Raw genomic sequence first — 68,769 nt, forward strand, 5'->3', positions numbered from 1 at the left:
AATTGCTGCATTTAAGAAGTTACACTTATAATTGGATGATGTGATAAAATACAGGCCATTTACAAACAACTTTTCCAGTGCATTATGGGAAAAAGAAAACATTCTTTCTTACATAATAATGTTTATTAGTTTTAGAAAAGGATGGATGAAGGTCTTTTAGGGAGGTTTAATTTGAAATCTGGGTTCTTGTTGTTTTAAACACATCCTCAAACATCCTACAGTTAACTGCTGAGAAAACCTATTCAACACTTTGAAGAATGGCATGGGAATTTCTACAAGGTAATAGTCAGGAACAATTAAGTATAAAGCATTAAGACTTCTCAGTGAAAATAATCTATTTTCTTTGGTTCTTGGATTGCAGGTTGCAAAAGAGGATGCAAATTTACAGAGAATTATAATATCCTGAATAAAATTTCTTGCACTATCTCAGTGATATCTATCTGTGACAAACCACTATCATTTTGGTATGTTAGAACAGTGGCATCACTGGAGATTTTCAAGAAGAGACCATTTGTTTGGAATGATATAAAGTCACCTTCTGAAGCAGAGGGTTGGACTAGAAGACTCCAAAAGTCATTTCCCAATCTTGTTATTCTATGTTCTAAATGGTCTGAGAAATTGACACTATATCATGATACTTTAATAGATGTAATGCAGCTTTCATTTTTTCCATAGTAAATATTTTAAAATAATCCTTTTTTAAACCATGGCATAATTAGAACAAAGTATTGTTGTTAACATTCTACCAATCAGGGGCCTTGAAAATGTGGATTCAACCATCAAACTATTTATTTATTTATTTCATTTTTTTAGTATAATAGTTCCATCTTCCATTAAACAGTGTGTCATCTATGTACATGTATCTTTGTGCAGTAATAATCAAAATTTACAACAGTATTCATTACATTAATATTACTTCTCTAATTTTACAATACTAATATTGAACATTATAAACATATTCACTTCTCCCTCTTGACATATCTTCTCATAAGAATATAATAATAATATTAAACATAATAATCCTAATAGTCATAATAATAATATCATAGTGTTTACGTCTCTCTCTTAAAATATTTTCTATATTTCGCTGATCTTCTTCTTTTGTTTCCCTATTTTTAACTTCCATTTTTATTCTCTAACCATCGATAAAATAGTTCCCATGTCATATAATATTCAGTTTGTTCTTTCTTCTTAATTGCAAGTGTTAATCTATTCATTTCTGCCCATTCTAATATTTTCCTGATCACATTCTCATCAGGAGGGATCTCTTCACTTTTCCAGTTTTGTGCAAATACAATTCTAGCTGCAGTTAATACATGAATAATTAGATACGCATTCCCCTTACTATAGGACAGGTCCTTTTAAAAAATGGTTTGTAATTGTTACTGTATTTCTGCTCTTTCCTATATTCCCTTTTCCCCAATAGGCTCATGATTTGGCTTCATTGCTTTGTTAATTATTTTCCCTCAGATGGTGAGAGAATACCGCGCACCTACATCATGTCTTGACAAATTACAGTGTTTATATTTTACAGAAAGTATCAACACAACGCAAATTCCAAAGAGTATTCTGATGCATGACATAAGAAGCATCAAATATATATGCAATGTAGGGATTTCAAATCCTAACTTGCAAACTGGTGATAGTGATAACTATCATCATTGATAGTTTTGTGGAATTCATCATAATGAATTTTGTGAGATTTACAAGGTATTTCTATAGGAATGTGGCAGTATTACCCAATTTTGTTTCCTTTTCAACATGCTGTGAAATTTCCTTTACCATGTTTGAATCATTCCAATTTATTACTATTATTTAAATAATAGTTATTCTTTTATAACTTCTCATAGTTAATAATTGACCCAATTCAGATTATTAAATGCATAGCCTCCATGAACATACACTTTTCATATGAACCATAATTAAACCAGGAAATTCTAAACTGAAAATGATCTGCATTTTTTTTTCAACTTGCAAATATGTGGTTATCCGATTTTGTACATCATAATATTAAATCAACAAAAAGACTAGGTTCACATATCATACACCATATTAAGCTACAAAGAAGCAAACTACATTAGAGTTTAGAATGAGGTGTAAACCAAGCATGATATCCTGAGTTGATTTGGTCGTTTCTGGAGTGAGACGAGACATAACATTTATTATTATTTATTAAATTTGTTTTCCACCCATGTTGCCATAAGGCAACTCAGATGATGGTCATCTGGAGGTCTTGTGTAATAAGTGTAGTAAGGCCACACTTGGAATATTGCATTCAGTTTTGATCCCCACGATGTACAAAAGATGTTGAGACTCTAGAAAGAGTGCAAAGAAGAGCAACAAAGATGATTAGGGGACTGGAGGCTAAAACATATGAAGAACGGTTGCAGGAACTGTCTAGTTTGATGAAGAGAAGGACTAGGGGAGACATGATAGCAGTGTTCCAGTATCTCAGGGGTTGCCACAAAGAAGAAGGAGTCAAACTATTCTTCAAGGCACCTGAGGGTAGAACAAGAAGCAATGGGTGGAAACTAATCAAGTAGAGAAGCAATTTGTTTGTTAGGCTATTGCTTAACGCATTGTAAGCCGCCCTGAGTCTCCGGAGAAGGGCGGCATATAAATCAAATTAAAAAAAAAATAAAAAATAAAAAATTTAGAACTAAGGAGAAATTTCCTGACAGTTAGAACAATTAATAAATGGAACAACTTGCCTGCAGAAGTTGTGAATGCCCCAACACTGGAAATTTTTAAGAAGATGTTGGATAACCATTTGTCTGAAGTGGTGTAAGGTTTCCTGCCTGGGCAGGGGGTTGGACTAGAAGTCCTCCAAGGTTCCTTCCAACTCTGTTTATTCTATTCTATTCTATTCTATTCTATTCTATTCTATTCTATTCTATTCTATTCTATTCTATTCTATTCTATTCTATTCTATCCTATCCTATCCTATCCTATCCTATCCTATCCTATCCTATTCTTAATTTCACTGCTGGATGCTTCAAAAGGAAAAGCAAAGAAGTTGCAGGCATGGCTAAAAGCCTTGCCTTATTTAAATTATTTTTTAAATAATTTTTTAAAATGTTCCTTGACAATCTCATCCATTCATATCCCACTATGCCATGTTCAGTGGGAAATTTATCCGCTTATAACATCTACATAATCTGGTTGGGACTTTGGTGGATCTCGAATAATGAAAACAATGTTTCTTCTTAACTGAAAAAATGTAACTTTATTTTTGAGATTTAGGAGAAATGGATGGACGAAGAGAGCTATGACCTATTCCTATATGGAATGTATAGAAATGGTAAGCGGTAGGCCTCTTTTAGACAGTTGTTACTGCTGAAGCAGAAGGTTGCTATCAATGGTGGTATTCAGCTGGTTCAGACCAGTTCAGGCGAATCAGTAGCGGCGACCGTGGGTGGGTCTGCCCACCCGCCCCTGTGTAATACTGTCCTATTTAGCCACGTTTTCAAAGCCGGGTGCATGTGCAGAAGGCGTGTGTGTGAGCAAAGCAAATGCGTGGAAGGCCAGGCGCATGCACGAAAGGTGCATCCGCACGCGGGGCAAACTGGTGGCAAGAATATGGGAAACCCACCTCTGGTTGCTACTGTCTATAAACCTCCAATCTGAAAATAAACAGAGATGAAGACACTCTCAGAAGAACTGGTAAATATAAGGCAGTGGTGGGTTGCTCCCAGTTCGCACTGGTTTGCAAGAACCGGTAGTAAAAAAATTTAGTAGTTTGGAGAACTGGTAATAACATTGGCTGGCCACGCCCCTGAACCGGTCCCCCGCCCGGTCGCTTACCCCGCCCACCTCATCAGAGGCTTTTTTTTTTTTTTACTTTTAAAAGCATTTTTTCTACAACCTCTTCGGCTGAAAAAAAATGCCTTTAAAAGCCTCTGGCAATCCCAGCTGAGTTGCCTGATGGTCAGAGTCTTTTAAAAGCATTTTTTCTACAACCTCTTCAGCTGAAGAGGTTGTAGGGGAAAAAATGCCTTTAAAAGCCTCTGGCAATCCCAGCTGAGTTGCCTGATCGTCAGAGGCTTTTAAAAGCATTTTTTTCGGCAACCTCTTAAGGTTGTAGAAAAAATGCTTTTAAAAGTAAAAAAAAAAAATTGGCCACGCCCACCCAGTCACATTACCCCCTCCACCAAACCATGCCCACAAAACCGGTAGTAAAAAATTTTAAAACTCACTCCTGATATAGGGTAACATTTTAGTCTCAGTTCTAAAAACATTTCTAGAGGGAATAGTGAGGTGACTGAATGGTACGTGGGTTTTTTTTTGTCTGTCCTGAATTATTTTGCACTTTGATTTTAATCCCCTTGCTTGGATTCTAGCCCTACCTTGTAATGGTGCGGTATCTGTTAGTTAGATTATAGCGTTGCCACCCAATTTTACTTGGCAGGGCTTCTATGCTTTTAACCATGGTATAGGTATTGCTTCTGTCTAAGAATAATAGCAGAGAAATAACAATGGGTTTTTATAGCACACAGGTAGCAAGCTGGGTTGCTTTAGAAGCACAATTGGCTATTTCTAATATATTCAACAGCTGCAGAGAGTGTATTTTCATTTATAATAGAATGCTCTGCTAGAATGACTCAAATCCAGTGGCTTGTCAAAGACATTCCGATGAAATGGCTGTTATCCATTCTGTTTTTCCCATAATTCGACGGTGTTCATTGCAAAATCAGATTCTTCTACCTGCAGGTTTTTCTGAAACAACATACAAGACCTTTTTAAACCATCGCATTGTGTTGCTATTCTTTTCCAAGCATTGTTAAAGTTACTTATATCAGATAGAATAACAGATCTCATAAGTATACTCTAGGCCAGGGGTGTCAAACTCACATTGTCACGGCGGCATCACGTGATGTATTGGGACTTTTTCCCCCTTCACTAAACCGGGCGTGGGCGTGGCCAGCACCTGACACATCTGGCCCACAGGCCGGGAGTTTGACAGCCCTGCTCTAGGCCATATATGTTCATCATATTCTTTCTTTTATTTAATGTGAGATGCAGTGGTTCAGTGGCTTAATGACACTGGAGAAGGTCTGTATTTTGGTGGTTCAAGTTTAAGCACCGTGTGACGGAATGAGTTCCCATTATTTGCCCAACTCCTGCCAGTTCAAAAGCATGTTACATGCAAGTAGATAAACAGGCACCACTTAGGTGGGGGGAAAAAACATGCTTTGAGCGGCAGTATGAATTCAACCAGTGCCAGACTTGCTCAAATGTGATGCTCAAATGTAAGGTAACATTGGAGGTGGGAAAAAAAGCCCTGGGTGATGCTTCAGAGACTTGAGACTTGAACGTGGTCAAGTCATATGGATGTAGAGCTAGTCTGCCCCAATGGTGCACTCTGGATAGTATGTGAGCATGAACAGAATGAACTGTCAATCTGTACAAGCATCTACTTTGTACTAGCCCTGTAGTGTCCTGGCTAATGCAACATCACCATATAGTAAATAATAATTTTATAATAATTATAACATTTATTGTAGTAAATGTAATATTGTAATATTACAAGGGTCAAGAGCCTGAGCAATGAGCCACATCTTCAGAGCCCTTCAAAATACCAGTAGGGTGGGGGCTGTTTATTCCTTTTATAGTGCTGTTTTTCCACTTTTCATAATGCCATAGATGTATTAATACCTGATAAGTATAATTAATATTAACCAGCTTTCTTTCTTTTTCAGGATTTGAAGTGTAACCCAACCTCTTGCTTGATGAGAATCATAATTAAAACAATCGCTTACAATCCGACTTGCTTTTGGCAGGAGAAATTACAGAATGAACCAACAATATTGTATATATTAAACTAGTCTCTTTTCATAAATCTTAACCCTTTTACCTTTGGAATAAACCTATCGCTTGCTCACAAAGATAAATTAATAGGAAAGATTGTTCTGATACATTTGGATATTTGGAGTTGCAATTGCGGGTAATCTTTGATTTACAACCATTCATTTAGCTGCTGTTAGAAATTACAACGGCACTGAAAAATAGCTCCTGGCTGAGTTTTCTCTCTTACTGTACAATCATTGCAGAATACTCGTGGTCACATGATCAAAATCCAGGCGCTTGGCAATGGCGAATACTTATGACAGTTCACTGTCTCAGGGTCATGTGATCACCATTTGTAACTTTCCCAGCCAACTTCCAACAAACAAAGTCAATGGGGGACACCACATTCACTTAACAACTGTATGATTCACTTAATAACTGCAGTGATTTGTTTAACAACTGTGGCAAAAAGATTGTAAAATGGGACACAACTCAACAACTGCCTTGCAAGTTAGCAATGTTAGCAATGGAAATTTTGGGCTCAATTGTGATCATAAGTCAAGGACTATAGATCATTTCAAATATAAAATCTTATTTTCTCCCCTAAGCTTATTTTCTGATCCAGGCAGTGGTGGGTTTCAACCACTGTTAACAACTGGTTTGCTTCGCACATGTGCTTTGTGCGCGCTTTGCACTCTGTGCAAGCCCATTTTGTTTAAAAACAGCTGAGGTGCAGCAATCCGCTCTGCCGCGCCTATCAGCTGGGCTGAAAACAAACGAATATATGTAAGTATAGGGCAGGGGCGGGCAGGAGGGCCCAGCTGATCGTCAGAGCAAACCGGTTCGCTCTCAGCTCACCATCGGAGCAACCGGTATGCCCAGACCAGACCGAATAGGCTGAATCCCAACCTGGATCCAGGGCATAAACTTAATGAAAATGAATGTTCTAATAGGACTGGTTGGCCGTCCATATTTAAAGCTTGCTGCGCTCATGTTAAAAAGGAAGTCAAATCTGTATATAATTAACTTTTCTTATTTTCTTTTTCGGCATATTTACCAGTAAGGGAGAAGGAGTATTGGATTTATCTCCGTGACAGGATTTACGGTTCACTTTTCTTGATTCACTGTCCATTTTTGACACGAGTTCTAATCATTCAGCAACTGTAAAATCATGTGAGTTGCCCCCTTTTCAAAGAGCCATTATAGATCAACTAGGCAGAAATTTGATCAAAGAGTAAGTGTGGGCTGAGACATTTTCTTTGGTCCTTGAGCCAAAAGATGATATTCATCGTTCACATCCCAAACAAATGGATTTCCAATCTTTTCTTGAAAGCCTCCAGAAATGAAACACACACAACTCAAGGAGGCAAGCTGTCCTACTGATTAATCATTCTCTCTGTCAGGTAATTTCTCCTTCAATAACATTGAAAAACTGGAACTACCGTGTTTCCCTGAAAATAAGACTGGGTCTTATATTAATTTTTGCTCCACAAGACGCATTAGGGCTTATATTCTGGTTAGGTCTTATTTTGGGGGGAATACGGCATTAAATGCATCCATCTGGCTGGCAATCTTAACTGAGGCTTATTTTGGGGGTAGGGCTTATATTCAAGCATCCTGAAAAATCATGTCAGGACTCTGGTTGGGTCCTATTTTCGGGGAAACAGGGTACTTGTTGCAAGCTGATTCCAAATACATTTCCAAAGTTTGCTAGTTCTAAACTTTAAAGCCCTAAATAGTTTAGAATTTTACTTTTAGAACTTCACATTATAGATACTTCTCTACGAAGCTGTCACGTGCTAGGTTCTGCAAAAGAGGCTCCTTTAAAAACATTCCTGTTCTCAGAGACTTGTTTCCCCGTTCAAAGTTAAGGGTGTCCTCTTGCATCAAGTCAAATCTTTATTATGATCATCGACCAGTACTCCTCTGGCTTCTCAAGTCCTGGAACCCACACCCTGTTCTGTATCCTTGGGACGTTTCTTATTATCAAGACCTTTCAAGATTCAGTAATAATATTTTTTCTTGTTTGCATTTGATTTTTAACTGCCTTGAATCTCCTACCATGGAAAAAAAGAAGTCTTACATTGTAATAAACTTGGCTTGTGTTTTTATCTCACTCCAGCTCAGGCAGAAATAGCAACACCTATTTATTTTCAATTCTTATCACTTCCCACTGACACTATCTGTTCATGTGCTCCATTTGGAACAATGCACGATTATAAAGTTCTCTGTGCTTCTAAATTGGACTCTTATGAAACTGGCTTTCGGTATATAACTAGTATGCTTCTTTACCACATTGAATGGCTGTAATGTTCTGTAGTAGGGAATCTTCCAAGCACAAGGAAAATCTCTTGTGTAAATCTCAGCAGATGGGATATATAATTGACTTCTTTCGTATTTCAGTGGGGTGTTAAAACATTTCCAACTCTTTTCAAAAGATTTTAAAACTGCCTTGTGCTTATACTGCAGGATAGGTTAGATTGAATATTCATATAGATTGAATATAAACAAACTATGATTTACCAATCCAATAAATTATGAGTTATAAACCATTATGTTTAGAATCACACAGCACACACAAGCCAAAACAAAGCAAAGCTACTAGAATTCCTTTGCCACCATGGCCATTCCTGAGCATTGGCATTCATGTTTATGTTTATGTTTTATGTTTTATTAAATTTGTATACGCCCTACTCCCGAAGGACTCAGGGTGGTGAACAGGCACAGGATAAAATACAGAAATACAAAAGTTAAAAACAATTTAAAACCAAATTAAATAATTTAGCTCACGACAATTAAAATCCCAATAAATTTAAAACAAATTAAAATTTCAATTTAAAATTTAAAGGAAAGGGGAGAAAAATTAGGCCAGGCCGGCTTGCTGGAATAAGAGGGTCTTAAGAGCATGGCGGAAGGTGCGTAGATCTGGGATCCTCCGTATCTCCGGGGGGAGCTCGTTCCAGATAGTGGGTGCCCCCACAGAGAAGGCCCTCCCCCTGGGGGCCGCCAGTCGACACTGCTTGGCTGACGGCACCTGGAGGAGCCCCTCTCTATGAGAGCGTACCAGCTGGTGGGAGGCTATTTGTGGTAGTAGGCGGTCCCGTAAATAACCATATCCTAAGCCATGGAGCGCTTTAAAGGTGGTAACCAAAACCTTGAAGCGCACACAGAAGACCACCGGGAGCCAGTGCAGCTCGCGCAGGAGAGGTGTTACATGGGAGCGCCATGTTGCTCCCATAACCACCCGCGCGGCCGCACTCTGCGCCAGTTGGAGCCTCCGTGTGCTCCTCAAGGGGAGTCCCATATAGAGAGCATTACAATAGTCCAGGCAGGACTATTATGCAGATATTCATATATCTGGATGATATTTAACTAAAACTTTTAAACTAGTATATTGAGAGCTAATACTTCCAGTATTAAAAAAATTAATATCCTGTTGATCTATAGCAGGGATGTCAAACTCGATTTCATTGAGGGCCACATCAGGGTTATAATTTACATTCTGTTGTCCTTGGCCATCTACTATGTTGAGTAAGGTGGTTATAGAAATAGAATAACAGAGTTGGAAGGGACCTTGGAGGTCTTACCAACCCAGTGCCAAGGCAGGAAACCCTACACCACTTCAGACAAATGGTTATCCAACATCTTCTTAAAAACTTCCAGTGTTGGAGTATTCACAACTTCTGGAGGCAAGTGGTTCCACTGATTAATTGTTCTAACTGTCAGGAAATTTCTCCTTAGTTCTAAGTCGCTTCTCTCCTTGATTAGTTTCCACCCATTGCTTTTTGTCCTGCCCTCAGGTGCTTTGGAGAATAGCTTGACTCCCTCTTTTTTGTGGCAGCCCCTGAGATATTGGAACTGCTATCATGTCTTCCCTAGTCCTTCTTTTCATTAAACTAGAAATACCCAGTTCCTGCAGCTGTTCTTCATATGTTGTGTTTGACCTCTAGGAACCAGAGTGGGTGTGGCCAGGGTGGGCATGGCCAGCTCGCCATCACTCATGTCAGAGGTGCCTGTGGTGGCCTGAGCCCTCTGCCAGAGAAAACAGGCTCCTGAGCTCCATTTTTGGCTGTGATAGCCTCCTCTCCCCCTGCTAGTGAAAACGGAGCTTGGGAGGGCCACATGCGGCTCTCCCAAGATGTGTTGTCACTGGCAGAGGCACCGAGGGCCAGTCTTTCACTGTTTCCAGGGTGGCCCGTGGCCAGATCTAAGCACCCTGCCGGCCAGATCTGGCCTCCGGGCCTTGAGTTTGACACCCCTGATCTATAGATCCTTAAACTAAATGGCCTAATTTTTTAAAAAATATAATAGATATAATATAAAAGAAATGAGCATGAGCAGCTATTACTTTAAATTTAGAATGCAGAAAACATGGAACATTTGAGCCAGTTCCCATTCATTGCTTGCAGAGCAAATATTTAGAAGAGATTCCCCTGAAACATATCTATATACTATTAAAATTCTTGTCTATTTGATTGTATATTGTACAGTTTGGCAAAACAGTGCATCATAAACAAACATTTTTGAATCCACATACTTCAAATGAGCTTATAGAATGCAATGAAATAAATCTGACTTATTTATTTATTTATTTATTTATTTATTTATTTATTTATTTATTAGATTTATATTGCCGCTTATTCGCACATGGCGACTCAAGGCATCTTACAAAAATATAAAAACATAATAAAAAAAACAATAAAACTAATAAAAGAATCATATATAATAAAATTGCTTAATGCATTGTAAGCCCCCCTGAGTCTCCAGAGAAGGGCAGCATATAAATCAAATTAAAAATAAATAAATAAATAAACTCCCTGCCCCCATCCCAGCAACAACACATCATATGAGCCGTTTAATGGGCTCCATCCTGCGCCGCGTTCCCTAGGCCCACTGGCAGAACCAGGACTTCAGCGCCTTCCAGAAGAATGTTAGAGTAGGGGCCATTCTAATCTCTGGGGGAATGATGTTCCAGAGAGAGGGAGCCACCATTGAGAAGGCCCTTCTTCTGGGTCCCACTAGGAGATGGGACCTACAACATTCCTTGTGTCCCCACTGTAGTGGGTTGAGTATATGTGACCGGCAAGAGACAGTCCCTCAGATAACCTGGTCCCAAACTACAAGCTGAACCTAACACAAACAATGAAGGGCTTTAAAGGTGACAACCAGCACCTTGAATTGTACCTGGAAGCAAATTGGCAACCAATGCAGGCCCCGCAGGAGAGGTGATACATGTGCACACCGAGGTCTGCACAAAACCATGCACTTATATCTTCCATGGGATTAAAATTTGGCAAAACTGTGCCTGCTTAGTGGTACCATCATTTATATTCACATGCTCATCTTTTCCAATGCTCCTTGCCAGCTTATTACAGCAAAAGTCAAGGGGTAAGTTGGCAGGAAGTGGGAAGTTGCTCCTGCCCCTACTACTTTTTTGCCCATTTGTAGTCATTCTGTTTCTCTGTTTAGATAAGGAAATATCTCTGAAACACTGTCCAAGAATATCACAGGTTGTCTAGTTGTCTTTTAAATTCTGTCTGCAGAGATGTGCTCATTCAGACATGCAAATCAATATGAGTGTTGTGTTCAGCAACCAGTGACCATATATATGGACTGGCTCCCAGTTGTAATGCAGAGGAGATAACACAAGTGATTGCTTGGTGTTAACTTGCAATGGTAACCAAGGTTTCCATATATACATCACAGTTTAAAAGTGACATCATAATGCCACATTATAATGCATCCTGCTGAGTGTGTTTATCTTTTGCTCATATTAAAAGCAGCACCAGGAAGAGGCTGTATGGTGAGGTGGGAACAGGGAAACAAATGAGGCAGATATAGGAAGAGAGGAATGGTGGAACTGTCATAGCCTGAGGTGTAACAACCGATGGAGAACTGCCAGGTATGACATATTATTTCATGAGCATTACAAAGGGAGTGGTGAATTAAAGAGAATGCTTCTTCATGATCAAACATACTTGGAGGCACATGAGTTTTCTTTCCAATCCAGAGTTGAACTATACACCCTATTTATAAGACAACATAATTTCCTATAACTATATACAGCAACCTGTGGAAAATACGGGTGCCCCCTTCACATTTTAGCAATCTCTCTGAAATACTGACATTGGGGAACTGATTCATAATGGCTGGTTACATTCATTTATTGCGAAACAGATTTACCTTCTTTTATAGGCATTCAGAGCTAACTACAATAATGCCCAAATAATGAAACTTGAATTGTGAACATCTTCTATGGTTTTGTCTGCTGTCAGAATCTAGGTTACATGTCTTTATCATTTCTAGAAAAGGTAATAAACTAACTAGGGCAATCAAAAGTAGCTTCTAATCTAATCCACAAACCATGTTAAAGTGGATTAAGGTAATCCATTTATCTACATTGTAAGAAACATTGTAAAATATTTATTGAAGGCTGATCTATGAATGAATATAATGAATATAACATATGCTTACACCAGCATGAATACATCAAATAGCATATATATTAATCTTACATAAATTGGTCTTTATCTTTAATTAATCCACTTTGTAGCTTTTTATATGATATAAATTACTTTTCATATATATGCGTATTATGTTTTTTCATTATGGTTTTAACCATTCTCCATTTCTCCAGAATGAGTGATGTTGTTGTACAGAGACGTCTATTTGATATCTGAAGTTATGAGTAGCTATAACTAAAATTAGTATGTTTAGAGATAAAATCTTCTGAGATGAGTAACCCATTGTTACTAGAACATTTTTTTTTAAGGTTGAGAAGATCTACAGAGGTCATTCACTATTCAGAGTACAAAGTGGGACATTTTTCTCTTGTCGGGAAAAGGGGGCTCATGTTGACACATTAATTTCTCTCTTCCCATGTTTGATCTTTTCTTTCTGATCCTGGGCCTGATTTAATAGTGATTTTATAAAACAAAAAGTCAAAATAATAATTTAGTAATGTTCTATGAAAACCCTTCATAGGCAATACTGATCGGCTAAATCAAGTAAATTGTCAAGTGATTCATATGTGATACAAATATTTCAGACATCCAGGAGACAGAGACTAAGTTAGTCTGTTCCCTTTAAAAAAAAAAATCCTTCCAAAAGCATAATACTTTTATTATGTGACAGAAGGAGAAATAAATACTTAATAAATACTTTTATTATGTGACAGAAGGAGAAATAAATATGTTCTAACTGTGATGGATCTCAAAATGCAAGTACTTTACTTGAGAAATAGGATGCTGTGCTCTTCTCTTCACTACAACAATAAATACAGATAGGAAATTGATGTATAGTTAGCACAAGTACCTCTCCTATGTGTTGGTTTTTGTTTTTGTTGTGGTAAGGGAGAAAATGTAACTTATCTGCAACTTGTGATCATTTGTGAAAAAGTTACAACCACCGTAGTAGTAAGATGACAACTAAGGTCAAGCTATATGTTCCCAGACTTTTAGGTACTAGGGGCACTGCCAGTTGACCAGTGCTTATGTCACTTCTGACTTCACTTAAGTCACTTCTGACTTCACAATGAAAAGCAGGGCTTTATAGCTTTGCTTCAGTCCATTATTGTTCATTTTCTGTAAGCAAGGGCAGCCTTGTCTCAACATCTCAAAACCCCTCTATAAAAAGAGGCAGGAATAGCCTTTGCACAGACGTGGAAAGAGAAAGATACCCCAACTGAAGAGGAAATACTACTAACAATTTTCAACTGCACAGAAATGGATAGATTCAAGGATAAAGTTATCCTTGGAACTCAAGGATAAAAGCGAAACATTGTACTATAAAATCTGGGTAAAATTTTATGAATTTTACGGTTTACGGTTAGATAAAAGGAGGATAGCCGAGACAAAAGTGTAGTGTTAGACTAGAATTATATACGTTATTATAGATAAATATGTATGTGAATTGTATAGATAGGTATATGTAGGTATAGATATGTACTGTATAATTATATAGGAATAAGGTATAAATTACTATTATTATACTATGTTTAAATAATGTATAAGGTGTAAGGAATATATTATTATGTATTAGTTTAAAGTTTTGGAAGATGCTTGGGACCAGTGATGTCATATCTATGTCCAATGTTTTTAATTTTGAACTACTAATAAAAAACTTTTTTTAAAAAAAAAGGCAGGAAAAAGAAGTATTTCGTATGTTTGATGTTTGTGATAGTAGTAAGCCACCAAGGTTTTCATGCTGGTGTAGTCTGGACCTTTTATCCAGCTGTGATAATCAGCTGCCATGTCAGGAGATCAAGAACTAGGAGATAGGGAAGCCATCATATTGCAGCAAAAAGAAGACAGCCACTAGCATGATGTTAAGCTGAGGTAATCATATAATTGCTGAAGGGGGTCAATTAATCAGTAATTGGAAGTATGCTATCATCTGAAAATGATCTAGGATATCTGTTTGTTCCTTTTTGAGGAAGAATAGTCCCAGGATGTTATTTCCAGGGAAGGAGTAAAAACAGAAGGAAATAATTGCTATTTTTCCTTTTCTTTTTTTTCTTTGCAATTCCTTCAATTACTTTCTTTCCAGCTGTTGTAGCATTTGAGATTCATGTTTTATTGTGAAAGTAAAGTCGAGGATAACTTGTTTTAGCATTTTTTTTCTAGATTTCCAATCCTAACTAGAAAGTAGTTAAGGAAAATGTGGATCCATTTTTATCATCAGAATAAGATTTAAATTTATTTATTCATATTTAGTTTACCTTCCTGTTTTTTATCTACTAGAGATATAAAAAAGGCAAATAACATAATAACATAATCAGTGTTATCTATAAGCTCATAATTTAACATTAATTGTAATAATTACTACAACATACTAATATTGTTAGTATTTATTGGCCTGGCTAAAGAGATCTGTTTTAAGAAATTTAAAGAATATAAAGAGATTCTGTTTCCAGAAATTTACATTCATTTGTTTGATAAATGGGTGCAGTACACACTTCAAAAAGCATATTTTACTCCTTCATAGTCCATCTGATTAATAGATATTAACAGATACTATGGCAGCAGCCATTTCCCCTTTGAAATGTTTTAAGATTTTCACCCCGATTCTTTTTCGACCAACTGTGTTAGAATGGAAAACCTATTGAAATGAGAAAGTGAGTGCAGCTGTACAGTATTTGAAAACACCCAAAGTATTGACTCATGGGAATATTTCAGGGTGAAAACAAATAAAGTCAATAATGTCCTCTTGTGTACCTCTCAAATAGGACTAGCCATGCATGTTGAAGGGGACATGCTCCTAAGAGCACAATTTTGTCTAAATAAAATACATTATTTAGTCTTGGGGCTGCTATATTTGCTTTCTGGTTGATACTCTTTTCTAGTAGTCAGTCATACATAAGAAATCTTTGTGCTGCAATGTGACTTAATCACAAATGACAAACCATATATGCAGCATTACCTTACATTCAATGTTTACTGATCTTTGATAAGGTTAACCTGTCCCAACCTCTTGAAGTTCTACAGCACCTGTTCACGCCTTACCTATAAAGGAAGAATGGAATCTTGCAAAAATACCAAGTACTATTTCAAATTCCTGTAATATTTTATTTTTCCCTCTGAGCAGAGGTGGGTTTCAGCAGGCTCTGACCAGTTTTGGAGAACTGGTAGTGGAAATTTTGAGTAGTTCGGAGAGCCGGTAGTAAAAATTCTGACTGGCCCCACCCCATCTATTCTTTGCCTCCCAAGTCCCAGCTGATAAGGGAGGAAATGGGGATTTTGTAGTAACCTTTCCCTGGATTGGGGAGGGAATGGAGATTTTACAGTATCCTTCCCCTGGAGTGGGGAGGGAATGGAGATTTTACAGTATCCTTCCCTGGAGTGGGGTGGAATGCAGATTTTACAGTATCCTTCCCCTGCCACACCCACCAAGCCACATCCACAGAACCGGTAGTAAACATTTTTTGAAACCCACCACTGCCTCTGAGGTACAGATTAGATTCCCCCCCCCCACTCTGTGAAATATTCATTCCACTTTCCTGTCACCCAATACAAAGTCTGCAGACCTGTAGGTTGGCATGGAACAGTATGAATAATCTTCTCTAGTTGGGTAGAGCTCTCTACTATGAGTTTAAATCCAGCACTTTCTGAAAACAAAATGTTAGACTAATGGAGGATTGTTGCCAACACGGTTCTTTTTTCTTTAAGTGTCTTTAAATTGATAGTGTGCTATTTTCTTGGCTTTCTTGAGGAAGGATTTTTTGTTTATATATAATAAACCTAATATAAATCAATATAATATTAAAAGTTTATGATCCTGTGGCCCGAATATTGGACATGCCTGTTCTAAATGATTTTGAAATGTACCATACAAGAATCTAATTTAATGTCTATAACCTTAAACTACAGGAAGCAAAATATTCTGGTTTCTGTTAACTTTTGACAACATCCTCACTGTTGCTATGTTTACTTCTTATAATTCTGTAGCCATTTCAGTGCTCTGTTTAATCACAGAACTGTGTTATATATTATTAATAAGCTTGCCTTAATAATAGGGTAAGAGTAGAAAATAAAGATGATTTTGATGGAAATAAGCAGGAATTATTACCTAGGTAAAACTTGCTAAAAATGCTTTTTTTAAAGTCCAGAATAACAAGATAACATTCGGAAATGGCTCAAGCAGATGTCCCTCTAATTCACGGGGGTATGAATTAAGGAAGGGAAGGACTGTCAGCGCAATCTCACTTGTTATTATAGCCCATCTCCATCAAAGAAAGTTTAGTCTTCCTGTGAAGCTAATTTCCTGATCTGGTCTTCCTAGCTGAGCTGACAGCAAAAAAGAAATTAAGAAATTCATATCATAAACACAGAATTTAACCTAAAACAAACAATGAAACAGCTGATTAATAATCAAATTTAGGGAAATTTACTCCAGCAAAATATCTGAGGAAGGATTAGTGCATTTTATTTCATTCTCTCTGAAGGAAAGCTAGGGTTTTTCTTTTCTTTTCTGCAAACACTAAAGATATGAGTAAAATGGTACTGAAGCTTAAAATTTGCGAAATACCACATTACATTCTTGTAATGAATTTACCTTGTCCCTTACACAGAAAAGCCTACTCTGACTTGAGCTCAGCTCCTGAGGATTTCAGAACACATCTACGTGGTTTTCTTGGCACAAATGGGATGTGTTTGTAATTTGTTGATCTAATCTGGTATATAGGCCCGGTAGATACTGGAGGTCTATTATAATGCTAGATAGATCTAGCACAACCTAGCTTTCTGAGAGCAGCCAAAAACTGGCTAGGTAAAATAAGTAGGCCGCCAATTAATTCAGAGGGATTAGGAAGGAAAGGAAAAAAAGATCATATTGCCTATTTTTGTCTGTTTTAAATGGAGATACCACTGAGCTATAGTCCTTCCTTTTTAATGACCGCTATTAACATAAGAAGCTTGAAGGTGTTGGATTGGGTATCTGGATGTTTAATTAGTTTTTTGTGTAAAAATGCTAATCGAAAAGCATGTTGATTGTTTGGAACAGAGGAATATGAATCTGTAATTCTGTTCCATTTAGATCAGGGGTGTTAAACTCAAGGCTCGCGGGCCAGATCCAGCCCGTGAGGTGGTTAGATCTGGTCTGAGGGGGGGCTCTGGAAACAGTGAAGGACCAGCCCGTGGTGCCTCTGCCAGCGAAAATGGGAGCTTGGGAAGGCAGCCCCCCCCCCAAGATCTGTTTTCGCTGGTAGAGGTTTGCAGGAGGCCTTCGCGGCCAAAAATGTTACTTGGGAGCCCGTTTTCTCTGGCAGAGCGCTTAGGCCATGGGCGCCCCCAATACGAGTGACATCAAGCTGGCCACACCCACCCTGGCCATGCCAACCCAGCCCCCTGAGGTCAAATACAAGACTGATGCGGCCCTCAATGAAATCAAGTTTGACATCCTTGATTTAGATGATCTCAGCTGGCTTCAGAAGCATTACCATTCATGAAATATTTCAGAGGAACATACTATGCCCATAACAATTATAGATAAGCTACAGGTTGCCCACCTTCTTTCTGCTGCTTCTGAAAAAATGTGCCAGATGGGATAGATGCATACATACATAGCATACACATTACTAGAATGAGACAGAGACAATTTCTCTGGTTGACTCTTACCTAAACCAAAAAGACCAAATAATGGGGAAAATGGTAACTTATGGTAGTTAAAACCACTATCTACCGTGCCTTGAGTGAATACATGCTTGTTTCTAGGCCTGTTTTTTTTTTCTAAAACAAACCCTTTGTGCAATGGAATTTAAGTTTGCAGCATATAGCAGCATTTGAATTATAATTCACTTTCTACATTGCTGAATTGTAAAATTATTTCTTGCATTTGTTTCTTAAAGTTCTCCACTCTTTTACAATACAAACACAAACTGATGGTGCGGTGTATGATAAAAGTCTGCTCATCATCATTGGAATATATTTCCAATTCTTTTCAAAATGCATTCCAATCGAGAACAAAGAATCCTATTTCTCTAAAAAGGTCATACTTTAAGGCCATGCTGAAGTGTCAGTTATCTTGATAAGTGCCTTCACCCATTGCAATTCAGATCTTTAGCCATGTCATCTTTACAACTACAGCCAGAGATGGGTTTCACCAGGTTCTAACCAGTTCTGGAGAACCGGTAGCGGAAATTTTGAGTAGCTCAGAGAACCATTAGTAAAAATTCTGACTGGCCCCGCCCCCATCTATTCTCTGCCTTCCAAGTCCCAGCTGATTGGGAGAAAATGGAGATTTTTACAGTATCCTTCCCCTGTCATGCCTAAGCCACACCCACCAAGCCATACCATGTCCACTAAGCCACACCCACAGAACCGGTAGTCAGTGGTGGGTTGCCCCCGGTTTGGACCAGTTTGCAAGAACCAGTAGTAAAACCAGTGGGAGGCCCTGTCCACCACCCTGGATGTCATCATTAGCAATCTGCGCATGTGAGCGCGTGCAAGCCCGTTGCAAACTGGTGATAAAGATAAGTAGAACCCACGCCTGCCGGTAGTAAAAATTTTTGAAACCCAGCACTGACTACAGCATCTGGAAACTGATCCCCTATGTGGAGAGATTTCATGATTCCCAACTCCGTTATAAAAGCATAAACGTATACATTCACTTCCATGTCCTCAATTTTCACAGAAATATGATGGAAAAAGTCAAGAACCCAAAGAATGTCCGATATGTAGTCGGAGAGCTAAAGAGCCTACCAAACAGCTTTGAACTCTGAAAATCCACAGTGATGAATTCCAGAGATGAGGGCCCTCCACCAAACATGTCAATTTAGTTTATCTAAGAAATGTTTGCAAAATAGAGAACATGAACTAGGCAATGTTCTTTTCACTTAGCATAATAGTCATACAAAAGTATCTACTAAAGGACTTGGGACAGGGATCCTGTTCAAATAATCCACAGAATAAACTTGTAAAATTCAGTACTGTCTTGGATCTTGCCTTTGCAAGTTACATCAGAAAGCCAGCATAACCACACTGTTTATGCATAGAATAAAGTGCAAACAGCTAGATGACAGCAAAGAGATTCACAAAAGTCTAACTTTATACTGTATTTTAGTGGATCTTTGTATTTGAGACAGAGTAGTTCTAATAATAGAACAGAATAATTGTTAGAAGGGATCTTGATGGTCTTCTATTCCATGCCCACCCCCCCCATCCCCGTTGAATCAGGAAACCCTGTACCATTTCAGACAAATGGTTGTCCAATTCCTTCTTAAACCCTCCAATGTTGGAGCACCCATAAGTTTTGGAGGCAAGTTGTTCCACTGATTAATTGTTCTGTCCAGAAATTTCTCCCTAGTTCTAGGTTGATTCTCTCCTTGATTAGATTCCATCCATTACTTCTTGTCCTCCCTTCAGCTGCTTTGGGGACTAGAATTAACCCGTCTTCTTTGTGGTAGCCCCTGAGATATTGGAACACTGCTATCATGTCACCCCTAGTCCTTCTTTTCATTAAACTAAACATACCAAATTCCTACAACTGTTCATCATATGTTTTAGCCTCCAGTCTCTTAATCATCTTTGTTGCTCTTCTCTGCACTCTTTCTAAAGTCTCAACATACAGTCAGGTCCAGAAATATTGGGACATCGACACAATTCTATACTCTGGTGTATACTTTATACACCACCACAATGGAGTTGGAATGAAACAAACACAATGTGTTTTAACTGCAGACTGTCAGCTTTAATTTAAGGGTATGTACATCCAACTGAGGTGAACGGTGTAGGACTTACAGCAGTTTGCATATGTGCCTCCCACTTGTTAAGGGACCAAAAGTAATGGGACAGAATAATAATCATAAATCAAACTTTCCCTTCTTAATACTTGGTTGCAAATCCTTTGCAGTCAATCACAGCCTGAAGTCTGGAACGCATAGACATCACCAGACGCTGGGTTTCATCCCTGGTGATGCTCTGCCAAGCCTCTACTGCAACTATCTTCAGTTCCTGCTTGTTCTTGGGGCATTTTCCCTTCAGTTTTGTCTTCAGCAAGTGAAATGCATGCTCAATAGGATTCAGGTCAGGTGATTGACTTGGCCATTGCATAACATTCCACTTCTGTCCGTTCAAAAACTCTTTGGTTGCTTTTGCAGTATGCTTTGGGTCATTGTCCATCTGTACTGTGAAGCGCCGTCCAATGAGTTCTGCAGCATTTGGCTGAATGTGAGCAGATAATATTGCCCGAAATACTTCAGAATTCATCCTGCTGCTTTTGTCAGCAGTCACATCATCAATAAATACAAGAGAACCAGTTCCATTGACAGCCATATATGCCCACGCCATGACACTACCACCACCATGCTTCACTGATGAGGTGGTATGCTTAGGATCATGAGCAGTTCCTTTCCTTCTCCATACTCTTCTCTTCCCATCACTCTGGTACAAGTTGATCTTGGTGTCATCTGTCCATAGGATCTTGTTCCAGAACTGTGAAGGCTTTGTTAGATGTTGTTTGGCAAACTCTAATCTGGCCTTCCTGTTTTTGAAGCTCACCAATGGTTTACATCTTGTGGTGAACCCTCTGTATTCACTCTGGTGAAGTCTTCTCTTGATTGTTGACTTTGACACACATACACCTACCTCCTGGAGAGTGTTCTTGATCTGGCCAACTGTTGTGAAGGGTGTTTTCTTCACCAGGGAAAGAATTCTTCGGTCATCCACCACACTTGTTTTCTGTGGTCTCCCGGGTCTTTTGGTGTTGCTGAGCTCACCGGTGCATTCCTTCTTTTTGAGAATGTTTCAAACAGTTGTTTTGGCCACGCCTAATGTTCTTGCTATCTCTCTGATGGGTTTGTTTTGTTTTTTCAGCCTAATGATGGCTTGCTTCACTGATAGTGACAGCTCTTTGGATCTCATCTTGAGAGTTGACAGCAACAGATTCCAAATGCAAATAGCACACTTGAAATGAACTCTGGGCCTTTTATCTGCACATTGTAATTGGGGTAATGAGGGAATATCACACACCTGGCCATGGAACAGCTGAGAAGCCAATTGTCCCATTATTTTTGGTCCCTTAACAAGTGGGAGGCACATATACAAATTGCTGTAAGTCCTACACCGTTCACCTGAGTTGGATGTACATACCCTCAAATTAAAGCTGACAGTCTGCAGTTAAAACACATTGTGTTTGTTTCATTCCAACTCCATTGTGGTGGTGTATAGAGCCAAAGATGTTAGAATTGTGTCGATGTCCCAATATTTCTGGACCTGACTGTATATTAAATTACGACAACCAAAACTGGATGCAATATTCCAAGTGTGGTCTTACCAAGGCATTATAATGTGGCATTAACACTTTATGTGATCTTGATTCTATTCTTCTGTTAATGCAGCCTAGGACTGTGTAGGCATTTCTGGCAGCTGCAGCACACTCATGGCTCATATTTAAGTGATTGTCCACTAGGACTCCAAGATGCCATACTTGTGCATTTGGTTTTTCTTGTCTAAATGTAGAACCTTACTTTCCTCTACATTGAATTTCATTTTGTTAGATAGGGCCAGTGTTCAAATCTGTCAAAATCCTTCTGTATCTTGAACGTTCTGGAGTATTGACTATTCCTGCCAGTTTGGTGTTGTCTGCAAATTTGATGAGTTCTCGACTTCTATCCCCTCATCTAAATCATTCATGAAGATATTGAAGAGTACTGGGCCTAAGGCCTTGGGGTACTCCACCACATACTTCCCTCCATATAGATCAGTGGTGGGTTTCAAAAATTTTTACTACTGGTTCTGTGGGTGTGGCTTGGTGGGTGTGGCATGGCTTGATGGGTGTGGTTTTGTGGGCATGGCAGGGGAAGTATACTGTAAAATCTACATTCCCACCCCACTCCAGGGGAAGGATATTGCAAAATCCTCATTTCTTCCTGATCAGCTGGGTCTTGGGAGGCAGAGAATAGATAGGGGCGGGGCCAGTCAGGATTTTTACTACTGGTTCTCCGAACTACTCAAAATTTCCGCTACCGGTTCTCCAGAACTGGTCAGAACCTGCTGAATCCCACCTCTGGCATAGATGCAGTTCCATTAAGGATTACATGTTGAGTGTACTCGCCATGTAGTCCTTAATATAGCTTTTTTTCATATTGCGTCTTGCCTAGAAAAATCAAGCTGCAATAAACTAATCCTTAAACTACTAGAGGATCATGCACCTAAAAAGAAAGTAAAAGCAATAAGTATCTTCCTATATCTGGAGTGCAAGACTATGGTTTTAAAATTTAGAGTAAGTAGCAGCAACTTGCAGAATGTGGTTGATCTTGAAAAGCTAAACATGATTGGAGCTGGTTAGCACTTGCATGGGTAATTATCAGGAAGCCCCAAGGCTGCAGATAGACTAGAAAGTTGAAAGGACATTCAAAGAAGACAATGCCAATCTACTTCTACCTTATTGCCAGGAAAATACCATGGATTTACCAAGAGCTGAACCAAAACTGAAGGAGCTTTGACTCTCCTTTCTGTTGGGTCATGTTTAGTACTAGTGACCAGATTCTTTTTTCTCTTATATTTATATATCAAATTTGGAAACCTCTCATCTCACTCACAGAATGACTCTGGGCAGTGTATAATTAAAACATAAACCCACATATAAATATTACATTCCCGTAGGAGGCAATTAAAACAGGAATAAAATAATTAAAATTTGAAACTTAAAAAGGCGGGGGAGGTCCTGTAAGGCACCGATCAACCCCTCAGCTCTGTGCTCCTCTGTGGGCTCCAAGCAAGTTATCAGAGTCAAGTCAAAAGTTGGGAGAGGGGTGGGTCCCACCTCACCTCTGTGGTGACAATACTCCAAAGGTTGGGAGCAACAGCAGAGAAAGGTCTTTTCTAGATCCTACCTGTCGAAATTCTTTGAATGACAGTGTCTGTAACATACCTCCCTGACTAGGTGGGACAGCTGATGTAATATTTTCAGTATCTAATTAAGGTAATCCTTGACTTATAATAGTTCATTTATTGACCGTTCAAAATTACAATGGCACTGAAAAAAGTGACTTGGTATGACCGTTTTTCACACTTATGACAGTTGCAGCTTCCCCATGGTCACATGATCATATGCTTGGCCTATTAATGACGGTTGCAGTGTCCCGGGGTCATGGGATTGCCTTTTGCGACCTTCTGACAAGTACTGTGTTACTAACTTAACCATTGCAATGATTCACTTAACAGTGGCAAGAAAAGTTGTAAAATGAGGCAAAACTCACTTAGCAAATGTTTCACGTAATAGCATAAATTTTGGACTCAATTGTGGGGTTCTAAAGCTGAGAACCACCTGTACTCTTTTATCCTTCCCTTTAATCGAATACAGAGGAAAATATCATAGCAAATGTATATTTTTGTTCCAGAATAGAATAGAATAGAATAGAATAGAATAGAATAGAATAGAATAGAATAGAATAGAATTTTTATTGGCCAAGTGTGATTGGACACACAAGGAATTTGTCTTGGTGCATATGCTCTCAATTTAAAGAGATTGTCTCTTTTCCCAATTTACAATGTATGCTACAGGTTCAGTATCAATAAACCTAGAAATATTATTTCTACCAAAATCTTCTTGAGTGCTTCTGCAACAGAAATCGACTGTAGCTGATGTTATTCTTCATTTCCCCTTATTGTATGATATTTGCTTATTCCTTCTGCTTATCAGTGCTCTTCTGATCATCACTGCAGGGGCCCAAATCATTTTGAATTCTGAAAATATGTTGGCATTCTGATGACGAGTTTTTGCGAAAGGGATGCCCATTTAAGAAAGACTACTATGGGGGACATGGCCTGGCAAATTGCATCCATTTATTATTAATCCATAGAAAGTGGATTTTGACTTGGTGAAAACAACCAGCATCTGTTTGGTTTCTTAACCAAATGCCAGCGTGAATCTGCTTAGCCAACTGAAAGGTTGCATCACCAACAGTAATGCAAATATTGAGATGCAGATGGTTTTAGATTGATGCAAGTACAAACAGCCCACAACAGGATACCTGTGAAAAACCACTCTGCTTAGGAAAAAGTAATTTTATTGGGTAAGGAATAAGTTACAAACCTACCAACAAAATGAAACACAACTAGTAGTACCACTTCTTAGGCCAGCTGGGCAAAAGCCTAAAAATATTGCATTCCAGAACAAGGAGGGGGGGAAAAAGATTTTGCTCTTAGAAAAAGTCCAGACAAATTTTACATTTTTTGGTGGTCTGCCTCTGAAATGATCTTGACATACCAGGAATTATCTCTAGGACTTCTGTATATGCTCTGTTTCATTTGTGCAATCATCTGGCTCATGTCCATTCCCTTACCTTTGGATATACAGAGTGGCCAAATTCTTTTATTGGATGTCTCTTAATTTTCATGCACATGTATCACACTGGAGCAGAAAGAAGTACAATGGGTTTCCTATGAAGATTGCGCAAAACTTTTCCTGGAGACAGACATGGACCCAAACATACATACGGGAAAAAATTGCTTTCAATACATGCTTCTGTTTCAATCTCTCTTACCTCTCTTCCATAGTTATTATGCTACAAGTGAGAAGCAACAACCAAAACAATTGTATGTTCAAAATGTTTGAACTCTGTTTTAAAAAATAGCAAAAGAAAACTAATCCTTCTCAAAGCAGCTTCTGGTTGCTGTTATTTAATTATTAACACTTGTGCACTGCAGGTTGGATTATAGAAATGGTTTTTTAAAACCACCCATCAGACTTTGCCCCGTAATCCTTCAGCAGACTAAAGTAAACACATGCTCTTTTTTTACTGTTTAGATGTGTCACCGGCATTTGTTTGATATCTCTGCCTGCTGTATCTTAAAAGTGGTGGTGATAATTTACTTTAACTTGCTTTTCTTGTATTCAACGTGCCAAGGTAGTAAACCCATGTTATTACATTCTATTCATATATGGACAGCAATGAAAAAAGGCAAAATGTTCAGAGTATCCCATCCACATATTTAATGAAACTTGGGGGTGAACCTCATTAAACTGATGATGATACACTTCCAAGTAATCATGGATAAGCTCAACATTTTCATTTAGGCTTCAGTGATTTTGCAATAGGATGGCTAACTAGGTGTTAAAGTCCATTGACAAACTTAAAAAAAAGTTTAAAATGTTATCTATTAATTCTCATTTGGTCTGGAAATATATATGTTGTCCTTGAGGTGTCCAGACCAGTATAAATGAAATAATAAAAATAGTATACTGGATAATAATGTGATATGAAAAAAAAAATGAAAGCATTATTAATGGCATAATCCAGCCTTCCTCAAGGGATGTGGTGGCTCAGTGGCTAAGATGCTGAGCTTGTTGATTGAAAGGTCGGCAATTCAGTGGTTCAAATCCCTAGTGCCGTGTAATGGGGTGAGCTCTGGTTACTTGTCCCAGCTTCTGCCAACCTAGCAGTTCGAAAGCACGTAAAAAATGAAAGTAGAAAAATAGGGACCACCTTTGGTGGGAAGGTAACAGCGTTCCTTGCGTCTTTGACATTTAGTCCTGCCGGCCACATGACCACGGAGACGTCTTCGGACAGCGCTGGCTCTTCGGCTTTGAAACTGAGATGAGCACCGCCCCCTAGAGTCGGGAACGACTAGCATATGTGTGTGAGGAGAACTTTTACCTTTACCAGCTTTCCTCAAACTGGGTCCCTGTAGGCGTTTGGAGAGTACAGCCTGCAGAAATCCATGTTAGCAACTTCATGGAAATTCTAGGAATTGGGAAACAACCAGGATGGGCAAATTTTGCCTAATCATGGGGATGCTGTCCTGAATGCTCAAGTTTGGTATATTTGTGGAAGCATGATAGATTCTCTAATCCAGAGGTCTTCAAACTTGGCAGCTTTAAAATTTGTGGAGTTCAACTCCCAGAATTCTCCAACTAGCTATGCTGGCTGGAGAATTCTGGGAGTTGAAGTCCACAGGTCTTAAAGCTGCCAAGTTTGAGGACCCCTGCTCTAATCAGACTTAAATGTCTAGGGTTAGTAATAATTTATTTTAAACAATAATATGTGAGCAATTGAGCAAAAGAAAAAAAAAAGAAGAACTGTAGCTGTGTTACCAAAGGGGTGGAGGGAAGAGGTGAAATGGCAGATACAGCAAAAATGGTACAAAATATATAAACTGAAAAAGGAAGAATTCTAGAGGAAAGTAACTGTATCTTCAGATACTGAGCCAATTGTATTTAGGTGAAACTGAACAAGGAAATCAGAAACAGGTTTGGCTCCCTTTGTGGCCCAGAAAACACTAGGAGCAAAGCAGCTCATCAAATTACATTACATCATCAAGAGTTTACTCTCCCTTGCAAAACCATGGCCTAAAGCCATGTTACAGCTGCTGAATGGGCCTTAGATTAATTTTTTCATGGAATTTGCTGTCTCCAAAGATGGGAGACAGCCGGCTTCTTCTTTAATTCAGGATTACCTTGGATTATAAAACATACAATTCCCAATTAGTGAGGTTGGAGTACGTTCGAGAAGACCACTTTAAAGAGTAACTGGGTGGGGGCACCCTTGTGGGTAGCAGTCAGTTCTGAAGTTCCGAAACTGAAACATGGCAGCTAGTTTTTCAATGGGCTTTTTATGTAACACCAGCCCCTTCTGATAGTTGATTTTGTCATTGTTTTTCAGTCGCTAGATCACATCCAACTTGTGACCTCATGGATCACAGAATACCTGTTCCCCTGTCCTCCATTGGCTCTTGGAGTTTGCCCAAATTACATTTATTGTGTCAATGACACTGTCTGACCTTTTCATCCACTGATGTTGCTTTCTCCTTTTGCTTTCCCAACATCAGGGTTTTTTCCAATGAGTCTTCTCATTTGGTGGCCAAAGTACTTGAGCTTCAGCTTCAGTATCTGTCCTTCCAAAGAACAGTCAGGGTTGATTTCCTTTGGGGTTAAGATAGTTGATTTGCACATAGGCAAATCCAAGCCCACACCAATCACTTGTGAATGAATGCATTTTCCCAATGAGAGTTCTCCATAATATTTTCCTCAGCAGCTCATCCTGAGCCTGGCTTATGTATATACACTACGAATGGTAGACTCTTGAGGAGCAAGGCAGAATGAACTGCATTCTCCTAAAAATATGCAGGTACTGTCACTTTTGAAATCTGACATCAACAAACTTCATTTAATCAAGATACTCTGTAAAAATGTCAAGAGCACCACCCTGAATTCTAAACCATAATGGGATTATTTTGGACAAATTATGACTAGGATTGCAATCATGCATGAATCAGGCCATTGCCGGTTTTTAACAAACCACAGTTTAAAAATCCTGCCTGTGTGAATGAAGCCTATGTCTATCTATCCAACAGCAGAAATGTACACAAACAGATGGCATTATAAAAGAAGGTGAAGACCAATGTAAGGGCCCTATTGATATCAGGTGGTGATAATTAGACAGCCACCAAGGATCCTCTGCTCTAAGCACAACCTATTTCCTCTTTTTATTGATATTAGCAATGCCAGCAATGGGAACATAGGAAAGGCTCCATTTCCACTGTTAGCTATTAAAATGTTTTAGATTGTTTTACTCCCCCCCCCCACTTTTAAAAATTCTGTTGGTAAGATTCTTATATCATATATATCTGTCCAACAACTTCCTAGAAAAGACTAAATGAGGGCATAGGCATCTGTGGGGCAGGCAAAAGGGAGGGGCAAATCAGGCATAATGATATCATAATGCAAATATTATTACCTGTGTACATTGGGACACAAGGACATAATGACAGGGTTTGCATTATGACATTGCTGATCTATGTCATTGCTGTGATGGCCTATAATTCAGGCCTCATGGTTTCTATGATACCATAAGCCTGGCCTAAGGCAAATAGCAGGCCACATACAGATCAAAAGGATTGGAGATCCATCTAATAATGGTTGCATTACTATGAACAGGTGACTTAATTCATATTTAACTGAAATCATTTCCATCCTCTGCAAAGGTAGAGGACTTATTTTCTGAAGATTTATCATGGATTTAGCTTAGTGGCCTACTGTGATACTTATTTCCATTTGAAATTAAAAGATGCTTAAATGGGACCATAGTATTTCATCCTAATCAGGAGTGGGTTCTACTTACCTTTACTACCGCTTTGCAAGGGTGCCAGGCACACTTTTCTGCACATGCACAGAAGCTTCTGCGCATGCACAGAAGCGTTTTGGTGATGTCAGGGTCAGTGGGTGGAGCCTCCCGCCAGTTTTACTACTGGTTCTATAGAACTGGTGTGAACCGGGCGCAACCCACCACTGATCCTAATGGACTAAATTAGGGGTGTCAAAGTCGCAGCCCGCAGGCCGGATGTGTCATGCACTGGCCATGCCCACACCCGATTTAGCGAAGGGGAAAAAAGTCATGATACCTCACCTAATTTAACAGAATGCACTCAAAATCTGGGATTCGTGATTGCCATGAAATTGAATTTTGACTGCTTTTATAAAAGGTTTTATGACATAAAAATTATCATAAAACATTTTATGACATAATTCAACATGTCATAAAACATTTCCTGAGGACAACTCCTAATGTTTGACTGCGTTATACAGTTCAACGTGGTCTATTTCTCAATAGGTGTTGATTTTGCAATGTCAATCTGTAGATTCTTGCTGGATTTTTCAAATATTATGCAAAATACTGAGGGAAGAAATGAAACTTTGATGATGTGATTACGAAGACATAACTATGTGGTATTCATAAGAGCAGGTAAACTTTTATAAGTATAGTATTTCATATCAAATGTGCAATAGATAAGCAAAGTTAATATTGAACATTACTTCAGCATGTTTTTTTTTTAAATTAAGAATGGTATGTTAAGCAGATCTAGCAGTTATCATTATAAATACTTATAATTCCCCTTTTGAAATAGTAAAATATTTGCAGAGTGCAGTGAAAGTTAACCCTAACCAGTTAGATAATTTTCAAGGGCTTGCTTTAGCCAGATTTAAGTACTTTAAACTTTAATTTCAACTAGAGGTATTTCAATGTATGCTTAATAGTTTAATTTAAATGAGAAAACTGCCTTTCTTGTAGTTTTAAAAGCCACAGGAGTGGTGCAAAAAATTTACTTTTTTTGATAACAGATCAGTCTGTTAATTAATTGGCCAAGATTGATGACACCTTTCTGTTACTGGTAATGGGAGCAGAAACAAAACCACCTATCTTAAAATGGATCTTTGAGATGCAAAGGAAACCTTTCTTGCTTTTCTCTTCCCCACAGAGTCAAATTTTAGCAAATTTTCTTCCTGGTCATCTACTTGTTAACAGAAACGCTCCATGTATGCTTCCCAATCTTCTCCGTCTGGGTTGAATGGGGCGGGTGGACTGATTGCAGACATCTCTGTAGCCGATGATCTGACCGGTATGGTGTCATCGATCTGGTGGCTGTTGATTGCTTTGGAGTTCGATGTTTCATCCTTGTCCTTCAGAATCCCACCTTTGTCGCCAGTGTTAAATCGTGGACGAATAAGAAAGGACTGGACATGCAGTAAGCTTAGATACTTTATTCGGCTCCGTAACAGGAATGGCAAACCCCAGCCGCAGCAACTCCTTTTAAATGGGAGCTGTCCCCGGCTTCAGCCACTGACACTTCTCCGAATTTCCCGCTCTCAGGATTCACTCCTAATTGGCTTATTTAAACTGTCACTTAATACTTAACAGAAAGCGCTATCAGTTTTTCCCACTAGCCAACCGATCAGCTGGTTTACAAAGAAAAGATACTTGAATTCCTTCTGCTAAGGGACAGGCAACTACTCTCTTTGAAGCATTGTCCTAGAAATATAACATACCTAATGCTGAATGGTGATATATAAATTTTAAACCCTTCTTAATTTCATTGTTTAGCCCTGGTGTTCTTTTGCAGTTTTTCTCAACCTTGGCAACTTTAAGTTGGGTGGACTTCAACAGCCAGAATTGCCCAGCCACCATTTTAAGACCGCTGCAAAAAGTTTTAACAGTGGATCACTCATGTGGGTGCCTAAACTTACAACTGTTTTGACTTATGACAAAAAGTCCAGGCTCCATTACAGTCATAAGTCAAAGATTACCTGTATTGCAAAATCAGTGCCTTTAGATTTGAAGACTTATTTATTATATGGCACATTCATATCATTTTTCAGTGAAAAGGAACACAGGTTTGAATATAACTATATATATATAAAATGGAATATAAAATAAATATATATATAAACTAGAATATAAAATCTGAAATCTTAACATGAAGATTACAAACATATTATATACCTAAGTTGCAAATATAATTTTTACTCCATTTGTTGCAGCCAAAAAAACAGCGAAACCTCCATTATAGACTCTGTTTTGACACACTTTCACTGTGTGTTGGATAGTCTGTTTTTCAGCCCCACAATCACAATTCGGTGATGGTATCTTACAGAGGACATATGTGCATCTACAATGTCCAGTGCGAATGTGGTTCAATGTTGTCCATATTGCACAGGGCTGGTCAAATCCAGGTGGCTTTTCCAAGATGCAGGGAAAGCCTCTTCATTGTGGGGAGCAATTTTCTATCCAGTGTCGATTCCACATATTGTGAGGGTTGAAATAATCTTTTATAAATCCTTTAGCAGTAAAGATGGCTGGGTGTCTAGATCTTAACCTGTTTCGTTCCAAGCAGGTTACGTTGCTCAGTATTGGCAGCTAGGAATTATCAATAATCTTTGAAGAAATGTTAAGTATTTAACATTTAAACAATTTAAACCACTCACTTGATTTAGTAAAAAAATACTTTTGGGATCTACCGGACTTCTCAAAGAATATTTTATTAAAGTTGGGTCCCATTCTTTCTCTGCTAGAGATGTGACACATTTGAAGAAGCTGTAGTGCAGATGTTATTATCATGTCCACTTGTTATAGTTTAAATATTATTATTGTGATGAACTGGGTTTTTAGAAGGAAGTTAAGATTCAAAGATGTCAATTTATTGTTAAAGTATATATTCCCAAAAAATTGGAGCTTATTAGTTTAGATAAATTGTGCCTGGACTATTATGAAAAAAGTGATCATGGACTACTGGAAAGATACTTATGTAACGGAAGTTGGTTCAAATAAATGTTAATTCAGCTTTTGAATTAGCTTTGTTTCAACAGAAAGGCAAGCTCAGGTCATATAGTCTATCTCAGAGATGTCAAACTGGGGGTCTGCAGGCCGTATGCGTCATGCATAGGCCATGCCCACTCCAGCTCCATGAATGGGAAAAACATTGCGAAATGTCACGTGACGACAGTGTGACGTGGCGTGGTCTATCTAGTCAAATTTAACTCATTATTAAAATCTTAACATAACAATTTGTGTAAATATATAATTAAGACTTTTTAACAGAAGATGAAAGGAAGGACAAGTACCCTAGAAACAGTCTTTGAGAATCAGTAAAATAAAGGTTCCCCTTGCACATATGTGCTAGTCATTCCCGACTCTAGAGGGCGGTGCTCATCTCCGTTTCAAAGCCGAAGAGCCAGCGCTCTCCGAAGATGTCTCCGTGGTCATGTGGCCAGCATGACTAAACGCCAAAGGTGCATGGAACACTGTTACCTTCCCACCAAAGGTGGTTCCTATTTTTCTACTTGCATTTTTTAAGTGCTTTTGAACTGCTAGGTTGGCAGAAGCTGGGCCAAGTAATGGGAGCTCACCCCATTATGCGGCACTAGGGATTTGAACTGCTGAACTGTCGACCTTTTGATTCACAAGCTCAGCATCTTAGCCACTGAACCACGGCGTCCCTAAGAATCAGTAAACCAGGAGGTAAATAAGCCTTTTACTTTTAGGGTTTGCCATTACCCCTAGGGATTACCTGTTGAAAGACACACATGTAGTAAGCATGGCAAATCTGGATTGTGAGAAACAGTGTAGCCAGAACCAAAAGTAAATGCAGTCACCTATTATCGCTTTTTTTGAAAGTTTTATTTATAATACCTTTCCAAAGCTTTCTTCTTTTCTCTCTCTTGCTTCTTTCTATGGAGCAGAGAAGGGTCAAACTACGCTGAAATGCCTGCTTGCAAAGAGCTATTAAAATTAGACTACTTTGAGGCCTGCATGAAATTCAGCTGAGAAGCACCTGTTGCAATAAAGCCACACAACCACACCCTAAACAAAAATGGCTCAAAGGCAACAGATTTATATGCCATTTCACATTTTAAAAGCTATTACAACTAATTTTGCCTGCAAAAGCCCTCAATATCAGCCACAGCTGACCATCCGAAGCTGACAGAGGTCGCTGCTTTTTTCTCACCGCAGTTTTCTGAGTGCACGTTTTTACTGTTCCACTTTGATGATTGATGATTCTAAATGATTTATAATATAAAATAAATTGGTGTGATAATATAAAGGGGTCTATGTTTAATCTTTGCCTTTCATTCATTGCAAATTTGTAATTATTTGATGACAAACAGATATATCCAGTAGGGTTTGGCTGTCTCTCTCAAAATAATGATATTTGTGGAGGAGAGATTTAATTGGGGAAGGAAAGAAAAAGAGGAAATGGACAGTACTTTCCTCTTGAAAGTAGACAGAATGTTCTAACTGGCTGTGAAGTTTAGAAGCATAAATAAGGGTATTCAAGATGAACTAGAGATATTAGCATGATTTATGCTTTATGCCTCTATTTGCTGGCACTGCACTGAGGGTGTGCCACATGTGTGTGTGTGTGACCTTTTTAAAAATGTGAATATATTTTGTAGGTGCGTAAATTTCAATGCATACATTTTCTAAACTACAGCTACTACAACTACAACAAAAATTGGGCTGAGATCATAGTCTGCTCATATATGAGCAAAAGCATCAACTAATCTTTTCCTAAGATTATTCTCATGCAGTGCCATTAGAAAATATGATAAATGTGGATCTTAGTCACATTAAAAAGATAAAGGTTCCCCTCGCACATATGTGCTAGTTGTTCCTGACCTCTAGGGAGCGGTCCTCATCTCCGTTTCAAAACTGAAGAGCTGTCCGAAGACATCTCCGTGGTCATGTGGCTGGCTTGACTAAACGCCAAAGGCGCACGGAACGCTGTTACCTTCTCACCAAAGGTGGTCCCTATTTTTCTACTTGCATTTTTTTTACTGCTAGGTTGGCAGAAACTGAGACAAGTAACGGGAGCTCACCCCATTACGCGGCAGTAGGGATTCAAACCGCTGAACTGCCGACCTTTCGATTGACAAGCTCAGCGTCTTAGCCACTGAACCACTGCGTCCCATTTTAGTCACATTACTGACCTCTAAATCTCAACTTTCTAGCGATCCCCCACCACCCATGGCCAAAGTTTTGTTCCCAAATATTTGGACAGGGATGCCAGATTTTTAAAAAAAACTCCTTTTCTGTGTGAATATATGTGTAGGTGCCAAGGGAGATCATTATGGTCTTCATATATAAAGAACCAGATAAAAGCTAGCTGGACTGTTGATTCTTCCTTCAGCTCTAGTAAATTAACAGTAGTATGTTCCATTGCACTTAAAAGTGGATAGTTATCGTAAGGAACAAAAATAAGCTGAGTTTGCTTTCACTAGCTGCTGCTTCCCAGCTTCTGCATCCTGAAGTAATAGAGTCATTTGACCTATGAGAGCTCTGTGATTCATATCTGCATTTAGCAGAAAAGGAGACCAGGACTTTGTGCATCTAGCTTTTTGACCTCCAACCTTGACTTCGGATAGGGATAGAGCCTTCAAAAGGTTCTCTTTTCAATTCTAGGCTTGGAAGCTGGCTCTTCTCTGGGAGAGAGTAAACTGGCAGTAAGTTTTGGATGATATGAACATGTAGCTAATTTGTTATTGAACATTTATTATCAGGGTTGGAAGAACTAGGATTTGAAAGATTTTCTGCCTCAATTAGAAAGTATTTTAAGGGACTCGGTGGCTCAGTGGCTACAACGCTGAGCTTGTCGATCAAAAGGTCGGCAGTTCAGCAGTTTGAATCCCTAGTGCCGCATAACGGGGTGAGCTCCCGTTACTTGTCTCAGCTTCTGCCAACCTAGAAGTTCGAAATCACGTAAAAAATGCAAATAGAAAAAACCACCTTTGGTGGGAAGGTAACAGCATTCAGTGCGCCTTTGGCGTTTAGTCATGCCGGCCACATGACTACGGAGATGTCTTCGGACAGCGCTGCCTCTTCGGCTTTGAAATGGAGATGAGCACCGCCCCCTAGAGTCAGGAACGACTAGCACATATGTGCGAGGTGAACCTTTACCTTTACCTTTAGGAAGTATTTTGGGCAGCAAAATGGCTTAGGTTAGACTGGTTCTTCCCTACATTCTGTCAATATACAGGACAGAATTGAAACCCGGATTTAGAGAAGCTATGAGATATAAATTTGCTTTCCATCTTAATCAAGAAACATATCCTCTAATCATGAGCCTAGATGTTGTTGTTACCATTATGCGAACAAAATAAAGCTGGTGCATATGCATATGTTCAAGCAAAAAATGAACACTATGTGTAAGGAAATATGGTATACGCATACTGTAGGGTGTTTGTCATTCCAGGAAGTGTCTCTTTCCATCCATGAATGTTCCATGTTGTTTTCTTCCTTCCTAAAGACAGTAATTTAGAAATCAAATCAAATTTATACACAAATTACCCTTGGTAGTTGAATTGATGTTTGCCCAAAATTGGACTATTTCTAGCATCAGGTAATATTACCATTCTTTGGATACCTGCCCAGAGTGAGCTAGAAATACCTCAATGTGATGATCCTATTTGGAAATGTTGATTGCATTGCATCCAGGTCAAAGATGACTAGATTGAAGGTGAAGATAGAGTTGTCAGAAACACAGTTCTCCAAAATTATTTAAATATTATTTTGCATTTAAAAACATTGGACCTCTTCATCAACTAGTGCAGAAGAACAATTTGTATCCATACTCTTCTGGTTTCCTACTTGGAAATCATCAACTTGGATTAGAAAATATGGGGAATAAATCATCCAGCTGGAAGATGAAAAGAGGAAGAACCCAACCTTTATCCTAAAGTGTGAGTATGGAAGGTGGAAGGAGAATTTCAAAGAATAAATAATTTTCCATATGTAATTTTGATTATATGCCTTTGGAAAAATACAAGTAATCAGTTTGACTTTGATGATCAATATTTGACATTAAGAGTAGAAATTTTCCTTACATCATCAGATTAGCAAGTAAATTTAGACTGATTTCCTGGGGCATTTTCTCTCTCTACCCACAGTGTACACATATATCCACATTCATATAGATGTACATACACATAAAATATGTAATCATATTTTATATTATGATAATTTTAATAACATTCTTAATAACGCACATAAAATGTTCCAGACTGGGGAGAAATTACTCTTACTTTTCATTTATTTATAGTGGCGGTGTTGACATCATTCTTAGAAAAGCAAACATTTTGAATGTCCTTCAGCTATGAGCAGTGACGTTTGCCCACCACTGCACATTAAAGGGAAGCGTGTGCATACAAGTGGCCTAGGGAAAGGACAATGACTCTTGCAGAAAAATATTGGGGACCTGAGTAGGGGTTGGACTAGAAGACCTCCAAGGTCCCTTCCAACTCTATTGTTCTGCATCAGCCCTGATTCTTCCCAGCTCCCAACATTTTCAGCTTTTTCCTTCTTTGTTTGTAAGCCGGGACTCCCATCAAAATTATCATTAAGATAGAGGAATATATATAGCTCTGCCACCAGAAGAACTTATAATCAGGAAAATACTGGAGTGCGCAGAGATGAGCAAACTAACCCATGAAATAAACGATGACGAGAATTCAGAATATTATACCGTGTGGGGAAGGTGGTATGAATGAATGAATGATAAAATGAAAGAAAGAGAAAAAGGTGTGTTAAATAAAAGCAAAAAGTAGTCTAAGTGACACCAGGTATATATTTTGTATATATGTACATCCGATATTAATGGAAATGTTATTTTATATATGTTTATAAACTCAATAAAATATTTAAAAAAATATTTTTAAAAAAAGAATTTCTGAGTATGCATGCAATAAAGCAGCTTTTCAATAGGTTAAAAAAAAGAGGAATATATATATATCTTTTTGCAACTGATTCTTTCAAAAGAAACGCCTTCAAAAGGGAAAAAAAAAGGGGGGGGGAGACAAATGCAAATGTAACAACTTAAAGGATCTAAGATATATTTTCTGCCGGAGGAGGAGGGGAAAAAAAAAAAGAACAGACGTGTCCAGAAAGATTGAGAACAAAAACAAGAAAAGAAAAAGAAGAACGAAACGTGTTTGTTTCGTGCGTTGACATTCATTTCCAAGCTCGCCTCCCACAGTACCGTGGTAGAGAGAGGCGAGGCAGGCTGGAAGGGAAAGGGAGAGGAGAGGTTGCCTTCGGAGCAACGGATTGGTAGAAGTAGGTTGCTCCTGAAAAAGAGGGCGGTGAACGGACCGCTCCGAATCCATCTGGAGACTCGGAGGGCCAAAAGCCAGGAGAAGCCGAGGTCCTTGAGCCGTGAGGAGAATAGAGCTTAATCACAACAATAACACTGGACTGGGGTGTTTTGCTGGAAACACGGGAACTTTTTAACTTGCCAGGCTAGGAATAAGGATCGTTTTGAATCGCTTTCGTCTCGGGGGAAGGATTTCCACGTGCCCAGACTACCTCCTGCGGACCGCAAAGAAGACAGGTGAGACTGTTAGGGGTGGTATATCCCTCAAGTGGGCTTCTGCCCCCCCCCCACCCCCGCTTTCCTTCTTATGGGTAACAGAACCTCTGGGAGGGGGTACCAGCAACCCAGAAGACAACTTGCAGTGTTGTAAATCACACACACGCACACACTCCTGTAGAAAAGAGTTGCAGCGGTGGAAGAAAGCACTTTGGGGGGTGTATGACGTTTGTTAAGAAGGTTATGGGGATCTAAATGTGCGGTTTTACAGCTTTCCCCCAGACTGGCTCCTTCCAAATTTGGTGGATTTGGCAGCTCCGCTAACCCCAGCCAATATTGCCAAAGGGCTGGAATGAATGGGAGTTGCAGCCAAGGAGCTCATCTGGGGAAGTGAAAATTGAAGATGTAAGAAGCTGGAAGCTACACTCACCCATACAATGTATATTTGGAAGGGCCCAGTAAAACAGATCTGGTTGCAAAAATAATGTATACTGTCTGTAGGCGGGGGTGAGGTGGGGGGGTCTATTCTTTAAAACCGATTCAAGTACTTAAGCATCTGTAAACAGAACCAGGTTCTAGCAGCCTGAAACTGATTTGCATTGCAGCATCTGGAGATTCAGTGGTTTAAGTTTCATCACCGATTCTTAGTTTAGTTCAATCTTGCAAATTTCCTAATAGAGTCCTTGGAATATAGGTGTGTGAATTTGTACTCTTGTTTGGGTATCTGGCAGTGGTGGATTGCTCCTGGTTCTGTTCTGTTCTATAGAACCGGTAGTAAAACCAGCGGGAGGCTCCGCCCACCCGCCACAACATCATCATGGGTGATCTGGGTGAAGCTTTGCATGCACAGAAGCGAAAGCATGCGCACTCCCGCTGCGAACCGGTAGTAAAGGTAAGTGGAACCCACCCCTAGTATCTGGGATGATAATGTGATCCAACCCAGATGATCAGACATACATTATTAAGCCAGGATATAGACATATCTTCTACCTAGGCATACAAATGCAGCAAGAAGGTCTCTTAAGCAGTTTCAAAAATAATAAGGTGAATGGAAACCACTTTATTTCCTGAATGATCCAATTGGGAAAAAAAACTAGCTGAGGTATGGAGATTTTATTGGTACTAAATTGTGTTTTAGTCCAATAGAAAACAGATTGATGGAATTGTGAGGGAGGGAAATGTACGAAATCATGTCAAGCGTCTGTTGCTGTTAAGTTTCAAAGTGTTTGACAGACTGAACATTCTTCCTTCCGTGACCTTAAATCCTCCCTCCCACCTGTTTGTTCCTTCTGAAATGTTTGAATTATCCTTTCTCTTTTTCAGTTACTATATTTGAGCAGGGTGGATACAATATGAATGTGAGAAAGAGTCATTGGAAAGGGCATATGCTTCTGATTTTCATATTTTCAACATAAATCCTGTACCTGCACAATAGCAATTTCCTTTTGTGTGCTTGTCCAGGCTTCCTAAGATAATATCAAGTCTGGGTGGGCATGAAGAATGCACGGGAGTTAATTACTTACTACATTCAAGTTACGGAAGCTGACCAGGAACCTGAAGATATTAGGGTTCAAATCCGTAATCAGTGGCTATTTTGTCCAATTACCAAATGGGAGAGATCACCAAATGGATTGGAAAAATAGGAAGAGGAAAATATGTTAGATAGGTCAGTGCATAACTGCCTTGAGTTATTTGTAAAAATAATAAAGGCGGAATACCAATAAATAAACAAATGTTCTCAATCAGCTCTTGAAATGGGAAACATGGCAGCTCTTGCCTGCACTTTTGCATCCAATTCTGATTCAACCGGTAGAAGGTACATTTTTCTTCTTTTCTAAAATGAGACATAAGGCCTCCTGAAAGCAACAGGCCAACCTGTATTCATGATCCTTTTAACAACAAAAATAAAAAGTAGGAAAAGAGTGACCATGAAGGACATTAATAGAAAACCTGGCAGTTCCATTAATAGATAGCTGATATGAGACCCAGGCATAAAGAAAACTTTGTTTGGTGCTAGGTACACTGGGCAGAAAACAGTCAGAAATAGTTTACCAATGTGAAATTTTAACTTCAGCAAACCTGCCAAGGTCAGCTAGATTTAAGGTCGTCCTTCTCCAGCCTGGCACTCGCAGGATGTGTTGGGAACATAATTCCCAAAAACTCCAATCAAAACAGCTTTGTGAAGCAAGAATCAGAATTAGAGTTACCGAATCAGTCAGTTCTGCAAGAGTTGGTATCTCTGGATTGCTAGGATTCTTCCTTAAATTATTTCTTGATCAATACATGTCGCACAAAATTCAGCTGTTTGGGAACTGTGATGCATCCCATGTATTTAGATTTTCCAAATACATATTGTGCAGTTTAGCTTTCTTCTTAAGCCCAGCTTTTAGTCATTGTTCCACATCTAACAATGTCAAAGACTTGTCATTTTCCTCATATTATTCATTGACTCATTCATTTTATCTGATTCTGAAACAAATGCTAATATCTTTATTTCTTTTGGGCCATTAAAAAATAATAATAATAGTGTGTCCCCAAATTCAGTCAGATATACATGTTGTGGGAGGGAGGGCACTGTATTTTTTGCCCTTTTATTTTCTATTATAAAATGCTTCTCTAGCAGGGGGTTTGAGGCTCCCAATATTTACCATTGTGACATGTCTTTCTATTTACTAAGTGAAAGGTAAATCAGTAAATCAGCTTCATCAGTACATAAGCACAGTGGCACAGTTTAGCTTACAGGAGTACATTTAAATATCCAATGTTTTATTTGAAACTAAGTACCTAGATCTGTAATTATGCATATCTCTACAAACCATCTATATACATTCCTAACTAACTGCCCCTTGAGTATAATTGTTAATAAAAATAGGAAGAAAGAGAGAGTGCTGTTTGCTGCTACCCTAATTATCCACCATTATCTGTACAGCCATTTGGGGCCTATTTTTGTTTATTTGTGAGAACATTTCATTCATGCCATTCTATTAGGGATTGCCAAAGCAGTTCACCACATAACATTTTTTTATAATTTTCAAAAGGACATTAAAAAACACACAATCATTTTAAGAACCTCTCCTGGCTTGGTGCTACATGGGCTGTTCTTCATTTTTTCTGTCTGAAATGTAATTATGGGCAACAGAGGTATTTCGGCATATTGTTGAACATTAACTTTCACTAGCTTAAGGCAGTTTGGTTGAGGGTGGGGAATCAAGAAGTTTGACTCCAACATCTGGAGAGATAGGAGTTTCTGATACTCAGTTTAAATTGTAGGATGAGTGGAATTAATGTTGGTAATTGCCTTTTGTGTATACATCTAGAAACACTTCACATTATTTTTGCGTGTATTTTGGAGATTCATAGTTGTTCAGCTAACTAATCAGTTCCTCAGTCTTAAAGCACTAGCAACCCCAATTCTTGGAAGCACCTGTCAGCTTGTACTTATATGTACAGATAGCACAGACAGTACTGGATACATACTATAAAATTGATATTTATTATTTGCAGTTTTCTTTTTTTCTTCCAGTGTGCTAGAAAGGTGTGTGTGTGTGTGTGTACACGTGTAGTTTTCTTGGCAAGATTTCAGAAGTGGCTTTCCATTGCCACTTTCCTGAGGCTGAGAGGGAGTGACTGGAGCCAAAGTCACCCAGATAGTTTTTGTGCCTAAGGTGGAACTAAAATTCATGGTCTTGGAATTCTTTATATATATGTAAAACTGTATATAAGTATATGGGCTAGGTTTTGTTTATGGCTTGCATATTTGCATGAAAAACTTAATAAGGTCATTTAAAATTCTAATGCTTATATTTGCATCTGCTAATTTTGGTATATTTCTGATCCTGGTTAGAGTTGGTTTGTGTTTTGGAGGGTTTTGTAAGATTTACAAATTTACAACTAATTTGAAGTTAAATTAGTTTATGCTTTAGTCTATTACCTGAATCCAGAAAATGGATTAATATAGTAACCATGTTATGCAAATTCAGCCTTTGAGTATATTGGACAAGAAGACCTCCAAGATTCCTTTCAACTCTGTTGTTTTGTTATATGGGTATTGTATACATTTGAATTTACTCTGAATTTCTAAATTATTTTGCCCACATACTTTATAATTTATTATAATCTGGCAATCATTTGAGTAGAAATGGATGGAATCCTTATAAGTGTGTGTGTTTCCCTGTTAAATTATAAAAAACAATCGTATTAATTGTATCCAGTTACTTTTGGCTTCTGTAAAATTGTGATAGAACAGCAAAGAAATGCAGAGTTTTTGCTGCCAATCAGAGATTGCCCAGATTTATGCAACCCTATCTGAACAGCCACTTCAGGAGCGTAAGAGCGGATAGAGTGTGTTTAACATTATCCTTATGACCAGTCCCAATGGATAAAGAATTCCGAAATGTAGAAAGTAGTTAAAGCTTTGGTTATTTAGTGAAACAGACATCTATTTTGCATAAGTCTAAAACGATGGATGTGGTGGCTCAGTGGCTAAGATGCTGAGTTTGTTGATTGAAAGGTCGGCAGTTCAGCGATTCGAATCCCTAGTACCGTGTAATGGGGTGAGCTCCCGTTACTTGTCCCAGCTTCTGCCAACCTAGCAGTTCGAAAGCACGTAAAAAATGCAAGTAGAAAAATAGGGACCACCTTTGGTGGGAAGGTAACAGCGTTCCATGCGTCTTTTGACATTTAGTCGTGCCGGCCACATGACCACGGAGACGTCTTCGGACAGCGCTGGTTCTTTGGCTTTAAAACGGAGATGAGCACCGCCCCCTAGAGTTGGGAATGACTAGCACATATGTGCGAGGGCAACCTTTACCTTTTTAAAAAGATGGGCTGGAAACAACTGCGTACCAGATCTTTGTTTTGTAAGACAAAACTTTCACTGCTAAGCAGAGACCTTTAAAATCACAACAAGGAGCAAGAAATACACAGCTTGAGCCATTAAAATGTTATTAAAAGGCAGCAGAGTCCAATTTAATTTCTTAGCAAAATACCTGACACAGCTGGGCAGCAGAATTTCACTGGAGTCAAGCATGCATATGTGTGTGTGTATATATATATATATATAATCACACACACACACAAACACATTATTATATTGTGTGCTGAATCAGATATTATGTATAATGTGACAGGTTCATTACTTTTGTACGAACAGACTCCTATGCAGTCCTCTGCTGATGGTAGAAAGGGATTGGCATATGCTTTTGTATGTATAATTATGAATAGCTTTTACATGCAGAGTATAAAAGAGATTGGCTTATAACAGGTATATAAAAAATCCTCTGCAGCATTTAAAGGTACATCAGTACTAGCACTTCAGTTGAAAAGTTTATATCAATGTTAAATATGATTTTTAAAAGGTTAATGAACATAAGATTGGCTAAGCCATACAATTAATAAGCATAGCATCGGTAAACATTTGCAAAATTCATTGAATTCATTTATAATATTAGAAAAGTTTCAATTTTTGAGCTTAATACCTAAAACTAAAGTTTCCATTTCATTGTTATTTCTTGTGGTTTATAAATGTTAAAAGAAAAAAAAGGAACTGCTGGAAAAAAATAAATGTTTGATTTCTAACTTCCTATTTTTATATTCTAACCAATTTAGAATTTTAACTGAATTCAAGCCAGAATTCTTTTCATTTACACCATGGGTGTGAAATTCGCCATGTCACATTGCCGTCACGTGACATTTTGTGACATTTTCTCCGATCATGGAGCTGTGGTGGGTGTGGCCTGCTCATGATGCATCTGGCCCGCAGGCCGCCAATTTGACACCCCTGATTTATACAATACATCACACCACAAGGCAAACATAAATACATAATGGTTTTTAAGAGGTTCTATATGTATTGTATATTCATATTGTATAGGCCAAATAAGAGGCTTTTATAGCTGAAAAGCTGAATTATCAACACAAACATATCCATATACTAGTTGGATACCCGTGCTTCGCTACAAAACTATGTGATGGGGCTTGATAAATCAACATTTACAGCTTGAAAATTAATGAGTAGTTATGATCAGCCTTTCCTCTCCCCTTCTCTCCCTCAAGCTTGCCCCACAGAAGCCTCCCCTATCCTGTCCCCTGGTTGCTGCTGTGAAAGTAAAACTGAAAGTGAAACTCCTCTCCTCTGCTTGTGTTTTGCATTTGGAACAGATTTCTTTTCAGGTGGGGAGGGGGAGTAGAACTCCTTAGCATCAGAGGGCTGTTTGGAAAGTGAAACAGTATTTGCTGTTTCAAGAAGGAGACAGAAAGGAGCCTGGCCATGGCTTAGTTCAAGTGTTCTGTATTAAAGCTGCTTCCTGTTGTGAAAGTAAAACTGAAAGTGAAACTCCTCTCCTCTGCTTGTGTTTTGCATTTGGAAAAGATTTCTTTTCAGGTGGGGAGGGAGAGTAGAACTCCTTAGCATCAGAACGTGTTAATAATAATATAGGAAATATTAATGCTCTAATAGTCATTTTGAAAAATCCTTTCTTAGTGAGCACCTAGAAGCCAAGAGGAACATATGTGGCAAATTTCAAGTTTGTAGGCTTTACGGTTCTGGAGATTTTGTGATTGCGGTGTGAGTGGTTTTTGGTTTTATATATATAGATGAGCAGGAATAATTCCCAAATGGGACTTGCTACCAAGAAAATGGTCATTGGATTATTGCTGAAAAGACTGGACACACATGAACTCAAACTGCTTTGGTTAAAAAATGACTTTACTTTTAAATCCTAAATTATAATGTAGATTTGCATTAAATATATACGGAATATTGTCACACATCTTATTCCACAAGAAAACTACAATGGAAATCTACTTTGCTTTAGCCAGAGCTCCATCACACTTTAAAAAATGGCCTATAAAGTTCACTGATATGCCAGTTATAAGTATGTATGAGTGCTAATTAAATGCAAATTGGAACAGATGGTCTGTAGTCGAGTACAGCAAGTGCTGTGTTATCTCCCAGTAGTTTTTCCTTCTGGTGAGTAATGCCAAATTATGATGGAAAAAGCAAGTATAATTTCCAGGAATGATATGCAATGCTAAAAGTTATGCTTTAAGGAAGAAACAAGTTCATCACTGGAATTATAATACTAATGTCATAAATGCTTATATAATTCACATTTTCTGCAATTCTGCTTGAATGGAATTTTGCATATGTTACACAGTGCAGAATTAGAGTAACTTTTCATGTTGTATTCTCATTTCCTGGCAATCTGTTTTGAGCCTAAAATAGTGTAGATTCAAGCACCGCATACTAAGTATTTTTTTTAGCACAAATGTGTGCAAGAGATGGACAATTCTCTCATCAAATATACCGTAGAGCAGGGTGTCAAACTTGATTTCATTAAGGGCTCCTGAGGGCTGGGGAGGGCAAAAATGTGATGCATGGGGGGGTTTGGGAGGCCAAAAATGGGGCTGTTTTTCACAAAAATGGGGCCATTTTCGAAAAAAACGGGATGTGCAGCGGGTTTGGAAGGCCTGCAGTGCTCCTGAGGGCTGGGGAGGGCAAAAACGCAACGCATGGGGGGGGGTTGGGAGTCCAAAATTGGGTATGTTTGGGAGGCCTGCAGAGTGCTTCTGAGGACTGGGGAGGGCAAAAACGTGATGCGTGAGGGGGTTGGGAGTCCAAAAACAGGCATGTTTGGGAGGCCTGCAGAGTGCTCCTGGGGGCTGGGGAGGGCAAAAACGCAACGCATGGGGGGGGGTTGGGAGTCCAAAAACAGGCATGTTTGGGAGGCCTGCAGAGTGCTTCTGGGGGCTGGGGAGGGCAAAAATGCGACACATGGGGGGGTTGGGAGTCCAAAATCGGACATGTTTGGGAGGCCTGCAGAGTGCTCCTGGGAGCTGGGGAGGGCAAAAACGCGACGCGTGGGGGGGTTGGGAGTCCAAAAACAGGCATGTTTGGGAGGCCTGCAGAATGCTCCGGGGGGCTGGGGAGGGCAAAAATGCGACGCATGGGGGGGTTGGGAGTCCAAAATCGGACATGTTTGGGAGGCCAAAAATGGGTCTACCAATACTGTGATATAAGGTTAGTAATACTTACCAAGTAAATCATTATTTGGCTATTAGTTTAATTAGTTCCTGAGGGCTGGGGAGGGATTGGGAGGATGGTTACCAATGAGAAACCAAATACCATAGAGTATTTGTAGTTTCCACTGAACGGCATACTAGTTTCTAAGCAATTGTGACTAATTATAGAACTAGAGTTTATATAAACTTTTAAACACATGTTGAAAATGGTTATATAATTAATGCCAAGCATCTAAGCAGAATTTATATTAGATGGAATTATGCATTAAACAAGCACATTTTTCAAATGTTCTGTATGACTTTGCAAGAAGATTTTAGGTCCTGATAGTGAATACAGAATGCAAAGAAGATTGTTCAACCCTTTAGCATTTATACCAGTTTCTGCAGCATAAACTGGAATTTAGCATATCTTTACCCACATCCACACACAAATATCAATTGTTTTCAATTAATACTTAGCAGAAGGTGAAATTTCTCACTGTACTTTTGTCAGAACATTTTTATTGCCGGTGACGAAATATTGATTCAGGAAGGTACAGTGAAAATAGCTATCTAGGCCGCTGAACGGTTTATGTTTGGTTGGAAATACTGTAAGTCCCTGAATTTAGCAGGATTTGAATAGACATGCAAAAGACTCTGGTGCAAATATTTGATATTTTTTTTCAGTTACAAAGTGAATTTGGAGAATAGACTGATCATCCACAGCATACATTAGAGAACTGGTTTATTTTTATTGAAAATAATTAGGTATGTAGTTAGCCCAAGCTATGGTCATATTCTCCAAAATATGGTTTTCCCTTTTGCAGCTTTGATGCAGTTGCCCTGTGGCTAAAATCCTCCATCCTCTAATGCAGGAGTGTCAAACTCAAGGCCCACGGGCCACATCTGGTCTGTGGGGTGCTTAGATCTGGCCTGCGGGTTGCCCTGGAAACAGTGAAGGACTGGTCCTCGGTGCCTCTGCCAGTGAAAACAGAGCTTGGGAGGGCTACATGCGGCCCTCCCGAGCTCCGTTTTCACTGGCAGAGGGTTGCAGGAAGGTGTTGCAGCCAAAAACGGAGCGCTCAGGCCACCATAGGCACCCCCAACACAAGTGACATTGAGCTGACCATGCTCCCCTGGCCACACACACCTACCAGGGGTGAAATCCAGCAGGTTTTTGACAGGTTCTGGAGAACCGGTAGCGGAAATTTTGAGTAGTTCAAAGAACCGGTAGCAGAATTTTGAGTAGTTCGGAGAATCGGCAAACACCACCTCTGGCTGGTCCCAGAGTAGGGTGGGAATGGGAATTTTGCAGTATCCTTCCCATGGAGTGGGGTGGGGATGGAGATTTTGCAGTATCATTCCCCTGCCATGCCCACCAAGCCACACCATGCCCACCAAGCCACGTCCACAGAACCAATAGTAAAAAAAAATGAATTTCACCACTGCCCCCCGCCCCTTGAGGTCAAAGACAACCCTGAAGCGGTCCTCAATGAAATCAAGTTTGACACCCCTGCTCTAATGCAAGGATATCCAGTGAGGTGCCCACGGTAAGTTACCACTTTCAGCCTTTTTGCCAAAAGACTTTATTTGTAAGATTCTTGATTCTTTTCATTAAGACAAAATTAAAATGATAAAATGCTAAAGAACAAAGTATCAGCTTCCAACCATCTTTAGTTACAGGAGAGTTACTTGGGCACCCCCTAAGCCCCTAAGGAATTTTATGGCTGAAGCCTACTTCTTCTACGTATAGAGAAACGTGTTACCTGCCCAAACAACATCAACTAGGCAGCTGGGATGAAAAAGAAAACCTGGAAAAGCAGGGTAGAAAACAGAGTAAGAAGCAGCTTCATTGTTTTTTTAAAAAAGTAAAAAATAAACTAATTCATTATACTGTAACTTTAATGGACTTTAATAATCCACAGAATTTTAACAGAGTCTTTAAGGAACCACAAGATTGTTCTTTTTGTTAATACCAACCAGTGGGTGAAATTCAAATTTTCTTTTACTACCGGTTCTGTGGGCGTGGCTTGGTGGGTGTGGCTTGGTAGGCATGGCAGGGGAAGGATACTGCAAAATCTCCATTCCCACCCCACTCTGGGGCCAGCCAGAGGTGGTATTTGCCCGGTTCTCCGAACTACTCAAAATTTCCGCTACGGGTTCTCCAGAATCTGTCAGAACCTGCTGGATTTCACCCCTGCTACCAACTAACACAGTTCCTCCTTTGGAAACTGTTTTAAGAAGATGTTATATCCAACTAATTTGTGTGGTTCCCTTAAACAAAAATAAATGTAAAGCCAATTGAGTGATTTTCTTTATTACACATAGTGGCAGTTTTTTTTCTAATTAAATAAAGGGACAAACTATTTTTTGTTTTTGTTTTTTGAGGTTCTTTGAGAATTTACTTCAACCAACTCTTTAAAAAGTATTCTGTAAAGCCTAAAAGTACATCTGAAACTAATCTTTCTGCAGGAACGTCTCAGAAGCTATACTATAATCTAAATAATCTGAAAATTAGCTTCTGGGGTCATAGAGCAGATAGGAAGCCTTGTGAATAAGAAAGCCCCCAGAATAGTGGATAATCTCTTGGGGTGACTATAAATGGTCCTGTCTGTTGCTCTATTTATGACAAAGGAAAGGAGGAAAGCTTACATTTCAACAGGTGGTTGCTGTTACATGAATGGATTGAAAGTATCTTTATCATTACAAGTCTTTTTTTAATTAAAGAAATTCTGATATATGACAGGAGTAGAAGTGTTCATAGCTTCGTTTATTGTCTGATGGGAAGCCTGTTTGTAAAAGCCTTGAGTTAGCATTTTAGGCATACTTAGGTATTCCCAGAACATACTGTGAGTGTTTATCTTTCATCAATTTTGGCAATTAAATGAACTTTAGATGCAATGATGATAAAAGATGTTATTCAGTCAAAATAGCAGCAAGAGGAACATTATCAACAGCTTCAGGAGGAGCTTTCAGAACAGTTACCTTACCACCTCCACAAAAATTCAACAAACCATGTATTGAAAGAGGAAGATTGTGTTTGTCTATTTATACACACACAGTAACACACATAGAGAGAGACAAATACACACAGACACTTATCAGAGCAGCTTTTCTCAATCTCAGTCAATTTGAAGATGTGTGGATTTTAATTCCCAGAATTTCCCAGGGATGAGGTTGAGAAACATTACATTCGAGGCTACTACTCAAAGGACAAATAGAAGTTGTAAAGGCTGGTCTTTTCAGTGATTTTCTGTCATCATGCAGTTCTTTCAGTTTATTACTCACAGTCTTAATCAGAAGCCAAAAAAGCAAATAGATTATTTTCACCCTCGAACCAAAATAATTTGACAGCAAGGAGGTGCTGGAAGGGGGGGGGGATCAACTTTAAAATAGTTTTAAAAGTCTCTTGACATCTCTGAAATATTGCATATAAATTGGTAAAAGGTTACATAATTATTTTCAAGTTGAATTGATCATTCCAGCAAAAGTCCTCTCCCTTCTTTCAGCATCGGTCCTTTTCCTGACCAAAGTTTCATTCCTTGGTTTTCATAGAGGATTGCTGCCTTATTTTTAGAGGAGTGGCTGGTCAATGGAGCAAAACGCTCCCTGACAGGGAGATCAAAAGAGAGAGATCAGGATCATTGATCACCAACCAGTTAGTTCTCACAGGGAGGGACTACTCAGGGTACCATCAGTCAAATTATGCCGACTGGCGACTCCCAGAGGGAGGGCCTTCTCTGTGAGGGCTCCAACCCTTTGGAATGAACTGCCCCGAGATACGAAATATCCCTGATCTCCATGCTTTCCGCCGTTCCCTCAAAACCCTGATGTTCCAACAAGCGGGGCTAAACATATGAACATGTGAATGTTTTTAAAATGTTGTCTAATTTTAGGTTCTATTTAATTGGGCCAAACTATGTTATAATAATAATTTTAATTAGCAATTTTATGATGTTTGTGTATCTATATTTTTCTTGACTGTACACCGCCTTGAGCCCTACAGGAGAAAGGCGGTACAGAAATATAATAAATAAATAAATAAATAAATAAATAAATAAATAAATAAATAAATAAATAAATAAATAAATAAATAAATAAATGGTAGCAACAGAGCTTGAAGAGGTTGGTTGAAGGTGGAAAGAGCTGGAAAAGAGGCTCCTGATTTACTTCAATGAACCATTATAGACTCTGTGAAAAGTGCTGATAAATGTTTGGTGAAGTGCAATGAGACTTGGCAGGGGCTTGGATGGTGGATGTCTGATTGGCTGAGTATTGGCTGCCATGAAAGACTCAATACTCAATAATGGACCAGGAGATTTCGAGGCACACTAACATCCCATTGAGACATCTGTCCCACAACAGCCTCCAAAGAAAGAATGCCAAGGGGCAAGGGAGGAGTCTGATCACAGGGAAGCATGGGTGGCACCCCAGGTGAGAGAAAGGGAGCTGGAGGATGTGAGAGTTAGGGACCAGGATGAGTTAGATGAAGCATTTACCTATAATCAGTAAAAGTGCTTTTCCACTAGATTGTATGGGAGATTGATAAGGCAAGGCCAGCCTGAGGACAATAACATTGCTGGTCTCCCAAGCTGTGGATGGATTATAGGTAGTCTTGAGAAGAGATGGGGGATTGATAGATGTTTTGGGGAGGGAAATCCGCCTAGACAGAGGGTGAGCTGATCCCAGTAGAGATTGGCCAAGAGAGATACGATGAGGGAGTCCAGGCAATTATTTGATGCTGCTCATATTTCTGACTCTGAAAGGTCCTGATGGCCAGATCACTAATGACTTTAGCCTTACCATGTCTGTCTAGAATAAAACCCTATTCGATAGTAAATAAAAAGAGACTTAGTCTATTATTATTGAAACCTGCTTGGGTGGAGATGAAGATGTTCCCATTTCAGAAATCTGCCCTCCCAGGTGTTGTGACTCTGACTCCCGAGCCTGTCCTCATGGAGGAAGAGGACTTAGAAGATGAGGGGGAGGAACTGACAAGGCCTCCCTCTCCAGGACCCTCCTCTCTGGCAATGCCTCAGGTTCCATCCGAAGGCCAGGAGGAACAGCCTGGGATGGGCCAGGAGGAAGGCATTTCGGAGCACCCATTGATAGAGAGTGATAATGATGAATCCTGGCTTGATCCCAGGCAGCATCGGAGGGAGAAGCGTGCACAGCAAAGGAAGAGGCGTGGGAGGGCCAGGGATTGAGCTGAGTCACTGAGCCACACCCCACAAGGGATATAAGGGGACGTGATTGCTCGGCAGGCTTTGTGACGGACAAAAGTTTAAACTCTAAAGAGTCACATCGTGAATCCTGCACTTCGGCTCAGATATATTTTGGACTAAACTCTTGTGGATAATTTGACGCTCTGGAAACGGACTGCAGATAAGGCCTCTCCTGCTTTTTGGGAGTACTAATTGAACGTGGCAGGCGTTTTACAGTTAGCTGCCAGAACTCTCATCTGCCAGGAATTCTGGTCTGTTTATGCAATAAATTATTGGCAGGCGTGTTTGATACTGCATTTGTCTGTGTGAGGACGGGGGACAGAACACCAGGTTTCAAGACTTATAGCAATGTTGATGCCAAGGCAAGGGACAAGGGATGGGGTTGTTGATCTATAATGACTTCTCTGGCAAAGGGCTCTGCTGCTACTCTTCTAGGAAATGAGTGCTTGAATGTTAAATTGGTCTATAAAGACAAATTTGAATATTGGGTGTCCTGTTGCCTGATAGGATTCCTTGCCTGGGCTGCTGAATTTGATCTCAGGCCCTGATCATTTCATCCTTCGGTACAAATGGCCTCCTCCCCCAGGCCTGGGACCATGGGGTGGGGGGGCAGGCGCTGCACATCCCTAGCTTTCAAGGCTTCCATGATAAACAGAAACAATGAGATAATCTGAGACACAACGCACCCATGGAGTTTTGTACCTACATGATCTGGATAGTAAAAGCATCTCTTTTAGCCTTTGCTAAGATCATTTCCTTATCCAAATGAAACTGACAATCACCCGTGATCTCTGTAGAGTAAACAAATTAAAATAATCTACCTCACACATCCACTTGTAATTTCTTACTGGTTAAATATTGTCACTATGGTGAACCAAGTTCTTGAAGTGCCATTAAAGTTTACAGATGTTAATGTTTTGCTAAACTATATTTAAAATTATCTAGAATCTTTCAATGTTATACTGATATTTTAAAATGTTACTCTGTAAGACACTATGAATCTCGTGGCATACAGATCCAACAAACACATACTGTACATATGTATACAGATTCATATCCAGCCAGCCACGGGGTAGAAAAAATGAGCTCTTCAGGTGATTTCAGTTTACCATCCTTTCTGTCTAAAGCTCTGATTCCCAAATTTTGGTGACTTCCACATGTCTGGAGTAGCCACAGTGGCTATTTGCTGAAAAGTTTGCGAGTTGGTCCATACAACTGAAAGTTGTCAAGGTTGGGAATTTACTGCTCTGTACCTCTACATCTACCACTTTTTAAAAATTACAGTATTGTATAGAGGCTGTCAAAGAACGGTTACCTTTCTTTGAGGGGAAGAGCTCCAGTTCTTTGATAGTTTTAGAGTTGTTTTGTTTGTTAATTTATATTTAGAACTTCAATGGGACATACAAAGTCCTTCTCTATTTTATTTTATTTTTGTTGGTATAATAAAACCCATATTAGATTGAGCTGAAAGAATTACGGTCCAGGGGGATTTAGTAAATGTCTATGGCTGAAGGAGGAGTTGAGCCTCAGTGTCTTAATTCTTAGAACATCTACTTTCACTTCCTGATGTGCATAAATCAACTCATGACCTGGTACAACTGAAGGAGTGAAAGCTATACATAGAACACTTTAAAATTTAACTTTCATCATTACCTGGAGGATATAGTGCCTATAATCCAAAAATTGTGGGAACTGGTTTAGGAAATGACAGGGATTCATGTGAACTGAAGAAAACAGTAGTCAAATATAAGAAACTTTTGAATGGATTAGTGTTGGCGACTTTAAGAAGCATGGGTTTCAACTCCCAAAATTTCCGAGCCAGAAGTGTCAGGAATTTCATTAATTCACTAATACCTCAGTCCATTTTATGAGGTTACAATAAAATAATCCTTTTGGTCACATTGAAGTGCTTACAATATATGCATAGCATTAAATGCGATTAAAATCAGTTATTATCATTGCACATTTATAATCATGATGGTAGGATATGTTTTTGAATTAATGTAGAATGAACTGTATCAGATTATTGTGCTTACTAAAAGAGTGCATCTAGTGCTTTTTCATAAGTAGACAGAATTGTTAAAAACAAAATTGGACAAAGAGGTATAATAGCAAATTTAAGTAAATTAAAGGGTGATAGAATAGGCTAATCTGGCAAACTGTCCATCTGCAGGAAGTTAAGTTTATGGAGATACTGTTTTAAAGAAAAACTGGGAGGTAGGTGGAGGTTTGTGTAAACAAAGGACTCTTTCAGTAAAAAAAAAGGCTTACCAAATATTTTGGTATAAGATTAGAGTAACTATTAGTTTCTATTTTGGATTTCATGGGAAGCAAATTATTTTAATCAGTCCACTCTTTTTTGGAGTGACAGGAGTTAATATAAATCAGTTGACTGTTAAATTTGAAGGTTCAGTAGATTATTGACATTAGCATCATTAATTAAAACCCAATTTGAATGATGGTACTTGTCAAAACCACCTATCTAATTTGTATGATGATTTGTACAAGCAATAGAAGGTAGAATTAAACACTTACTAGATAGCATTTATTATTAGTCTGGGGCAATTAAAAGTATAAACAGAAATCCAAGATGCTTTTCTCAGCTTGAGAACAAAAAGCCTTACCTGCTGAATTCTTCTTGTTACTTTAAGTGTTCACATTACCCCACCTAAAAAGTTGATAGTATGGATTGTGAGTTCTAAGAAACACATGCAGTTATTGTAAAACATAATAAAAACAATTTGTCAGTATGCTATTGAACCATGTTAGTATAAGTGGGCTATTTATTGCTTGTTTAACATAAGTACTGTAGGGCAAGTTATTTAATAAAACAAAAGTTGGAGGCTTTATGTTAGATATGAATGCAAACGAGCAATTAAATAGATCACAAGTGCTCTTCCTCTAGAATACTAAAATTTAAATATCGATAATGTATAGTGATTTTCTGGATATCATCCTAAAAGGCCTAAAATATTTTTTTCTCTAATATACAAAATATTATTTCTGCGTGCTTTTATAATTAGGTGTAATAAATTCTGGAAATACATATTACCGCTAATACACTGTTTAAATGTGATTTCTTTGCAAAGCATAGATTGAATAGGACATTGAAATTTTATTTCACAGTAAAAGTTTGTAAACAGAGGCTATAAATCCTCTTGTCAGATTATAGTATGTATAGATGAAAATGTTGATTTGACAACCCAGATTAAAAATTTAATTTTAAAAAAATCTAATCCCTTTAAAAGAGCTTCATTTTCTTGGGTTGATACTGTTAAGATTCTCGAGTTGAGTCGTCTAATACAATAGTCCATTTTTTACTGTCTTTGCTATATTTTCTTTCTGTGAGAAAAGTAGGCTTTCAGTATATTCTGTGAAAAGATTAGTTTCTTCAAACCCGCTAAGAATTTCTCACTATATGAGAATAAAAGCCTTTTATATAGGACTTGTCTCTGATGAGAGTTTACCCCCAAATGGTGAAGAGACACCAAGAATTGCTTTGGTTCATCTCTTGTTTCTTGTGTTAAGTCAAGAGTTCTTGGTGAGACAGATTTGAAAAGATGGCATCCACACTTACTCAGTTATAAATGAAAGGACCAGATGGTTTTTTCTACCTAAGGAGTATGCACTCAATCAATCAATCAATTGAGCTGGGAGAGACTTTGGAGATCTTCTACTCCAATTCCCTGGTCCAGCAGGAGGTCCTGCAGACAAATGGTTGTCCATTCTCTTCTTAAAAATCTCCAGTGATGAACAACCCACAACTTCTGAATGCAAGCTCTTCCACTGGTTAATTCTTCTCACTGTTAGGACATTTCTCCTTAATTCCAGGTTGCTTCTCTCCTTGTTTAGTTTCCATCCGTTGTTTCTTGTCTTGCCTTCTGGTGCTTTGGAAAATAAATTGACCTCTTCTTCTTTGTGGCAGTATTCCAAATACTGGAATACTGTTATCATGTCACCCCTAGTCCTTAAGGCCCCAACAATCATTATGTTTCGTTTGTTTATAAAATAACTGAATTAGAAGTGTCTTTCTATCTCCAGTTCACATATAGAACCAAAGAAAAAATTTATTGGCAGAACAGTTTACTTCAGAACTGGTGAAGGGACAATGATGTCTTATCATACTTGAGGAGAGCAGACTAGCTTAGTTTGTTCAATACAGTTGAGTAGATTGTGTGATACACACAGATCTGGAAGAAGGGAATATGTGATTTATTTGGTTTTGGTATAATATTGTGTATGGACCCAGTTTATAAAGCATTGTTTTATGGCTTATTATATACATATTGTAGGAGATGATCAGGCTGAGCCCAAGAGAGGGATCTCGAGTTCCTTTGCAACCATATAAGTCCACCCCACCTTGAATTCCAATGACTTATCTACTGCCTATTTGCTTTGGCCTTTAGTAGTTCAGATTCTTGTAGAGCAGGGGTGTCAAACTCGATTTCATTGAGGGCCGCATCAAGGTTGTGTTTGACCTCAGGGGGTCAGGGTGGGCATGGCCAGCTTGACGTCACTCGTGTCAGGGGCGCCTGTGGTGGCCCAAGCGCTCTGCCAGTGAAAACAGGCTCCCAATCTCCAGTTTCGTCTGGGATGGTTTCTTGCAACCCTCTGCCAGCAAAAATGGAGCTTGGGAGGGTCACGTGCTATCAGAGGCACCACGGGCAAGTCCTTCACTGTTTCGAGGATGGCCCCGCGGGCCAGCTCTAAGCACCCCATTGGCTGGATCCGGCCTGCAGCCCTTGAGTTTGACACCCCTGTATTAAATTGAACGGCCTTGATTCCTGACTTCCTGTGCTTGACAATGTAATTTTTTTCTCATTGAGCTCTGCATGTGAATCTTTGGAATATATGAGTGCCATGTAAACATAAGATGAATGAAAAGTACAGGTAGTTCTTGTTTAACAACCAACCCAGTGGTGAAATGTAAAATTTGTTACTACCGGTTCTGTGGGCGTGGCTTGGTGGTGGTGGGGTAATGTGACTGAGTGGGCATGGCCAACTTTTTTTTTTTTTTTACTTTTAAAAGCATTTTTTCTACAACCTAAGAGCCGAGGTGGCGCAGTGGTTAGAGTGCAGTACTACAGCTACTTCAGCTGACTGCTAGTTCAGCAGATCAGCGGATCAAATCTCACCGGCTCAAGGTTAACTCAGCCTTCCATCCTTCTGAGGTGGGTAAAATGAAGACCCAGATTGTTGGGGGCAATATGCTATTTAGTATAGTGTCTTTAGTGTAAGCTGTCCAGAGTCCTCGGAGAGTGGGTGGCATAAAAATATGACTAATAAAAATAAAAAATAAAACCTCTTCGGCTGAGAAAAAAAAATGCTTTTAAAGCCTCTGACGATCCCAGCTGAGTTGCCTGATCGGCAGAGTCTTTTTTTCCTTTTAAAAACATTTTTTCTATAACCTCTTCGGCCGAAGAGGTTGTAGAAAAAAATGCTTTTAAAAGCCTCGGATGATCCCAGCTGAGCTGCGCGATCATCAGAGGCTTTTTTTTTTTACTTTTAAAATTTTTTCGGCTAAAGAGGTTGTAGAAAAAATGCTTTTAAAAATTAAAAAAAAGCCTCTGAAGATTGCGCGGCTCAGCTGGGCAATGGGGAGGGGGGCAGGGATTTTTGCTACCGGTTCTCCAAACCACCCGCCTCCATAGCTACCGGATCAGGCGATCTGGTCCGAACCGGGAGCATTTCACCCCTGAACCAACCGCTTAGTGAGTGTTCAAAGTTATGACCGACACCTCCCCCAAAGGTATTTACAACATGGTTTTGGGCACTTGGCAACCGACTTCCAGCTAAAGCCATTTGTAGTATCCCAGGATCACGTGACTGCGATTTTCAACATTTTTTGGCCAGTTTCTAGCATTTACTTCTGATTTCAGGCAGAAAACACCCATTGCATAAAATTGGTTTGTTTAACCCCCCACATTCATTTAATGACCACCATGTTCACTTAACAATTGCTGTGCTCAACTAACAACTACAGCATTCACTTAATGACTGCTGCAAAACCCATAAAATTGGGCATGGTTACAGGGTGACCCACTTAGGGACCAGCACAACCTATGACTAATTCCGGGCTCAATTACAGTTATAAGTTAAGGACTTATTCGGTAGGTATGCCCAGAACAGAAAGTAAATGACAAAATATAGACATATTTTCATAATTTGCATTTGCAAATTGCTCTTGTTCATTCATGACACAATGTATGAATTCGGTAAACTAAGGTTTATTCCAGCAACTTGGAATTTTTAGAAAATGGGTTAGAATCAAACCATTACATGTGTCAGTGTGCGTAAACATGAATCACAGAAAGCAAGTCAATCAGAGGTTGTATTCAGCAGGTTCTGACCAGTTCTGGAGAACCGGTAGTGGAAATTTTGAGTAGTTTGGAGAACCAGTAAATACCACCTCTGACTGGCCCTGCCCCCATCTATTCTCTGCCTCCCAAGTTCCAGCAGATCAGGAGGAAATGGGGATTTTACAGTATCCTTCCCCTGCCATGCCCACCAAGCCACGCCCACCAAGCCATGCCACACCCACAGAACCGGTAGTAAAAAAATTTGAAACCCACCACTGAAGTCAATGTCTAACATCTGCTGATCTGCTCCCTTAAGGAGTGAAGAATCTCAACAGCTTTGTCTAAGGAAAAAACCCACATGCCACATTGGATCAACATATGCTCCAGCTTCTTTGGAAAAATTAAATTAACTTTGGCATGTTCGGGCATAATAATAAATAAAAAGTCACTTACAAATTCAAGTCCTGCCAACAACCACAGAAATCAGTCGTTATGCTGATTAAATTCCACAAATTGTGTATCTTTATGATAATTTGTCAGCACATTCCTGTTGGGAGCCTCAGGCTTAAACACTTTCTCTGTTGGGTAGATTATGTGTGATCCAAAAACACCACCCATCTGAACAGAAGCAAATGGATTCCTAATTATATGATTAACAGATACTGAAGAAACTTGAGAATTCAGTTCTGACTGCTCTCTCTTAGATAACTTGTCCAACATGTCTGTAACTACAACTTCCAGAATTCCCAGCTAGTTTGGCATAATGTCGCACTGGAAGAAAGAGGTTGAATGCATATGTTTGCCTAGTCCTCTTCTTGATGAGAGCATTCCTGAACAATCTTTCTGTTTCTGAGAGCTACACCAAACTTTTTGGGAAGGGAAATTCAGAGCTGAAACAGAAGAGCAAAATAGCTGGGACTATTGGATTTTCCCCGGGGTTTCTTTGGCTTTTAAAAGATATTAAGCATACTTTAAGAAATTGTGGAACTGTTTTTAATGCATTTCTTGCTTGCAATTGTAAAAAAATACCAATTTTTGGCAATGGTGGTATAGGATAAGCTTTAGATTCCCATCAATTGCCCATCTCTGCTCAGGGGTGGGCTTCAAAAATTTTAGCAAGGGGTTTTCTGCCCGGTTGCTGAGTGGGTGTGGGCATGGTGGGCGTGGCCTAGTCAGCCTCTTGCACCACAGTGGGGGGGGCATTTTTGCCCTCCTCGGGCTCTGGAGGCTTTCCTTAAGCCTCCAGGAAGGCAAAAACGGCCACCCCAAGTTCCAGAGTCCCTCTCCAGGTTCAGGAGGCCTGTTTCTGGCCTTCCGAAACTTCCGGTAGGCCTGGTTTCAGGAGTGAAATGCTCCTGGTTCAGACCGGATTGCCCAATCCGATAGCGATGGCAGCGGGTGATTCGAAGAACTGGTAGCAAAAATCCCAGCCCCCCCCCCATGCCCAGCTGAGGTGCGCGATCATCAGAGGCTTTTTAAAATTATTTTTAAAAGCATTTTTTCTACAACCTCTTTAGCCGAAAAAATGCTTTTAAAAGTAAAAAAAAAAAAAGCCTCTGATGATCGTGCGGCTCATCTGGGATTGTCAGAGGCTTTTAAAAGAAAAAAAAAGCCTCTGACGATCAGGCAACTCAGTTGGGATCATCAGATGCTTTGAAAAGCATTTTTTTACAACCTCTTCGGCTGAAGAGGTTGAAGAAAAAATGGTTTTAAAAGTTAAAAAAAAAGTTGGCCACGCCCACTCAATCACATTAACCTTCCACACCAAGCCACGCCCACAGAACCGGTAGTAACATATTTTACATTTCACCACTGCCTGGTTTTCACACTCCCTGAGCCTCCACATACACCCTGCACTTACCTGCATCCAAAACGGGCCACATAGGGACTCCAGGGAGGGGAGGGGTGGGTGCAGAGGTGAAATGCTCCCGGTTCGGACCGGATCGCCTGATCCGATAGCGATGGAGGCGGGTGGTTCGGAGAACCAGTAGCAAAAATCCCTGCCCCCCCCATGCCCAGCTGACCTGCACAATCATCAGAAGCTTTTTTTTTTACTTTTAAAAGCATTTTTTCTACAACCTCTTCAGCCGAAAAAATGCTCTTAAAAGTAAAAAAAAAAAGCCAAAAACCCTTTTTTTCTTTTAAATGCCTCTGACGATCCAAGCTGAGTTGCCTGATCAGCAGAGACTTTTTTTCTTTTAAATGACTCTGCCAGTCAGGCAACTCAGCTTGGATCGTCAGAGGCATTTAAAAGAAAAAAAGTCTCTGCCGATCAGGCAACACAGCTTGGATCTTCAGAAGCATTTAAAAGAAAAAAACCATTTATTTCTTTTAAATGCCTCTGACAATCCAAGCTGAGTTGCCTGATCGTCAGAGGCATTTAAAAGAAAAAAAGTCTCTGCCAATCTGACAACTCAGGTGGGATCGTCAGAGCCTTTTGAAAGCATTTGTTTACAACCTCAAGAGGTTGTAGAAAAAATGGTTTTAAAAGTTTTTTAAAAAAATGGCCACGCCCACCCAGTTACATTACCCCCACCACCAAGCCACGCCCACAGAAGCGGTAGTAACAAATTTTAGATTTCACCACTGGGTGGATGGGGCCAGCCGGGTTCTCTGAACTGCACAGACTCTTAGCTAGAGGTTCTTCTGAACCCCTGCGAACCCCCAACAACCCACCCCTGCCTCTGCCTCAATAAAAGAAACTACTGCTGAGGACACAGAGACAGCTATCTTCTTCTCCTCTACTATACCCAAGTCCGTGGAGGATAAGATTCCATTTAGTTCTAAAACCACTTACAAAACTGCCCTAAGTGTTCCCGTCACGGAATACTGTTCAGATATCAAGACGTGAAGCAGGGAGCTCCATTTCTCTGCTTCCTGAGATGCCACAGTGAAAAGGCCTCTCTGCGAGGGAAGACTATTTGCAGTTAGCGAGAAAGCCAAGGCTACCTCTGAAGATGAGACATAAAATGACTTTTATTTCAAAGAACTGACAGGTATTCTGAAAAAGTCCCGACTGACCAACACGCATTAGAAAACTCAAGTCAACTGGAAGTGAGACTGCAAGGGCACAGTACGTCACACAGGTAAGCAAGAGGATTTCATGGGAGTGGGGGGATGGGGGAGGGGAGAGGTTCATTGCTTAATATTATTATTCAAGATATCATTTTAAAGTTTGAAATTTAATTTGAAATTTAAAAGCCTTCCTGGCTCATAGAAGTTAGTCACTCCTGGCCAAACCAAAAATGAATGAATTACTTTAGAACTTAGAATGGTGTGTGAGCCAGGATGATCTCTTACTTGCTTTATCCTAGTTTGTGAGAAGCTTCTGCTTTGGTTAACATTCATTCCTTACATTTTATTCAATAGTTTGTATATGTATCTGCTGTAATATGAACAACCTGGTGTGTATGGACTGTTTAGGTGGGAGAGAATTTAGAGAAAATACGCCCCTGCTTTAAGAGTTTCAGAGTCGCTCCATTTGTGTTCTTGCACATTTCAAGTCTCCTTTTTTTGGAATTGAATTTGGAGCACTGAACAGCCCTAATAGATACCGTAGTTGGAAATAGCAAACATTTTGTTGTTTTAATTGGAAGATCCAACATTCATGAAGTCTTTATTTTTTTTTTCAGGATTAGAGGATTCCCCAAAGGAATAGCTGCTAGAAACAGAAATCACTCCATATTTTCACGTCAGATGGGTGAGTATTGCTTCAATTATTGTATTGTCTTCTGGGCAAGCATACCAATATCAGTCTCAGAGGAAACGAGCAATAATAAATAGGGACTGGGGCAGGAGCAGAATATTATTATTCTTGAACCAACCCAACCCACCATGTTTGTTGCCATTACTACTCATTAACCATCACTACCCCCATGTCTGTCTTGTCTCTCCACAGGTAACCAGATAACCATTGAATACTCACAGGGGAAAGGATGTTCCCCACCATCCTCACCTATAACATGCATAACACAAAGCCTACAGGAACAGCAACTTAGTTGACATCATGGCTGCTACCTCTTTCTTGCTTGGGTACCTGTGCCTCTCAGAAATACATGACCAATGAAATCGGTACAGCCAGGTGTTGTTTCCACCCTGAGTGGCTATGCATCTATTGCTCTGTAGTCCGCTACACTACTTACAGAGGCAAAAGAATCTTGCAACTCTGTTATGATGCTGTCAATACTCACTGGTGTTCAGACTGTTCAATAAAATATGTGACTGTGTCTATATGTTTCCATGTCTTTCGTTTCTACTGTTGGCTAGTCGATGTTTTCCTTTTGGGACCTTCTCATAGGAGTGTAACAGAATTCTGTATCGCCATACCTCACCTAAGTGTAACATATGATTCAAATACTTTCATTACTCTTTTACATAAAACCACTAGAAAATCTCACTGTTATTCTCTTGTGCAAGTTTATTGTTGTAGCATGGAGTTTTCCTTACGTGACTCATCCTTTACTTCATATATTTGTTTGCTAACTGCATTCATTGGTATGAAAAATATTATACGAAATTATTGTTAGGTAGCAAGATTTGCACCCTTTGAGGAGGTCTATAATATATTACATGGAGGATCAGGTCCACGGGACTATATTGTTGTGTTTCTGGTTATTTAAGCCTGTCAGGAAATGTGAATCTTCTTCAAAGCAAGCAGTAAATTAACCTTCAAGATCAGCACGTATAGGAAACAGAAATCATTAGGAAAGCACTTTAATGAAATTTGGGGTATTTGGATCTTAAACACCTGTCAGAGTTTTTCTTTACTTCAGAGCCCCAAGTAGAGTTGTTTTGCATTTCTTTCTTACAATTTCTACTTTCCTAAGACCAAGATACCTTTTCTATATCAATTTCACATTTGGTCACACCATGGAACTTAAGCCTGGTTCCCACATCTTAAGACCCTCAAAAGTTTTCAGAAGGCTATGATTGACCCTTTCACCCTACATGTGGATGAAATCTTTTAAGAAATTTGTCTTTAATTAATCACTGGAACATCACAGGGGATTTAATTAGAATTACATTTTACATCATTCCAAAGCATTGTACAAGAGAAGTCAATTTTGAAATAGTTTTTGTACCAATATTATGGGTAAATCTTGGCTTCTTTAGAAATTAGGAGAAATTCCTTACAGAGTAATAATTGTAGACAATCTTTCCTGAACTATGTGGGTTCTGGTATCCTGGCTTGCAAAAGGGTCAGTTTCTTGATTAGAGTTGCTAACGTGTGTAGAATAATATGGGCATGCTTGTGATTAATTGAACTTTGGTGGTGCTTGTAGCAAACTGGTTAAAATAGGCCAAAACAAACTACTATTGTCCTTATTGTTAGCAGAGAACATTTATTCATTTGTCTGTTTATACTTTAGATTGATAAGGCCTACCAACTCAACACTGATTCTGTTGTATGTGGCAGAAGTTTAAATGAGGTTATAGCATAGTCTATGGCTTCTCTTAAAAAAAATTATGTGAAAATCATATTATTGACCATAATCATAAAGCCATAATCTCAGTATCTCTGGGCCCATTTGACCACAAATAAAGATTATGATTCAGAAATTATAAGGAATAAATAGTAAAATGTATGAATTGATGAACGAAATAAATTATAGATACATATATGTATGTGGAAGTAAAATCAGAGTAAAGATAGTTAGATCTATGCTTCAGTAGTGATAATGGAAGAACTAGAAGAATCTTAGGAACAATTGTGCAACATTCTAGATGACTCTGGTGCAGGGAATACAGAATTCAATTAGGTAGCATGAATGGATCGGTGGGAATGAGTGTGAACAGAAAATTGAAAAAAGTGATTTGGCCATTTGGATTCCAAGAATAAATGAGAACAGTGATTGGTGAGCATCTAGTAAGAGAAAGGTATGTTTGTTTCAAATATATAGTTTAAAACCATATATTTTTATACACACCCATGGCAAAAGAATGACTATAAAACTAAATATATTATTGATATGATTGTTTATGATTAAACCCTGAAAGAATTAGTAAAGTATACTGGCTGATGAGACATGTTGAATGTGGAATAAATCTATATTTGGTGATATCAAAGTCGGTCTTGGAATAAAATGAACATAGAAACAAGGAAACAAAAGTAGAATGATGTAGGAGTCCTATGCAAAGGATTCAGTGGTGAACAAGGAATAACATATGGACCTGAAATGTTCTCCTGGTTTGTTTGCTTGCTTGCTTGCTCGTTTGTTACAACTAATACTTTGGATTATGATAGAGGTGTACTGGTTGTGGGTACAGAGAGACCTGTGTTAATTGTTAATCTAGTTTCCAGTTTACATTAGATAAATTACATAATGCAATAAAGAGCACAGGACTGAAAATTAGTATTTCAGAGACCTAGATGATTACTATGGAAAATGGAATGAATGATTTCACATTAGACATAAATGGTTACAAAGCTAGGGCAAGGAGATGAAGTCATATTCCTTGGTAAAATGTTTCCTAAAGATGAGGAAATGGATGGACTACAATTACAAAATGTACAAATGCTAGTAGAAAGGTAATTGGTAGCATATGGTTTCTTGGGGTGGGGAATGAATTTTTGTCAAAAGAAGCAAAAACATATATAAGGTTGAGTTCCATCCACTTCTTTACATGGAAGCAAGAATTGGTTATATCAAGAGAAACACAAACTGAATGAAGGTGGGAATTATATAATTCACGAAAACCAAGTGGAAAGTTTAAAGAACAAAGGACAGTGCATGAAGCAATGTATGTGTCAACTTTGGAAGCTATATTAGGCCAGAAGCTTCAATGCTGCCACCTTCTCATGTGTGGGAAAGTAGGAGGTGGGATTAAGGAGGGGGGTTGTTAGTAGACATAATAGCATTCTTCCTGTCGGTCAAGGTCAGGGCAATCCAGCATCTGGAGAAGGAGTGGTCAGGGGGCTGGGTCGAGATGGAGCGGACGTTGATTGTAGCATGTGATCGACGGGGGAGAAAGGGGATGGTTTTGGGAGCTTTGACTTACTGAAGGAAAACCTGGGCTTTTTAGATTCGGGTTTTCCCAGATGTGCCAGTTTGCCTATTCTAGTAAAGAGAACTTTGGAAAAATGCTTGCTTCCGCGTCTTTACTTGGAGTTGGAGTTTTTCTGGAACGCTGACAGTATGGATATGTTGTCCCAGAGTCACTGGGAATTACACAGCATATACATTTAACTAAAATGATGATGATGATGATGATGATGATGATGATAATGGTGGTGATGGAAAAGGATAGAAAGGTGTGGAAAAGTGAAATAAATGTCATACTTATAAAGTCTATTTAACTATGTTTTCTAACAGCACTATGACTCAGATGGCTCATGCTCTTCACATGGATCTCACCCACCAGAATACCCTGATTCCCTGAAAATAAGACATCCCCTGATAATAAGCCCAATTCGGCTTTTGAGCGCATGCGCTAAAATAAGCCTCCGCCCGAAAATAAGCTCTCCCTGAAAATATTTAAACGCAGAGCTGGAAATCAAGTAAGACAGGAAGAGGAGCCCCATCTTGCTCCACGTGCCCCAAAATAATGAGACCTCCCTGAAAATAAGGCCAAGCGCTTATTTCGGGGTTCAAAAAAATATAAGACAGGGCCTTATTTTCGGGGAAACACGGTAGTCGGATTGACGGGCCCTGCAGTGTGCCTCCTTTGCCAGCACAGGTGGGGTGGGCCAATCCCAAAAATGTTGCTTTCCCAGCATAATGCTGGTTGCCCCCTCCCCAAAGAATAACATAATGGGTACATGTGCGTATATGAATGTAATCTGAATGTCATAAAATATTACAACAATCCAACTTCTTTTTCTGGTATGTTGGATTATCCCTTTCAGATCTCTTAGCCAGCATATCATTGGAATCATAGGTGCTGTAATTCAACAAATCCGCAAAGAAGTGGTTTGGGAAAATCTGGATTAATTAATTAACTAAAGAGTCTTATATGGCTGCCCATCTTATCAATTCTGGCTGGCTCACAGTAACAGTGATAAGAACATAAAACCAATAAAAACGAAACAACTCCTAGCGTCCTAAACCAACACTTGGCAATGCATAACAAATCACAATCATTGGGTCCAAACTCAACCTATCCCAACACCTGGGGAAAAGCCAGGTTTTTAACTTTTAGAAAGTTAGGATCGATAAAGGTAAACACTGGTGTTTCTCTTCATTTCTAGTGTGAATAAAAAGCTCTTATTTTTCCACCTAGGAAAAATGAATAAATTCTTGAAATAGGAAGGTTTCCATTAGGAAGATCTAGGAATTTGTAAATCATAGTTTGGAATAGCTCCTTGAATGTGAACGTATTTCTATACAGACAGTTTTATACAACTGTTTCACATGTGATGCAGAACAGGCAATTTAAAGCATTTACAGTAACCCTTCCTCATTATCTTTGCAAAATCTGCAAAATCTGAAATGGCTTAGAGAGGCATATGGCTTGCAGGAGGAATGAAAGATACTACATAAGTTTAAAACTACTGCTCATACCATGACATCTTTCTCTTTGATATATTCATTTGTTCATGAGAAAGTTCCCCATTATGTCAAGGATAAATTGACTGCAATAAAGTACAACGTTATCTCTAAAACTCAGCTAGTTACTTTGAGACTCAAAACGTACATCAAAGTCCTTTATGTGAGAATCGGATGTACGGTACAAAGTGTTGTTTCCTCATCCCTACAGATATTATACACGCAAACCTCAAATGTTTCAAGGAAAAATATTTAGCTTTTTTCAGAAACATACTTAGTTTTGATTTAACATGTAACGAAGATCCACCTATTCTGATTACATGAATGATTTTTGTAAGCTTTGAACGATGCATAGAAGGCTGTAAGTTTGTAGTATGTGACGGTTCTAGATAGGAAATACTTTTTTTGTTCATTGGTTGGTGTGTTGTACTGTATAAAACAGATTTTAAACTAAAACACATGCTTCGTCTATTTAACTCAAAAGGCATGGATTGTGTATTGTTCTTTGCTCTCTTTCCATCTGAAATATGACACTGTAGAACCTGAATATTCTTTTCATTTAACAGGAAACCTATTAGCTCTAATTGCTTTAAAAACCCAGATAATCCAGTTAAATTAAAATTTGAAGAAACGTGGCCACGGCTGGCTTTTTGTTTTCCTCCCCACATGAATGATTTAACTTCTGAGTTTTAAAAACATTAAGTTAGGAATCAGATAGTGATGGGGGAGATTTTTGAGTTGCAGGGTCTTTATTGGAAACAGGAAGTTTTCCTTTATGTTTGGGCATAATGATCCATTTATAATAAATAAGAAATAAAGAAGCATCTCTTCAGACCAGGCTGCCTGGATAATGCCTCTTGGGGATGGGGAGAAAAAACACAATAATAGCATCAGAGACAGGCTGAATGGGGATATAAATAGCTTTCTTCCAGACTGAAAGGCTGAATCCATCATTGAGCTGCGTCCAGCTGCAGTGGGAAAGGTGGGCGGGTGGGCCAGAGCTGTTCCTAGAGAGGATAATGGTAACCTGGTACGCAGAGGTCTTGTTTCTCAGATTACGTCATTCTGCCAGTCTTTTGTCTCTCAGTCTAATGACAATACTGTGCCAAGTGGAGGGCTATAAGCTTTCGGCTACCAGGAAGATAAAACTTCCTGATAAAACTATTCAATTCAGAATAGAGCTGGAAGGGACCTTGGAGGTCTTCTAGTCCAATCCCCTGCTCAAGCAGGAGACCCTATACCCGTGATGGTGAATCTATGGCATCTGTGCCACAGGTGGCTCGCAGAGCCATATTGGTAGGCACGCGAGCGTTGCCCTAGCTCAGCTCCAGCATATATGTGTGCGCTTGCCAGCTGATTTTCGGGCCTTCTGGGCCCACCGGAAGTCGGCAAACAGGCTGTTTCTGGCCTCTGGAGGGCCTCCAGGGAGGTGGGGAAGGCTGTTTTCGCCCTCCCCAGGCTCCTAGAAAGCCTCTGGAGCCTGGGGAGGGCGAAAAAAACGGGCCTACTGGGCCCACTGTGCCATCACATGCCAAAAGCAGGTGGAGCACAGGGGGGTGACACACGCATACACGAGGGGACAGGGCACATAGAATTATGGGTGTGGGCACGCACGTGCGCGATCACCCCGCACTCCCCCTTTTGGCACACGATGGCAAAAAGATTAGCCATCACTGCCCTATACCATTTCAGTCAGACAAGTGGTTGTCCAGTCTCTTATTAAAAACCTTCAGTGTTGAAGCACCCACAACTTCTGAAGGCCAGCTGTTCCACTGGTTAATTGTCCTCACTGTTAGGAAGTTTCTCCTTAGTTCCAGGTTGCTTCTCTCCTTAATTAGTTTCCGTCCATTGTTTCTTGTCTTGCCTTCTTGTGCTTTGGAAAATAAATTGACTCCCTCCTCTTTGTGGCAACCTCTTAAATACTGGAACACTGCTATCATGTCACCACCAGTCCTTCTTTTCTCTAGACCTAGACTAACCATACCCAATTCCTGCGACTATCCTTCGTATGTTTTTGATTATAAGTTTCATTATTTCATTATTTGATTAAAAAATTCATCATTATTAGAATTATAAGTTTCATTATTTTAAGGGGGAATGCTTTACTCTGATCAATATCAAGGATGTTATGATCTGGGATACTTCAGTATCCATAGAAAAGGAGATAGGAAGTTATTTTCATATCTCTCCAATTTTTTTTTTAAAAAGAAACCTTAAGACAACATGTTTTCACCCCATGCACATGCTTACCCATGAGTTCCTTTAATATTTTATAATATTTATAAAATATGAAAGTGAATTGGTTGGCTAGTACTGTAACCGCCAATAAATTTGGGTTTTCTTTTGGTTTAATTCAACATTAAAATAACTGAAATAATTCGGCTTAATTTAACTTTGTAAATTACATAGGCCTTGACTTACAAGCATTCATTTAGTAACCTTGAAATTACAAAAACACTAGAATAAGTAAGTGTGAAATACAGGCTTATGACTGTGTTTCACACTTATGACCATAGCAGCATCCCACGTGATCAAAACTTGGATGCTTGGCAACTGGCTTGTATTTATGAGGGTTGCAGTGTCCGGGGGTCATGTGATCACCTTTTACAACCTTCTGACAAGCAGTCAATGGGGAAGCCAGATTCTCTTAACTGCATGGTTCCCTTAACAACTGCAGGGTTTCTATTTCTTTCAAAATGCAATTTTAAATCCAGGTAGAAAATTTCTTTTAGGGCTTTCCGTTTAACTTTAAAGTTCCTCTTTTTTTTCTCCTCCGCTTAAATTCTCAAGTGCAAATTAGCCGCTAATTGCTCGTTGGGACTTCTTTCAAGCTTTTAAAAAGTGGAGGGGAATTTTGAGTAATATTTTTAATAAATGATAAAGATCGGGGTTGCCTGGACACCATAGTAGAAAATATTAAATTGAAAATGAATACAGCAATAGAGAGAGATGAAAGAGGAGTAGAGAGTAGAGAGAGGGAAGAGAAGGGGAGAAGAGAGAGGGATGGAAGAGAGGGGAGGAAGGAAGAAAGGGGAAATCAGAGTAGGAGAGAGGGCTAGACAGAGAGGAAGAAAGGAGGAGAAGGAGAAAGGAAGAGGAAGTAGAGAGGAACAGGACAGGAGGGAAAAAGAAAGTAAGAAAGAAAGAAGAGAGGGAGATAGCAGGATTGAGAAGAAAGATTGCTGAACAACAAAAAAGATGAAATGGAAGAAAGGCAACCCCGAACATATATAAATATACTAAGATAAAGAACAAATGGTTAAAAAATAAAAGAGAATTGAAACTTTCTACCTAACATCATATTTTCCCACTCTCACTATGACTGTGAAAAAATATTTCACTCAGGAAGGACAGAACATAGAAAATAGAAGGTTGCTAAGCAAGACAGTTAAATGAGTTGTACTCCATTTTATGTTCTTTTTACCACAGTTGTTAAACGAAACCCTGCAGTTGTTTTTTTTTAAATCAAGTTTTATTGGTTATTTTCCACCCCACATTCACCCCCACATCTTTTTTGAACAGAGTATTGGCCTTATCTTATCTTATCTTATCTTATCTTATCTTATCTTATCTTATCTTATCTATTTATTTATTTATTTACTTAATTTTTATACCGCCCTTCTCCCGAAGGATTCAGGGTGGTGAACAGTCAAAATAACATACATATAAAAATGTGAAATAAAAACAATTTAAAATAATTAAACCAATTTGGCTCATCAGTTAAGATCTTCAGCATAAAATTTAGACAATTAGAAAAAATTTATGCCAGCCCGGCTTGGTGAAACAGAAAGGTCTTAAGTGCACGACGGAAAGTATGGAGATCTGGGATCATTCGTATCCCTGGGGGTATCCTGTTCCAAAGGGTAGGTGCCCCCACAGAGAAGGCTCTCCCCCTGGG

At 39.1% G+C, this 68,769-nt stretch overlaps 1 long non-coding RNA gene across 1 annotated transcript; it reads left to right on the forward strand.

Annotated features, from left to right (window-relative positions):
* The first annotated feature begins 36,628 nt into the window (after nucleotides 1-36,628).
* LOC139317007 (uncharacterized) lies at nucleotides 36,629-60,594 on the forward strand. The gene is made up of 4 exons (XR_011600404.1): nucleotides 36,629-36,881; nucleotides 59,373-59,471; nucleotides 60,018-60,085; nucleotides 60,284-60,594. It is a non-coding gene; the product is annotated as an uncharacterized lncRNA (long non-coding RNA).
* Nucleotides 60,595-68,769: the final 8,175 nt, after the last annotated feature.

The sequence above is a fragment of the Pituophis catenifer genome, unplaced genomic scaffold (genome assembly GCF_029215685.1).
Source record: "Pituophis catenifer annectens isolate HBS135680 unplaced genomic scaffold, rPitCat1.0.hap2 SCAF_4, whole genome shotgun sequence".
Classification (NCBI taxonomy): Eukaryota; Metazoa; Chordata; class Lepidosauria; order Squamata; family Colubridae; genus Pituophis; species Pituophis catenifer.